The sequence below is a fragment of the Quercus lobata genome, chromosome 2 (genome assembly GCF_001633185.2).
Source record: "Quercus lobata isolate SW786 chromosome 2, ValleyOak3.0 Primary Assembly, whole genome shotgun sequence".
NCBI classification, from domain to species: domain Eukaryota; kingdom Viridiplantae; phylum Streptophyta; class Magnoliopsida; order Fagales; family Fagaceae; genus Quercus; species Quercus lobata.
Window position 1 is genome coordinate 71,553,079 of NC_044905.1, and position 71,882 is coordinate 71,624,960.

The window sequence follows — 71,882 nt, forward strand, 5'->3', positions numbered from 1 at the left end:
TGTTAGTTTTAGTTTAGAAAGATACTTGAATTGGAGCTACGATAAGTGATTAGTTTTGAATTGGAGCTGATTCCGTCTTCGCTCACCTTGTTCACACTCCCGAAGACCTATCCTCGGCATAGTCTCTCTCTCTCTCTCTGTTTTATCTATCTATGTATATGTATGTTGGTAGATACATGTTAGCCTCTATTTGGTGCGGAGAAAACTGAGAGAAAGAAAATCTGATTCTGCAAAATCTGATTTCTCTGCGATTTTTTTTTTTTTTTTTTTTTTTTGTGTGATTGAAATTGTTCGTTGTTGGTGTAAAGGATGTTGATCACGAACGCAAAAGACGGTGAGATCTCTAAAAATTTATTGAGTTTATTTCACTGCTCTGGATTTTTCTCAGCATCCAAACAGAGCGTCAACGATATTATTATGTGATGTGAAAAATAATAATAATAATAATTATTTGACTGTCTAGTTTTAATTGGTTGATATTATTATTGTTGTTTATTGGTATTGATAATAGTAATAATTATAATAATTTTACGCACTTTCTTAGTAACCAAACAGGGAGAGATTTGGACTTTTTTTGTTGTTGGTGAAAGTAATTTTGTAATCTTTAGTTTAGCTTTTCTAGAAATTTAGAATTTTTGTTGTTTATTTAAATTTTAGATGGGTTTATTGGGTATTAGTGGGTTTATCTATTAAAATCTATATAATTAAATAACCTAATGGGTTGGGTTAAGACTTATCCAAATAAGATGGGTAATGGGTGGGTTCATGGATATGGATAAAAATTGCCACCCCTAGTTCCCAAGTTGGATGGTGGAGACAAACAAGTCTATTAGTCAAATAGCTTAGATCCTCCGGAAACATGTAATTTGCAGGTAAAAATTAGTGGATATGCGGTATCAGGAGGTGGCCGTGGCATTGAGAGAGTAGATGTGTCTATTGATGGTGGCAAAACCTGGATGGAAGCCTCCAGATACCAGAAAACTGGCGTCCCATACGTCGCGGATGGTATAAAAAGTGACAAGTGGGCATGGGTGCTTTTTGAGGTCACCGTTGATGTCATGCAAAGCACTGAGATTGTTGCAAAAGCAGTATGTTTTTTCTTCTGATTATCATGCTACTAATTGTGATTGTATCTTCACATCCTAAGAAGCTTATAGTCACCAATTAATATCTGAAGGGGACAGTTGCATATAGAAATGACATTAATATGTGTCAGCAAGTACTTGACCCAATAAATATGATCTTATCCCCAATGAACCATTGTGACATATTTATTGCTGTCAATGTCATTGTTGTCACTACTACCTGACTTGTGAAGTGCAAATCATTTCGTTGGGTGAAATCAACTAATAAATTATTATGGATAAAGAGATATGCACATGAAGTTTTTGTAACATAAAAAATTGCTTTTGTTCTAGATGTCTTGGATATGTAACCACTTAAACGTGACTATTAATATATAACTTTTGGCATTTTAGATCTAAGTCCGTCCCATGTGTTTGAACTTTTGAACTTTCCCTCGTCTTGTTTACCTACTGTGTTTCCACATGGTTTGACTCACCATAGCTCACAGAAAATTGCATTCCATATTAGCTGCTGCAATTCTATGCTTGTATATTTCTTTTGGTTTGCACTTGACTATGTTTCTCCCTTTCATTGATTGGCAGGTGGATATAGCATCAAATGTCCAACCTGAAAAGGTTGAAGACATTTGGAACTTGAGAGGGATATTGAACACCTCATGGCATCGAGTTCAAGTTCGAGTTGGTCACTCAAATATGTAGACCAATGTCGAAACAATATCAAATAAGTAGTTGAATGGCTCAACACCCTTTTCCTTATTTAACTCCTAGTTAAATTGACCCCCTTTGTTTTCCTTAATCTCATTTACAAAAGCAATAATTTCAGCATGTTGGATACCATTTAGTGGGATTTTTTTTTTTATAAATATTATGTGGTGTGCAAGTGACAGTTCAAAACTCTCATCAACCTTGCGTCTTATTTGCCAACAGTCATGACCTTTGCAGGCCCAAAGTTTGGCTTATTCCATGACCCCAGACAGTACGGAGATTTTTACTTGATGGGTGTTAAAAGCCAATCCTATCAGGGCTTATATGCATGGTCTCTAATTAGCCATGCTTTTATCAGGCAGCTATGATCTTTGCAGGCCCAACGATAGGCTTTATTGTATGACCTTGGTTGCACCAGGTGTTTACTTTTTCCTGTAAAAGGTTTTCCACATGTTATAATTCAATCCAATCAATGATCAATTGAAGCCATTCTGGTCTGGTCATATCCAACTGCCATTGTAGTACATCCCTCTCATTTCAAGTAAGGGTGGGCTCTATGTACAGGGATCCAGCTATGTGAGAGCCTGAGAGGAGGAGGATATAGTATATGTATACTCATGGATTGTTTCAAACCATCTCAACCATTAAATATTTGTCTTTAATGGTTAAGATTGGTTGAACTCCAAATAAGAAACTTAAAAAGGAAAGGAACAAGCTATGAAGACAAAAATATGTGGGATCCGCTAATAATGTGAGTCTTACTAGTTACAATCCAAAATAGCTGCTTGGTTCAATAGAAATTAAAGCTAAATGACAAAAATAAAAAAATTGAAGGGTATAAACTATAGTGTTTCTATTTCCTCTTTCCAATATTTTCCAATGGGATGGAGTATAATATTAATATGAAAACTTGACTTGAGTGTGAGCCAGTGGAGTCGTTTCCTAAAAAACAAAAGGTATATCATTATCTCTAATCCTTTTAACTAATCAATTATTTTTAACCATTCTTTTCTCCACCAAGCACCAATCCTTTCTTGAGTTTCCAAAAGCATCTGTAGATGAATTATTCTGGTGTCACTTTCCTAGGGTACTTTCAAACACCAATGCTTGTCTGCATGTGCCAACACCAATGCTTGTCTGCATGTGCCATATTGGCACATGCTAAGAAATGACCCACTTAATAAAACACCACCAAAAAATTTGCACTGTGGCTGAATATTAATGTGGGTGAGCTATTTTGGACCCTAGATTTGCACCCCTTTTCCACTAAACAAAAGGTTCATTATGAACCGTATATATATATTGCTTTCTTCTGCTGCAGAGTATGAAAATGTTTTCCCAATTATAAAATTGGAACTACTTCGGAGAATTCTTAATTGTAGCCCCTCTCATCAAATCAGTTGTTAATTCATATATTCCAATCATTCACACTTAATTTCGGACCTATATTTTGAAGAAAAAAAAAGTTGACATAATTATAAGCCACAACTAGTGGTCCACACACCATACCCGTATGGGCCATTACATGTTTTTTTGCTTTTCTTTAATATTTCGGTGAATTTGGTCACATTTTGTTTAGGGACTAGGGCTCTATATATAAATATATATATATATATATATATATGTGGTTGGCTACAAGAAACATAAGGAAATTGACACAGTGGTGGAGATTATGATTGGGAGTTTGTCAGGCTTGTTTGGTAGGTGTGTTTAAATAATAGTTTTTAATTTTTTTAAAAATACATATAAGTAAAAAAATATGTAAAAATATGTATAATATTATTTAAAATCTGAGAACATAGATTGAATACATGTAATAAACAACCCCTCAAATTTTTAGGAACTCCTGTCATTCTAAAGGGGAAGTAGATCTGATTGAAAAGAGTGCATTTAATTTTAAGACCCTACTCTATTGTCCTTTGTAGGCTCAGGATAATAGGGTAGTTATTAGTCAAGCATTTCGGAACTTTGCCTATATAATCTATGAACCCCAGCCGTCGATTTGTTTTACTATTGCTCAATTTGTTCATATTAAGTTGTTATTATACATTTGTAGGAAAATTTGATAGGTCAAGGAAAAGAAATAGAGCGGTAGGGTCACCTAGACCATGGAGGCATTTCCATCACATGGCTTATTGGGTGCACTATATTAAAAGATAAAAGACATGATGGGCTGTTTGGAGGAGAAAGATTGCTGATCCCCACTCAGATATTTTTCTATTTTCAAGTATTATTGAGTCAGATTGGATTCCAGAAGAAGATAATGCCATATTGTCAAGTTTATGGCTATCAGAAAAAGTTATATTCATCGTATCATCGATTATACATATGTGGATGGAGTGTGTCAAACATTGTCCATCAATTTTTGAGTAAGACAGTTTTAAAAAGGAAATATTGGATGAAGGAAAATGATGTTTTTAACAGCTTTTTATATCTCTCATAAAAGTAATATCAAAATTTTCTTAAAATAGTACATTAACGAATGCTTTAAGAGCTCCATTAACTAGACTTATTTGGTGTCTAAGCTTTCTGAGTTTTAGCATTTTTCAAGTAGTTTTTTTTTTTTTGAGAACGGGCATTTTTCAAATAGTTATTGTAACTAAAAATGTGATATTAGTGATGGGTCCATATTAAAACTAGTAAGAATTTGCCACATCAACAATTTGTAAAAATGTTGTAAAATAGTTTGTGTATGTAACATTACTCATCTCCAAGAGTAATGTTACAAATACAAACTATTTTATAATATTTTTACAAACTGCTGATGTGATTTTAGCATTTTTCAAATAGTTATTGTAACTAAAAATGTGATGTTAGTGATGGGCCTATATTAGAACTAGTAAAAATTTGTCACATCAACAGTTTGTAAAAATGTTGTAAAATAGTTTGTGTATGTAACATTACTCTTATCTCCAAATAATAATAAATAAATAAATAATCCTAAATTTATCTCCTAAGATTATATTTGATATGAAGGATGTTTATCTTCCAAGATTATATTTGATATGAAGGATGAAAACGGAAGGAAATGAGGCGGATTGAATAGAGTTAACCTCGTCATGTTATTTAATAGGAAGAAAGAAAAAGAGAGAAAAACGGTCTAAGACTTAAGTATAAAAATAAAAAACTTTGTTCAACTTATCTAAACTTAAAGATCATTTTATTTTATTGCCTTAATAGTTAACACTTAACACTCCATCCCTTTCTCTCCTCAACTTTTTTTTTTTGGGGTCCGAGATATAATAAAAATAGACCAATTAACATTCATGGCAATAGATAAAGTATACATTGAAAGCTCCTGGAGGATTGATTTAGGCAGGCCAAAAGGGTTTTTCCTCCCACCTTTCTCTTCTCACTTTTTCCCTCTTTATCATGTAATTGTTAAACCTTAAAAGTTTGTATTTATTAATTTGTATTCAAAACTGTACATTGGATGCTTTATATAGACAATACAATATAAGACATACGCGTATTTATATACTAAACCTAAATAATTAGGTCTTTTGTTTTTTGCTGAATAGATAATTAGGTCTTGGGCTTTAGAATCTTGGACTTATGAAATTATTATGTACTCCCGGAGTATCATAAATGCATACTCTTTCCTTTCACATGAATGGTGGGCCCCACCAAGTAAATTCATAGTAGGACCCACCATTCATGTAAGAGGGAGGACTACGTATTTATGGTACTCCAAGAGTACCTAATAATTTTCCTTTGGACCTACCATATGTAATTAGTCTTTGTTCATAAGTGTACATGGAGCGCCCTTATATGGGCATTATGAATTAAGTAAAAATACAAAAGTATTACTAATACAAGGTATTGATTTAGGCAGGCCAAAATGGTTTTGCCTCCCACCTCTCTCTTCTCACTTTTTCCCTCTTTATCATGTAATTGTTAAACCCTAAAAGTTTGTATATATTAATTTGTATTCAGAATTATACATTGGATGTTTTGTATAGACAATACAATATAAGGCATATATGTATTTATATACTAAACTTAGATAATTAGGTCTTGGGCCTTAGACTCTGGGACCTATCATATGTATTATTAGTCTTTGTTCGTATGTGTACATGGACTGCCTTTATATGGGCATTATGCATTAAGTAAAGATACAAAAGTATTACTAATACAAGGTATTAATTAAGAGTTTTGTAACTCTATTAACAATTTTAGGTATTTTTAATAGAAACATTTAGGCTTTGCTTGGGAGTTTATAGTATTCTTCCCTTCTCTTGTTTGGGAGTTTTAATGGAATGAATGGAAAGTTCATTCCCTTATTTGGAAGTTTAAGTGAGAGAGAATAGAATAAGTAGGAGGGAACACTCATTCCTCTCTATTCCCTTAAAACCTCAAATTTTTATTTCTTTCGAAATTGGGAGGAATGGGAGGGAATGGAATTAGATTTAATGATTTTTTTACTAAAACTCTCAAAATACCCCTATGTATTCAACCCTTTATTTTAAAATAGGTCTAATAGTAATATTGTCATAAAATAATTCAATTCCATTTTGTACATGTTGCTCCCAAATAAGATTACTTACATTCTATTCATTTTCATTTCTTTCTATTCCTTTATTTTTCAAGGTAGTACAGTACTTCTCAATGTGTATTACAAAGGCTGTACAATGTACCAACACATTGAACCTAGACAATTAAGTCTTGGGCTTTGAACTCGTGGATCTACTTTTATTATATCATAATAACATATCAAATAAATGGATTATATTTTATATCTTTCCTTCCCTCAAAACAAACATGGTATTATCTTTGCCATACCTCCCAACAATGTGCCGTTGCCGAAAGAAATATCACTCTATGCGTCGTACTAAAATCTCTCCTAGTGTAGTCAATACCCTTGGCACAAGGGTAAGGTTGTTTGTATGACAAGCGCTCAAATTAAGAATTTAATTATTTTTTTTATTATATAGAAACAGAATTTAAAAAGATATATAAGCATCTTTTGGAGAATATGAATTGTTTAAACCGAATACTTCAGCATTTTCTAAAACTAACCGTTGAAGGCAAAACAAATAGAAAAATGGGCTCTCATATATAAGCATCGACTAGTATCAACTGCACATATCATTGTAGGTATTATTCTTATTTCTTTAAGCACAACTGCTCACAGTCACGTTTAATTATGAATACACATTAAAATACAAAAGCTTGATTAGAAAAAATAATTAATTAAATTAATCAAAAGAATATGTTATTAGCAAAAGTGACCGTTTGTTTGTACTTTCCTCTGGTAAAAAACCCTTTTTAAAACCCAAAAAATAATATTTGCATTTGGTAAGATTTTAAACGCAGCTTTTTATAAAAAGTTGCGTTTTGAAATGTGAATGTCAATGTGCGTTTTCTACGTTTTGGCACGGCAGCTTTGAGCTGCAATTGCAAAATGCACAAACGCATTTTCTCAAAACAAAAATATTACCATTGGTGGGTTTCTCTTTTTCCTAAATTGCCCATGGTTTTTTCTGCTCCTCTTTGCTGCTGTGCTGCGGCTTCTCCTCCTCCTCTTCTTCTTCTTCTTCTTCTTCTTCTTCTTTTACAGTGCTACTTCTTCTTCTTCTCTTCTCTATTTTTTTATTTATTTATGTCTTACATATCTAATCTCAAAAAAAACCTTTCGAATTCGGTAGAGTTTTTGATAAATGGAAAATATGGAGAGAGAGAGAGAGAGAGAGAGAGAGAGAAACTTGTGTATGTGTGTGTGGGGCTTTGTTTGGAGGAAAGTAAAAGAAAGGAAAATAAGAAGATGAGGAAGAAGTGAACTAGTGGATGAGAAAAAAGTGAAAGAAAAAAAAAAGGAGTTTTTGGGTTTGGGTAAAGCAACGTGGAAGAAAATATAGGGAGTAAGAACATAGATTATTCCACAACTTCTTTTTTATAACTGTGATGTTATAAAGTATGTGGTGGGGAAAAAATTGTAGGTACATATCTAATCCTAAAACAACTTATTTAAAAAATAAGTGTTAATAAAATTTTATTTTACAAATATTAATTTTAAATTATTATTGTGAAAATATTGTGGCATTTTATTATATTTCTAAACTTTTTAAACTAGTACTATTTTTCTTTAGAAAAAAATAGTAATATTGACAAAATATTTTTATAACAATTTCATAATAAAGTTTACATAGTAAGTTGTTTTTAGTTCTCATCTAGACCTACTAGTGACATTTTTTTTTTCCTACCATTAACAACTTATCATATAGACTTTATTGTGAAATTTTTGTGAAAATATTGTGTCCATAACTTGCATTAAGAGAGGTAATTAAAACAAAGAATTCTCTTTATATATACATTGTCATTTTTGGTAATTTATCTCTCAAACTGCCATTTTTATAAGTGCTAAGCAAACACTCAACTTTTTAAAAAAACACTTTTTAATAGCTTTTACAAAAAAACCTAATTTCATACAACACTTTTTAAAACCCCCACTTTTTCAAAAAGCACAATATCAAAAAGCTGAACCTAACTCACTCAAAGACTCACTTGCAACTTTGCAAGGTCCAAAAAGCATAAATAGGCTTCCCTTATAGACCTCATTGCAGTTATTTCCATGCTAAATGGGAGTCTTCATGTCTCTTGCTACACTGAAGCCCCTAACATTTATGTTGTTTCCTATTCTTCTCTACTTATTGTTTCACGTAATTTTATGTGAACTCCGGCGGGTTCGAAAGCTTTCCAGCCATGGACCGCCAACCTATCCTATCATTGGATGCTTGATTTCCTTCTACAGGAATCGTGTGCGTCTGTTGGATTGGTATACTGAGCTCCTCATGGAGTCAGCAACCAACACAATCGTGGTGAACCGTTTTGGTGCACCACGGACCATAGTCACCGCAAATCCAGAAAACGTAGAGTACATGCTCAAGACAAACTTTAACAACTTCCCCAAAGGCAAGCCCTTCACTGAAATCCTTGGGGATTTTCTTGGCTGTGGAATATTCAACGTAGATGGAGAGCTTTGGCACACTCAGCGCAAGCTGGCCAGCCACGAGTTCCGCGCCAAGTCCCTCAGAGAATTTCTGATGAATGCATTGAAGGAAGAAGTGGAAAACCAATTGTTTCCAGTACTAGAGTCACTGGCTACCTCCAATGAAGTTGTTGACTTGCAGGAGTTGCTAAGACGACTTGCATTCAATATGATTTGTAAGGTCTCATTGGGGATTGATCGGTGTAGCCTAGATCCTTCGCAACCCATTTCGCCACTTGCAAAAGCTTTTGACATGGCATCAGGGGTATGTGCAAGGCGTGGAGCTGCACCTCTTTTCATTGTTTGGAAGGCTAAAAGATGGCTTGGATTAGGATCCGAACGGAAGCTAAAGGATGCTGTTGAAAAAGTTCATGCCTATATCACTGGTATAATTCACAATAGGAAGAAGAAGATTAATCAAGGTGAGGTTTGCAGTGAAGATCTCCTATCTCGGTTAATTTCAGCCGGTCATGAAGATGAGGTTATAAGAGACATGATGATAAGCTTCATCATGGCAGGGAGGGACACCACTTCGGCAGCAATGACATGGCTCTTTTGGTTGCTCTCTTCCCATCCCAATATAGAGCAAGAGGTGGTTAAAGAGACAGAATTTGTGGAAGGGGAAATGTTGAATTATGAATCACTAAGGGAAATGAGATTGTTGAAGGCTTGTCTTTGTGAGTCCATGAGGCTCTACCCACCCGTGGCTTGGGACTCCAAGCATGCTATAGTCGATGATTTGTTGCCGGATGGCACTTTTGTGAGGGCAGGAGATAGGTTGACTTACTTTCCTTACGGGATGGGAAGAATGGAAGCATTGTGGGGGAAGGACCGGCTTGAGTTCAAACCGGATCGATGGTTTCTTGAACCGGACAAGGAGGGAGGAGCACTGAAGAATGTGTGCCCCTACAAGTTTCCAATCTTTCACGCCGGTCCAAGGGTGTGTCTCGGTAAGGAGATGGCTTTCATTCAAATGAAGTATGTTGTGGCTTCCATTCTGAAGCGGTTCGAACTTAGACCAATTGGTCCAGACCGGCCAGTTTTTGTACCACTCCTTACAGCTCACATGGCTGGCGGGCTAAAGGTTTTAGTTCGCAAGAGAGGGGCTGAGGTAAAGTTATAAAATTCAGTATATTATTCATACCAAAATAAATAAGTATATTAGTCAAGGTCAATGCTTCTGACGTACGATCTGTTGGGCTGTAACATGCCAATGCCTTGGTTTTGTAATATAAACACAAGGGAGATGATTATATACAACAAATTATACATTAATCTTTGTATAGACCTTCACCAGCCACGCATATTATAGTCAATCATCATAATCAATCATGGGTATCCAATATAATCCAGAATTACGTGCCATTGAATTAGAGAACATGTGCTTGTGAAGACAGGACCGGTGTTTAATTTATTCAAGATGTGGTCAGAATATTGCACATGCGTGTTTGGAACGATTGCTTCACATGTTCATTCAGGTTTCTTTTATAATTAGGAAGAAAGGGGTGGGCTGGGGGAGAGTAGGCATAATATAATAGTATTAGGAGTAGGCCAAACATTGTCTTTCTTGATAAAGTAAATTGACTTGAAAAACTTTAGCTAAACTAATTTTCCAACGGTTGGTCGTGCGTAGAATTACTACCGTCATGCGTTCAAGTAAATTTCCATGTGAATTGCTCACATCTTAGTATACAAGTCAATGAATATTGATTAACATCACCAACTACTGCTTAGAACCTATTGATTTCTTTGCACCTTGCATTAATCAAACTTATTCCTAGAGTGATAGGCTTCCAAATTGCTTGTTCCATTCATCATATGTGCCTAGTTCATTCAAGGAAACTGAGGGCCTCACCTCTTGCAATGCATTTTCAAAGTCCTGTATGAAATGAGCAAAACAATCTCAAATAAGCTGAGGAGACATACTAAACATTTTCTTGATATGCATGGTGCTTTCTCTTACCTGAAGAGTTACAGGCCGCATATCCTCCTTTTCTAGCTTTGTAATTTCTATGCCTTGTCTAAGAGCCTCTCTGAGTGGACCCATAGAAGCATCCTTCACTAGGTTTTTCATGTCTGATCCTGAATACCCTGTAAAAGAAAATTATCAAGCAAGGAAATTTACATACAAAATCCAAATAGAACTTCAAAGTTACAGTAGTACTGCAGAGATGCTAATGAACTTAGCCTGTACAGCATGTACAGTAGATACCTTCAGTCAAATTGCAAATGGTCTCAATTTCCTCCTTTGACAGCTTGAATAGTCCGTCCTTGTCTAAGAGATTACGTATAATCCAAGCTCTTGCTTCTGCATTGTCAAAATCAGCTGGTTAGCCATAAAATTATAGCATTGAAATTGTCAGTTAATTAACTGAATATTGTAAATTGCACCGGAGGAGGGCAGGGGTATATAAAGTCTCTTGGTAAGTCGCCTCCGTGCTGCTTCATCAAGTTCTTGGGGTCGATTTGTTGCTCCTGGAAAATGTAACCATTTGTAAAAGTTATAGTACAATTGCCACAAAAGAGATTTGAGTAGTAGACTGTTGAGAGTAGTTCATCCAAATTTAAAACACTTTTAAGAGTGGCATTGGATTTGAAGAGAAAGAAACAAAACTGATATCACATGGAACATAGATAGATATACTTAACTCCCACCAAATCGGAAGTGGTACCAATTAAGCCCCAAAACATGGTATGATGGGGCTGGCTTATATGGCTTATATAGCTTCTATAGTTTGCTTAGCTTAGTAATGACGATGGCAAAACGAAAACAAGTAGCAAGCTAATAAAACGTTGAATTGCTCAGAAAAATAAACTAAAACAAAACATTGAATTAAAGTTGAAGTTTCCAGAAACATAGTGTCTCTCAAACATAAACTACAAATTTTAAGAACCCTTCATTTAAACAATTTACCTATGAGTAGGATTTGCTCACTGCCACTGTCAAAACCTTCCATTTCAATGAGGAACTGTGTTTTTAGTCGTCTACTTGATTCATGTTCACCTTCTGACTTACGCTGCAACCACACCAAATTTGCCAATGAAATGTAATTACCAGAAAGGAATAGCAACTAATGCAATCATAAACTTGTACTGGTCATTCAGCAAACCACAAAGTATAATCCTCGAGTTTTTCTTTCTTTCTTTTCTATAAAAAAATAAGTAAGTAAATAAATAAATAAATTGATAAGTAATGATATTTTATTGAAAAAAGGAACTTACTTACAAAAGAGTAACAAAGCAGTCCTAAAGAGACACAACAAGTGATAGCAATAATCTACAACGGAATATATCTCACTGTGATCCAAATCACAATACTAATCCAACAAAGTTCTTAGGAAAGATGATTTAGCTGAATAATGAAGGCATCTACATCCTCAAAAGTATACTGGTTCCTTTCCTTCCACAAAGGCCATAAAAGACATAAACAAGCTAAGTTCTATCCAGAAAGTAGTTCTACTACACTCTTGGGCATTACCCATTGTACTCTGAAAACTGAAAAGGTCAAAGTCCACATTTCACGAGCAATATCATAATGCAACAACTGATGATCAACATTCTCACCGCTACGTTTACCTGCAACATCGATTTATTAAACTAATCCCTCACTTAATAAGATGGTCACCAGTTGGAATCTTTCCCCAAGCTGCTGTCCACACAAAGAAGGATATCCTTTTTGTTGCCTTAGCACACCAAATACTTTTCCAAGGGAAAAACATTTCCCTTGTGCCTCTTAAAGCCTCTAAATATGAGCTAACATCAAATTCGCCATCACTAGTTAATGTCCATCTCATTCTGTCAGAACCCTTGCTGCTTGGAAAACTGGAGTATAAAATATCAAACAAAGAGTCAACCAACCCCAATTCTAAGTCAGTAACATCTAGAATAATCCTCAAGTATATACTGGAAAATTGCATTTGATGAAACTCCATGCATATGATCCAGATGTATTAGCTTCAGCAAGAAGGAACTGACCAAAGTTATTCACCTACTTGGTGAATTTTAATGACATTCAGGCTTGTGCAAGGGAATTGATACAGCATTTATGGGGTTAGCTTATAGCAAATCATGATTGTCTTAAGGGCTAGAACATACCTTACCTGAGAAAGAAGTGAATCAATTTCATCAACAAAAATCACAGCTGGCTGACGACAACAGGCAACCCCAAAAAGAGCCCTCACTAGCTTTTCACCCTCGCCAATCTACAGTCACCAGTCAAGTTGTTGATATCAAAAAATACCCTCTACAAAAGATAATGAATTAAGAATAACACGAAAAGAAAGGATTTCAACATTGATTTTGTACATAATTTAGAAACAATGAAGAACACAAAATAGTACTTTTTTATTTTCTATAATAAAGGAACATAAGATTACCATTAAAATCTAATCATAATTACAGTTATGTATCTCAAGTTATTCTCATAAAGCTTCATGTCATGACATATTCCCAAACAAAAATCAGAGAATTTCACTGAACCATGACCATGTGAAAGTCAAGAAAAATAACACATACCCACTTGCTTGTTAATGAGCTGGCAGATATGTAGAAAAAGGTTGCTTTCGCCTCTCCAGCTATGGCTTTCCCAATCATTGTTTTTCCAGTTCCCTAAAACATGACAGCTACTCAGATATTAAACTGGTAAGGCGGAAACATTTAGAAGGCACCTATTTAAGAGGATTCATCACTTACAGGTGGACCAAAAAGAAGAAGACCTTTTCCAGGAGAACGACAACCTTTAAATATGTCAGGACGTAAGAGAGGCCATATGACCATCTCAGTCACACATTTTTTAGCATGATCCAAACCAGCTACAACATTGTCAGGAAATGAGACTAAATCAGAACCAGTACACATATGCAAATTAACACAGAAATGAGATATCAAATGAGGTCTGAAACACCTAAGCTTACCAATATCATCCCATCGAACATTGGGATCCCTGTCCATGATCTCATTACTAATATGTTCAATAAGACGAGGTTCCAGATTCCTTAATTTTTCAGGAAGCTCACCATCAGGACCACATAGCATATCTAAACTGAAGAGTGAAGACAAAACATATGACATATTAGCAATTTAGTAGATAAATGTATACCTCACACAATTCATCATAATTACTTTAATCTGAAACCTGCCCAGAGAGAGAGAGAGAGAGACTGCACCAAACAACTTAAAAAAAAAAATTGGATATCACCTACTTCAGTACTTCCAATATGAAAAAAAAAAAAAAAAAAAAACAGTTTATTTATTTATTTTTTTTGAAAGATTGGAACATCAACAAGAAGCCGTTACATATGGATCAATATGACAGAGAATGGTGTCTGAAAACCACCATATAGGACTGCAGAGTTGGAATATGAAGCCACCGGTATGTTCTGACTCATTCTAGTGAAAACACTACAGAGATGGATCAAACATTTGTTCAAGATCACTCTCTAAGAACATATTATAAAACCTAAACGTTGGAAATATACAAGGATAAACTTTAGACTATTTATTATATCATGGTTACACCACTCACCATCTCTTTGTTGAGTCATCTAATGCATCATCGCACTTTCCACCGATTCGTGAAGTCACATTCCCAACATTGCCCCCATTGGATTTGATAGGGGGAATAAAACCACCGCGGACACCACGGCGTGAAACACCATATGATTTCACACCATAACCCCTATTGGCACAATTGTTATCACTTTGTGGGGAGACAGAAGCACTTGGTGATCCTGCCAAACCCCGTCTTTGCCTCGCATCCATTTCCTGTGAAAATGAAGAAGACATTGTCAAACACAAGGAAAACAATAGAGAAAAAGTTTTAATTTCCAATAAAATCAGATAATATACAAAGATTAACAAAAAGATATTTCCGAAGGTAAAATCATCTAGAAACTACATAAAACTCAAATCTGAACAGAAGTTTGCTCTCGTCTCTTTAAACAAATTTCCCTATACCTATGGAAAGTGGGTGAATCATAAAGATGTTTCTGCTTCATAAACTCAAACTTACTACATCTACCAGCAACACCAAGGAAGCATGCACTACTTGTGTACAAAGAGAGAAACATGTATTGAAATGTTTTAGATGTGTGCATAATCAAACAAGAAGTCCTCTCTCAAGGTTTGATTTAGTAACGATACTTATATCAAGAATCTAACGTCTAAAGAAAAATGAATACCAATTTTGCTCGAGCAGTAACAAACCCATTGCCAGAAGCATCAGCATTGGCTTCTTCATTGCTAGACGGTGACTTTGCATTATCTATCCTGGGGCTACTGATTTCGATGTGTGCCCGTTTTGCCCCTGCAGCACTTCCATAAGCTCTGTCTTCGTCTTCAACTTTTGGAAAAGATGAGACACCATGACCTTTTACTTGGTTGTTATGTGAGCGAGGTTTTTCCACAATAATGCAGTCATCGGAGTTGTTGCTTTTGGAACTCCAAAACCCCTTGTTTAAGCCATTACTAGCCCTTGTCATGTTGGATGTCAATTTTGCTTGTGTCATAACTTTTGAAGCCTGGTTACTCAACCTGTCATGCTTCTCTATTTGACCTCCCTAAGAGAAATGGCACAACGGAAAGTTTAGAACATAATTATGCATTATTAAATGCTAGTCTATATCCAAATATACACACAAATGGGCAAGGAACATAATACCAATTCATTCTCCGCTTTAATATTGGACTGCTGAAGAAGAGCTTGAAAGTACTTGGATTGTTTAATCCTCCCTATATCAATCTCTCCTCTTGTTCCAAAAACACAACCTGGAGCTTTCTTTGCTTGCTCAAATGCTCGGCTGAATGAATACAACAGACAAATCATCACAACAGTGACAAGCAGAACAGTAGCCAACATGACTTTCAAAACTATTTGGTGTCGGTGCATTAAGCAGGGCTTCTATATTAAAACTCCAAAGGTTCCTTTTTATCATTTTAAAGTTCAATTTCCACACACTTGAAAATCTATGTCCTGGATATAAATATAGTTCCATCTAAAAGCATTAAATCCAAAGCTTGCTAGAGCTAAGAGCTTCCAATAGTCACACACACTTTGAATCCAAATTCGCATAGCATTCATTCTCGCATCATTTCTAGGGTTTCAGCCTACATTTGACCAGTAAACTAGATTTCAACCGAAGAAAAAAAAAAAAAAAAAGCCTACCAAGCTCGTTTCGTATTTCATTAGCTCCATGATTTCAATCAAGCTCTACTCACATTTTTTTTACCAAGAAAAATCACATTTGATAAACTCAATGAGTTCAATTACTTAAGTTCAACTTCAATTTGTTTCAAAACTCAGTCCTATCGTCATTTCTAGGTTTCCAGCTTACGATTATGGAATAAATCAGAATTAAATCTCACCAAATAAAACCAAGGAAACAAAAATGAACAGAGACTCCACAAGGTTAACTTCAGCATAATTGAAGCTCTAATCACAAATTTTTTTTCAAACAAATCCAAGACTCATAAGCTCAGTGAGAGATCAATTATATGCTTAATTAAACACCTGATTATGAGGAACATAAATTCAAGCTTTAACGGAGTTCAATTTCAAAAAAAAAAAAATATATCAATAATCAAAACAATAAAGAATTGAGGAAGAGAAATCGGTACCGATCGGAGTCAGGAGCGAGTGAGTGGCGAGCGGCGTTGATCTTGGCGGCGACTTCGCGGCGAATTGGGTAGATGAAGGCCTGGTCGACTTCGGATTGAGACTGGGAGTCGAGGAAGCCGAGGAGGCGGAGACCGAGGATCAGAGCCGCCGAGAAGTCGCGGCGGTCGAGGGCGAGCTCGGCGCCGAAGAGGAGCGGGTGGAGGCGCTTGAGGTTCTGGTCCACTTGCTTTCTCCAGCATATCTCTTTAGCTTGTTGCTGTTGCTGTTGCTGCAGTTCTTCTTCTTCTATCTTCGCTTTCGAAGAAGAGGAAGAAGATGGTGACGGTTGTGAAATTTGCTTTGGCTCTTCGTTTCCCGCCATTTTTATTTTTGTGCTGCGACTCTGCGCTTCTCTCTTTTTGAAATATAAGCTTGACCTGGCCTGAGACTGAGAGCATGAGAGAGGGAGTTTTGTACTCGCCTTGTTTATATATATTTTTTAATTTTTTTGGTTCATTGCTTAAACAAAAAAATATAATTGTACTTGTGGAAAGACCAGGAGGTCCATGTCAATGTCTACATGGGGTCAAAGACCCAGTCCAAGGAAAAATCCCTCTTCGACTATGGGAAGAACCCTCCTCGACATAGATGTAGCCGAGGACAAAGGAGGCAACCTACTACTAGTAGTGACACTCCAGATCATTCCACAGAACGGGAAAAGTACTAAAGTAGAAAAGGACAATGGAGAAAATGGAAATGTCTGAGGGAAAGACTGTCATTATTGCATTCAGTGCCTTGTGCCTGACATAGCCATGTTTTTTTGCTTTTACAATCACTCCCAACAACTAGAAGGAAGAGTTGATAGGATAAGTATCTACCCTAAGAACCCCATTCAGGAGGAAGAAAACTACTATAAAAAGGGAGTGGAAGGAGACAGAAAGGGGGGCTGAAACCCCTAACACACAAGGGCCACTAGAAAAAGTTCCTCGGATCGTGCCGAGGACCAATCATCTCTGGTAAACTCAGTTCATCTCAGCTTGATCGTGAAGAACACCATGTTAACCATTGTCCATACACTAAAACCTAGCTCTTTGACCCACTCTCTACAAATTCATTGTACCAAGCTCACTGGTCTAAGGTCCCATGCATCTTAGGCCTGGGCTGAAAAATGTGACCCTACAGTACTATTTAAAAATAAAAAATACAAAGTTTAAAAGTGTTTTATGAGGCTATTTAGTTGAATAAATTACAAATCTTTGCAATTTAAAAGTGTTTTTTAATCTAATAATGTGGGCGTCAAAAACAAATATATAAGAAGGCAGTGATTAAGTAGATGATTTACACAATTAATTTATAAGAACTAAAGGGTAAAAATTCCACAATGGGAGATCTAAACAATTTATTACAAAATGATCAATAGCAAAATTGTGTTGGATTAAAAGCTAAAAACTCTAAGTCCTATTCTGCTTCTCTCTCTATTTCTTCTTAAGGTCTTCTCTTTCTACTTTTTTGAACCCCTTTTTCTACTGCACCTCCCTTCCTTTTATAGGCACCTTTCCCTTCCTTATCTCCTCATCTAGCCTGCTTTCAATTGGATTCAGGAGATGCTTGTCCCATCAACCCTCTATTATGCTATTCTTTCATTATGAATAGGACTTTTGGGAGTGTTTTAACCGTTTAGGCTTGTCTATAAGCATTTAATGTGGAAGAGGTTAGGTAGAGAACATCTCATTAATGCAGAGGTAATTGGCTCTGTGGTTCTTTATCTCTTCATGACGTTTCTCGATGCAAGTTTGATGACGGTGGCATCTCAAGCCAGAGGTGAGCTGGTTACTCGTGGTTCCCTATGTATCCTCTATGGGAAGAGACTTGCTTATTTCCTTGGTAGGGGACCCTAGCAATGGTAGCTATCTCGGGTCTCCACGGGACTTATTTTTGAGAGTTGTCTTTTATCTCTCGAGTTTCTTTACTCATATCCACCTTTTTGGGCCGGACCCATTTATTAAGATTCAATTTGTTGGGCCCTTAGTTCTCGACTCGAGCTCAAGTTCATCCCCCACAAATAGTATCATAGAATTTTATACTTTAAATTTTTAATCTTGAGTGTTGGCAATAAAATATATTCAAGAAATTGAAAAGAATATGATCCCCAACATTTATCTTGAGTCAAATAACGTAATCATGGTGTGTAAAATGACTAAAATCCAAACATTTAAAATAAAAATTATGATTGATTATTAAAATAATGAAATTTATATAAAATTTTATTCCAACTAGTATTTTAATCTTTTTAAGAATCAGAGTTTAACTTAGAATTAATTAGAGTTTTAATGTACTTTTATCAGTTTATGTCACCTTAAATTATGTGATTGTTTAGTTTTGGATTTAGTGTAGCATTGTGCGGGCGCCTCCGGCACTTACGTTTTAGATAGATTTAAAATTTTGCAAGTGATTATGGTAAATTCTACTTGTATTTTCACTATCATTTGGAATATAACATGAATGTGATTAGAAAATTTTCCAAACATGACATATACTTAAATAATGCACCACATGACAAAAAATGTTATATAATGTATAACACTTGTCAAAGGCCTTATAACTGAATTGACACCTCTCTATATACAAAGTGTTTGGGGGTCTGGAGAGGAAAGGATTCAAGCTATAAGTTAACAGCATGTTGTAATTGTCTCTAAAAAAAATGTATAACACTTATAATTTTAATTAATTTATATTTAGAGAAAACTAAATGCAATTAGATTTTGTCTTTTGTTGAGTTGGTTTAGTCCCAATGATTGTTTTTGTACTTTTGCTAACCTTCAAAAAAAAAAAATTAGGTAAAAATGCTCATACATTTCCCGAACTTTTTTATTAGCTAATTTGCTTCATAAACTTTTTTACTAGCTAATTTGCTTCATAAACTTTACGTACCAGCCAAATCAATATCTCAGTTAGTCTACCGTTAAAAATCTATTGGAATAGTTATGTGTCTCACATGAGATTTAAAAAACAAACTCAGTCCCAATTTGAAACCCGATGGAAAGAAAGACACAGAGGAACCAAAGCCATCTCAGTATGGCACTCCATCGTCTCACCGCCCGTGTCTCGACAATGCCTTGGTGGTGCTAGTTCATCCAATCTGAATAGCAGAGACTCACAAAAACGTCAATACTAGAACACCTTCTTACAAAAACTAAAGAACTACAATCCCACTTTAACTCTAGCAAGGTGCAATGGCTCCCATGTGATTGAGTTCTTGAAGTACTTGGACCAATCTAATACAATGAAATGCACAAATTAATTCACAAATACTTTCCATAGGGAATATTAAATACATTGACAACAAAGAGTGCCTATATTTCGATCACCTGAACCCACCTGCCCCATGTGCTTGCCCGCTTAAACAAGCATGGGGTAGCCTTGACGCACTCATTAGATGGCTTAAAGCAGCGTACGAGGAGAATGGTGGATTAGCCAAAATCAAACGATTTATTTAAGGGAAGTTAGAGAAGGCCAAGCAAAAGCTAGAGGGATTCCTCATGAGAAGAAGAAACAAAAACGCCCAACTGCTGTAATGGCCACAACTATCGTGGTGACTCAAGGAGGCGATGCTGGGAGACTACGGTGGCTCTATTTCTACCATGTCTCTCTCTTTCCTCTCTTCAGGCCAGATCTAGCTTTCTATTTCTATTAACAGTTTACTAGCTGAGGTACTGATTTGGCTAGTACTGTATGTAAGGTTTATGGAGTAATTTTATTTTTGGCAAGCGTTTATAGAGTAAATTGGTCAATAAAAAGTTTTAGAAGTGTTGGCCAGTACTTAAAAGTTTAGAGGGTGTAGGAACATTTTTTCCAAAAATTTATATGAGAATATCATGTATACAAATTGCTTATCTTGAGATGTTTCATTTTGGTAAGAAAAATAACATAGTTCTCTTGACCTATTCATAAATGTAGTTTTTATGTCTTGATACAAACTTTTTTTATAGTGATACAATGAATTTTGTTAATGTTTTTTATACTTTAAAAAATTTGTAAAAAAATCCATTGAAAAGGAAGAACTAGATTTTGAAAATGGTATCCTCATTTATCAATAGATTTTTCATTGAAATATGTATTTGACCTAATTATGAATTTTGGATTTTTTTTTTTAAATTTTTAAATGTTGATTTGTTCCAAATGGATTGAAATTAGATGAACACTTGGAATAAAAATTAAAATCAATCTTATGAAACAAATCAAAATATTATTAGAATAGTAATATAAATAAATTTAGAGAAGCGGTACGTTCACAATATTTTTATAATAAATTATAGGTGGTTAGTTGTTATTGGTTCAAATTTGAACCTACTACAAAGATTACTTTTTTACCCCAGTAATAACAACCAATAACAACTTACAACCTATAATTTTTTATGAAAATATTTTGAACATAGCATTTCTTATAAATTTAACTATGTGCCCGTTTGGGCTGAGAGTTTTACAGCGTCTGCGTTTTCTGTTTTTTTTTTTTTTTTTTTTTTTTTTGGCAGCCGCATAATATGACCAATTCAACTGTGAACAGTGTACAGATGCACTGTTCACGGACCCACATATTCCACTTTTCAGCAACTTTTTTATTAAAAACGGGTCCCACAATACTATTCACACATTTAAAAATTATTTTGCTACAGTGTTTTCATTTCAGTTTTCAGTTTCAGCAAAAATAAGCTCAATCCAAACGGACCCTATGAGTGCTTGTCTTGAATAAAGAGCAAGTAGACAAGGACCAGAAGGTTATAATCTCTAATTGCTATTCAATTATATTCAGAGTAAATGAACAAGAGGGCATTTGGTCTAGTGGTATGATTCTCGCTTTGGGTGCGAGAGGTCCCGAGTTCGATTCTCGGAATGCCCCTTTTTACTCAACTATATGCCTTTTACTCCCTAGGCCCAAGAATACCAAATTGCTTCCGAAGCGGCGTCAACAAGTAAAGGTTCTATAGTTGATTATTTTTTTGGCTAATAGGTTCTATAGTTGATTGTCGAAAGAAATACTAGGACTCACATAAACAAAAAAACTCTCGTTGATAGTCAAACAGAACAGATCTACGCGTTGGTATTTGCTAATGCCTTACTCATAATTTTTCTTTTCTTGCGAGACTCATAATTGATTCTACATTCATCAGTGAAAATGTCCAAAAAGTCTGAAGCAGCAAAGAATACATCATCTGTATTTTTTATATTTGTTCATTAAGCCTAATCAGAAGCATAACAAGTACAGGCACTATTAGTGCAAAAAACAAGCTACAAATAGTCTATTTTTACAAGCAAGCTGCTTCCTCCACAACCAACAATAGAGCAAATCATATATGTGATACTTCTGTTATGGATGTCAGAATGATCTTCAACTATTGAGCAAAACAAACGCCGAAAGACATGGCCCATCAAACAGCTAAGCAATCTCTTCACATACTTCCAGGAGCGTCACTTCCTGCAACTGGCTTGCGATTCAAATATCGGATAACAGCATCTTCAACCCTGTAAGAATTTACCAAATAAGTCAAGAATGAGTGTACTATTGTCAAGGATTGACAAATATACTTTTGATAAGGAATTACTGATGCTAAGGAGCACTTGCTCACATATATGATTATGTAATCAATTGTACAGTTATTGGAAAGCTAAAATAACATTGAATAATCTTGAACCGTAAAATGAACATGGCATCTGAAAAAAATGCCATATGTCATTCCTCATGTCAGTGATGCAAATATCCTATAATAAGTGAATACTCAGTGACAATTTTCTTAGAGGATGACCCAAAAAATATTGCATGCATCCAACAAAAGCAAATTCAATTTGGATGAACTTACCATGGTTGGTTGAAGAAATCTGACCGGCGCTCTATTTCAGCACTACGACTTGCTTCTCCAGCGACAAGCTTCAAGTCCTTGCTTTGAGATTCGATCAATGCATTGATGAATTCCACCGGTGATTGACTAAACCCAAGGAAGAATGATCGCCTCCGGCGGTGCTCATGGATCTTTTTTATAGCACTGCATATTGCTTCATCACAGGTATCAATTTCTTTGTTCTTCTCTGCATTAGCCAATAAAGCAGACAATTCCCTCTGAATTGGAAAAGGCACATCAACCAACACATCATAACAGGCAGTTCCGGCAGGACTGTTTCCTGAAAGCTTGATCTTATGCTCCAAATGTATAGGCTGAGGTGGGAATAAATGCTGCGATATCTTCTGTGAAACCATGGTGAATTTCATCCTTTCTTCCCCAAAAACTCTTTGAAGAGGTGGATCACAATTAAAGAAAGAGGGGTCATTCGGGTTCTGCAGTTTTCTAGCTTTTACATAATGCCAGATTGCACCAATTATTCTCGGGCGGGTATCAACCTCAATACCAAGAACTTCCATCAATGCTGGTGAAAGCTTGAACTTCTCAGGCACATAGTTCATCTCCAAGCGTATGTTCACATTAAACTCTTTATCCCCTTTCCTCTTCACCTCAAAGCCCTCATGAGGAGCAGGGGTTCGAGCATTCTCCCACATAATGACATGGTTGTCAGGATATAGTCTCTGGTCCAAGGAAATGGTCACTCTCTTGAAGAAAGATGAGAATTTAGGGTACAAAGGGTTTGACTTTTGGACCACTCCAGGCTGATCAGGATCTACCCCATCTTCCAAGATTCTACCAACTATCTTAAGTGTCCAAGTAGGGGCCTCGGCATTTGGCTTCTTTGGAATGGTGCGAATCTGGTTTGTAAAAGTGTTGAAAACATAAATTCGAAGAGTTTTCTGCACGCAGGGTGGGCTTTTAAGGGCCTCTTGGATGTCTACTTTCTTTCTTGCCAGAGCAGCATCAACACGAGCCTCAAATTCAAGAAGCTGGGTATATAGAGCAGACTCAGGTAGAATCGCTGCCACTTTATCTTGTAGCTGTTTCTCGGGAAGCTTCTGCTTCTTTCTCCGATTGGCAGAAAACTGCTCCATTTGTCTCAAGGGGGAAACCATGTGTGTAGGGGAAACACCAAGAGGTCGGATCGGGGGTTTTTGGGGCATCCGCTTAATACTTGAATTACCGGGCGTTGACATGGAAGGCGAAGATCCACCCAAATTACCAATGCCAGCTGAATGGTTCTGGCTGAGTGCCAGCCCTTGAGCTTGTAAATGAGCTTGGAATTGGGCATGTGTCGCTTGTGCTTGAGCTTGAGCATGAGCCAAGGCTTTTGACTGTGCCTGTGCAATGGCATGCGCTTGGGACAGCTGATACTGATTTTGAAAGGCGGCCTCAATTTGTGCTTGAGCTTGTGATTGTGTAAACGAAGGGTTTGTGGGCATACCAGCATTGCCAAAGGGCGATGAAGAGGCCCCAAGGCTCTTAGGCGGGTTATTATTGTTTGCAGACATAGCTATCTAATCGATTCAAGTCCACCCAGAAAAATCCAAACCCAGAAAAATCCTAACTTTTCCTATTCACAGCCTCATACTACTTAGACCAAACATAAACCCTAACTACAAATGTAAGCTCAAAGATAATTTCAACAAACACCCACAAAACCCTAGCAACACAAGAAGGTTTGATACTCGTTAAAATTCAAACTTTTAAGAGCTAACTTCAAGTATCACACCAAAAGGGCAGGCACCAAAAACCTTAAGAACCCCTAATTTTGCAAGAGAAATAGTAGATGTGCGGACCAGAGTGGCTTTCTGAAAACCCTAATTCGAGTTACGCATAGCAAGTGTTTGTGAAAAATACTCGAAATTACAGAGTGGGGGTGTGCAAAAATATGAAATTTGAAAAAATACCCAGATTGCGAAAGTGCAAGATATGTTGGTTTGGGGAATCGACAATGGGAAATGAAATTGAAAAGCGAGAAATCTTGAACTTAAAAGGAATTGTGTATGAGAGAGAAAGAGCAAGGAAATATGGTAAAGAAAATCTTACAGAGTGTGAACAATGGAAGCTTGCTCGCTGTTTTTGCTTCTCACCACCTGAGACCGAAGAGGGGGCAAGGAGACTTGCTTTTGTGTGCCTTTATTTCCTTCTTTCACACTTGCATCCCTACTCTCCTGGGAGGAACTGAGGAAGTTCGTGGAAAATGCTTATTTCTATCCTATGTTAAAATAAATAATAATAATTAATCACCTTTTAATTTGGTATGTTTGATTTAGACCTTAAAATTTATATATATATATATATATATATATATTTACGAGCATTATGCCGTGTGATATGATACTTAATCAAAATTTATATGTAAATAATTTTTTTATTAATTTACTTTAAATTAGATAATAGAATAGATGATAAAAATAATTAAATATTTTAATTTTAAGTTATATAATAAATTCATATCGTGTAAAACTAAAGTATTATTAAATGCATATATATATATATATATATATATATAAGTAATAACTTATTAAAAGAGTGCAATAAATATGTTTGCTTTTAGAATGTATAAGATGATTTATTCTTTTTTTTTTGTAAATTATTTGTGGGGTTAGAGAATTTGTGACCCCGGCCCACTTTACATTAGGGTTCAAGACCCGAGCCGATGAGAGGCATTGCCGAGAACATATAATGAAAGTCCAAGTGGCCTAGAAATATAGCCGAGGACAATTTTGTCCTCGGCATCCCAGAGCGCTCCTAAAAGAAAGGGCGAGCACAATGTAGGAGCGGCCTAAGTAAAAGGCTGCCAATACTGCAATTAAGCACTCTGCGCCTGACAGGTTCATGTTCTTCACCATGCTCTTCAACTTTTACAACCACTCCCAACCACTTTGGGTATGGGCTAAAAAGACAAGTACCAGCCCTAAAAAGTAAAACCTACATGTGGACGCCTAAGAGAGGGGAAAGGCTAGTATAAAAGGAGTAGGAAGGAACCAAAAAAAGGAGGGGACAAACCGTCTCTCAGACCATGGAGCCCTAAAAAAGGAGAATAATAAGAACATGAAACTCCTCGGACGAGGTCTAAGGACCGAAGCCACTCAGGTCGTATTGGAAAAAAGTCTTGTTAGACACGCCAGGTTCACCCTTGTGCAAATTGCTATAGAAACCATGACTAACCACTGTCCGGTGACCAAGGTCTAGCCTTTCAACCCACGCTCTACAAATTTTATTGTTTGGGCCTTTAACGTGCGAACCCAATATCAATTTGAGATCGTTATAAATCGAGTCCTTACAATTGGCGTCGTCTGTGGGAAGAGGCTTGTGCGTTGGCACAAGCGATGGATCGAGCTCCTGTCAAACAAGGGCTTGCGAAAGCCCCTCCATCATTTCCAGTAGCCCGTTGTTGTTGCCTTAATATAAAGTTCCACTAGGGACTACGCTTCGAAGCGCCAGTGGCGCGGACAGTTCTAAGGGCTTCCAACGTCAGGTCAACGCCCCATATCTTGGCTGAGGGGCTAGTCCTCGGAACTTAAAGAAAATCCAAGTTTTGGACAGAACCAAGGTATTGCATGGTCCTCGGACTTAAGCCTATAGGGAAGCTAACTACTTAAAGAAAATCCAAGTTTTGGACAGAACCAAGGTATTGCATGGTCCTCGAACTCAAGCCTATGGGGAAACCAACTACTTAAAGAAAATCTAAGTTTTGGACTGAACCAAGGTATTGCATGTGGACTGAATCAAGGTATTGCATGATTCTCGGACTCAAACCTATGGGGAAACCAACTACTTAAAGAAAATCCAAGTTTTGGACAGAACCAAGGTATTGCATGGTCTTCGGACTCAAACTTATGGGGAAACCAACTACTTAAAGAAAATTCAAGTTTTGAACAGAATTAAGGTATTGCATGGTCCTCGGACTCAAACTTATGGGGAAACCAACTACTTAAAGAAAATTCAAGTTTTGGACAGAACCAAGGTATTGCATGGTCCTCGGACTCAAGCCTATGGAGAAATCAACTACTTAAAGAAAATCTAAGTTTTAGAGTGAACCAAGGTATTGCATGGTTCTCGGACTCAAGCTTATGGGGAAACCAACTACTTAAAGAAAATCTAAGTTTTGGACTGAACTAAGGTATTGCATGGTTCTCGAGCTCAAGCCTATGGGAAAACCAACTACTTAAAGAAAATCTAAGTTTTGGACTAAACCAAGGTATTGCATGATCCTCGGACTCAAACCTATGGGGAAACCAACTACTTAAAGAAAAGCTAAGTTTTGGACTAAATCAAGGTATTGCATGGTCCTCGGACTCAGACTTATGGGGAGATTAGTCATTAGAAAATGGATTAAGTCCTAGACAGAATGGAAATCCCGCCCTGTCCTTGGATCCCCAGTTCTAAGGAAACTAATGCAAACGAGTGTTTAGGCCCGGTACAGTCATACCTCGGTCCTCAGACCGGATGCCAAAAAGGGTTACAGCTACGAATGTTGTTAGGAACGTGGCAAAGCACCCAAGTACTCGGCAACCCTCTCGGATAGTTCATTTTGGGTTACCCATCCTTGGATGATCACCTCATATGCAATACAGAGCATTCAGCTGTTATATCAGTTAGTCTTATATGTATAACCTTCTTCAGGTCGGCATTATTGCGTCTGTTAGTCTCAATAAGTTCAAAATAATAACTTTTTGTTAACAAGGATTTCGGCCCTAAGTATCGTTCAAAAAAAAAAAAAAAAAAAAAACCAGCATATCCATTCACAAAATAACTATTGCAGAAAAGAAAGAATACGTAGAATAAAATAGAGTCATCTTTTATTAAGACAAAAAAATATTACAGCGTACAATGAGGGACTTAAGCAAGCCTATATCAGAAGCTAACTACAGAAGCAAAAAGAAAAAAAAGATACAAGGAAACGATAAATCCTTCAAAATTCTGCTCTAGTAGCAACTAAGCATGTTAGGGGACTCCCATTGATGGGAGGGGAGAAGGAGCAGAAGAAGAAGCGGAAGCACCAGGAGGTCCCCAGTGATGGAAGAGAAGAAGAAGCGGAGGTAAAAGGGGGCACCAGTGAAGGAAGAGAGGAGGAAGCGGGGATGCCTAGTCCCCGTACCAGCTCTGACTCCCATCAAGCAAGTGTCATATTAGCAGCGCTCGAGAGAGAACGGATGGTACCGACGATGAGAAACCCCAGTGCTGTTGCACCAAAAATCTGATACGACCAACACCTGCTTCGGATTTTGGCTGAAGGACGAAAAGGCTTCTTTCCCGCCTTATCAAGGGGGAGAAATGTCTTGAGTCTCTGTCTCCCTTGCCCTAACTGGGCAATCTTGAGTCGCGGAGAGACCCAGTGTTTCTGGAGAAGGTGTGGTCCCTTCACCCCCATCTTCGCCTTAACCATATCACTCCCTAAGGCTTAATCCCACTAGCAGTGAGGACTTTGAGCACAGCTGGTGGTTTAGGAATTTGAAAAGATTGAGGGGTCTGCATGTAAAGGAAATGACCTCCTACCTTGCTTCTTATATGAAAGGCAAGTCTGGTGGCCTTTAATTTGTACAGATTTCTAAGAAAAGCTACAAACGAGATAATTCCCACTCAACTCCCAACGCCATCTACAACCGTTGGATTGGCGTTGCCTCGTAAAGGGAACTTATTAAAGACGCGCCTCGTGCACTGAAACGGCAGAAGCATGACGTGAGTAAAACTAAAGGAATGTCTCATAATTAGGAGCATTTCCCAGGCAAATGAAGAGACACCGATATTAATGAAGGACAAAGCTGGGCAAGCCGTGATATAGGCCCGACATCACCAAAACCCTCCTCCCCGACCAAGGGGTCGGACAGTAGGATTTTGAGGGGCTATTGTGGGGCCAGAGAATTTGTGACCCCAGCTCACTTTACATTAGGGCCCAAGGCCCGAACCGAGAAGAGCATTGCCAAGGACATATAATGAAAGTCCAAGTGGCCTAGAGATATAGCCGAGGACAATTTTGTCCTCGGCATCCCAGAGCGCTCCTAAAAGAAAGGGCGAGCACAGTGTAGGAGCGACCCAAGTAAAAAGCTGTCAATACTGCAATTAAGCACTCTGCGCCTGACAGGTCCATGCTCTTTACCATGCTCTTCAGCTTTTACAACCACCCCTAACCACTTTAGGTATGGCTGAAAAGACAAGTACTAGCCTTAAAAAGTAAAACCTACACGTGGACGCCTAAGAGAGGGGAAAGGTTAGTATAAAAGAAGTAGGAAGCAGCCAAAAAAAGGTGGGGACAAACCGTCTCCCAGACCATGGAGCCCTAAAAAAGGAGAATAATAAGAACATGAAACTCCTCGGACGAGGTCTAAGGACCGAAGCCACTCAGGTCGTATCGGAAAGAAGTATTGTTAGACACGCCAGGTTCACCCTTGTGCAAATTGCTATAGAAACCATGACTAACCACTGTCCGGTGACCAAGGCCTAACCTTTCAGCCCATACTCTACAAATTTTATTGTTTGGGCCTTTAACGTGCGAACCCAATATCAATTTGGGATCGTTACAAATCGAGTCCTTACATTATTTTTTGTCAATATTGTGAAACAAAATTTGTATGCTTTTCTCCAAACATACATGGATTTGAATTTGTCATTTATTTTTTTAGTAAAAATTTGTCATTATTTAATATATATATATATATATATATATTAGTCTTTTTTGGTTACTTTATTCTAATTTTTTTTTTTTTTGACCTAAATTAGATTTTTTTTTAATTAAGTTTACGTTAATGTTAATACATATTAGCTATCATTTGATACTTTATCCACAAAAAAAAAAAAAAAAAAAAACAACTACAACAACAACAATTAACATTTAAATTAGGCTAAAAGTAAAATTTTTTTACTTTATAAACAAATTTATACAATACTTATTGTTACTTTATCTAAATAAGTCCAGAAGAACAAATAGAATAAGAGTCTTACTTAAACTTAAACTTGTTATGTTAATACATATTAGCTATCATTTGATACTTTATCCACAAAAAACAAAAACAAAAAAAAAAAGAAAAAGAAAAGAAACAACTACAACAACAACAATTAACGTTTAAATTAGGCTAAAAGTAAAATATTTTACTTTATAAACAAATTTATACAATACTTATTGTTACTTTATCTAAATAAGTCCAGAAGAACAAATAGAATAAGAGTCTTACTTAAACTTAAACTTGTTATGTTAATACATATTAGCTATCATTTGATACTTTATCCACACACAAAAAAACAACAATTAACATTTAAAATAGGCTAAAAGTAAAATTATTACTTTATAAAAAAATTGATACAATACTTATTGTTACTTTATCCAAATAAGTCGATAAGAACAAATAGAATAAGAGTCTTACTTAAACTTAAACTTGTTTGTTAAATAGATTAGATGAATAATTTGGATTGTAATCAAATTAAGATTGAATAAGAATTAGATGGATTAGATAAAGAATTTGGATTGTAATCAAATTAAAATTTTTCTCAACTTAGAAATTATAGGAGAAGAAAAATTATATATATATATATATTTTAATCTAAAAATCTAAAAAAATTTATGCAATTAAAGATGCATTAAAGCGTGTAGTGTAGTAATTAAAAAAAAAAAAAGTTGTTGTTGTTGTCTTTTTATTTTTATTTTTAATACACTACACTTAAAAAATAAGGATTAGATGAAGAATTTAGGTTGTAATCAAATTAAGATCAAATAAGGATTAGATGGATTATATGAAGAATTTGGATTGTAATCAAATTAAAAATTTTATCAACTTAGAATTATAGTTAAAGAAAAATTATATATACTTTTAAAATCTAAAAATCTAAAAAAAAAAAAAAATTTGCAATTTAGTGAAGCCACTTGGCGCAACCACAATGTCTAAGCCCAACTTTTATTATATAGTATACTAGTCGCGAACCCGCGCGATGCGCGTGATAATTATTTTCATGGTGGTTTTATTAAAAAAAAATTACAATTTAAACTAATCTAATAATGAGTAATGTATTTCATAATTATATTTTTATTTATTATAGGAACAATCATAAATGTAATATAGGAACAATCCAAAACACCAAAAAAATGTAAACTAAAAAAAATTAATAACTTAACAATGATTAATTGAACCAATATTAGGATAAAATTTTGTTTTTGATAATCTATTAAGGTTATTTTCTTTGTAGAAATTATAATTTCGGCTGCCCAAAACATATTATCAAGTAAACAATTATTAGCAAAATCTAAGAATTAAATTTCTATATATGCATTGTTATAAAATAATAATAATAAAAGTAAAATTGCAAAAGTTAAAATTTGTCACCTATCCGGTTATTTTCATTTGGCTAACATTTGCTTTTCTTTAAATAAATGGTATTATAGAGTACTTCTAATACAACTATTACGAGTGCTTTGTCCACCACAAATGATTAGAAAATAAACAAAAATTAGTAAAGTCTCATAGTTTAACAGCTAAATTGAGTACTATAAAAAATCATGCTAAGTAACGGAATAAATACCAAATTATCCAAATCATGCTATGTAATAGAATAATATTATATTTTTATATGCTATATTTAATTCTTTAGAACGCAATAGGATAACATTTAACAATCAAAGAGAATAAATAAAAAAATAAAAACTAAATAAGAATTTAAAAAACAAAATTAAATCGCATTAACCCAAAATAGAGTTTTAAGGAATATAAAAAATTATCAACCTAAAGTAGAGATGCAAGAAAAATAAAAAAATTCATCAAAAAATTTAGAGAGAGAGAACCTTTTTTTGTGAGGGAAAACTATGCATAGAATGGAAGAGATAGTGACAAATTTATAGTAAGCTAGTGTGAATAAAAAGAGACAAAAATAAAGGAAGATGAAGGAAAAGAGGAAGAATGATATTAATGTAGAGGGTAGTGGGGAGATGAAAAGGTAAGGGAGGGAGAAAAATTGAAGAAGTAGTGGAACTAAATAAATAAGAGGTGGGCTGGATTAATTATACAGATTTATTATAGGGTGATAGTGAAAGTAAATAAATAAGTAGTAGGCTAGATTTATTATAGGGTGATAGTGGAAGTAAATAAATAAGTAGTGAGCTGCATTTATAGGGCTGAAAATTGTAAAAATCATTTTAAAATTGTAGGACATATTATATTTTAAAAAAGAAAAGAAAAAAAAAGAATGACATGGCAGCTGATGTGGCGCAATGTGAGAGCAGCAGCATTAAACGCTACGCTTCAGCTTTTAGTAATATATAGATATAGATGATATGATATGATATATATATATATATATATATATATTTACCATTTCATTAAAATTTTATAGTTTCATATTTTCATTTTTTATAGATCGTTTTTTTTTTTATATAGAAAAATTACATTTTACCACCTTAAACTATACCATAATTACATTTTGCACCATAAACTATGAACCTTATTACATTTTGCACCCCGATGTCAAGTTTGTTGTTAACTTGAATAGAAAAATAGATCACAGCGTGAAAATACTCAATTGTTTATCTTTTCAAACCCTTAAAATCAAATGATAAATTACATTTTACCATTCTAAACTATACTCTCAATCACATTTTGCATTCTAAACTTTTGATTTATATCCAAGGTAAACTTGACATTGGGGTGCAAAGTGTAATAAGATTTATAATTTAGGGTACAAAACGTGTATTCAAAAATTTTAGGGTGCAGAGTGTAATTAAGGGTGTAGTTTAATGTGGTAAAATTTAATTTAATTTATCAATATCATATTTGTTTATTTAAAATTTATAATTTTGAGTAAGTTTCATTTAATTATGAAATAAATATTAGTTAAACTAGTTTAAAATGTGATGTTTAATGTATAAACAGAAAACATATGCTAAAAGGTTTAATTGAAACGTTTTTAAAAACCTTGAAGTTTAAATGAAAGATTTTGAAATTTTATATGAAACATACCTAAAAATTTATTATTATTATTATTATTATTATTTTATTTTATTTTTTTTAGAATCAATGCGAGAACTTTTATTACAAAGACATAATACTTTTGTCAAGAATTACATAATTTGTCACATCACTATGGATGTCTTTTATCCAAATTTGTGGTTCGTACAAGAATTTTGCTAACTTGGCAAGCTTGTCAGCAACTCTATTTCCTTTCCACCTAACATGCGAGTAAGACACACTTCTCAAACTTGTGGCTAGCCAACGCGAGTCCTCAATGATGTGGCCAAAAGCTGTCATACACGTTGAATCCGATACAAGGTGGTTGTAGATGATTTCGGAGTCTACCTTAAACACCATATCTTGAAGTCCGAGCTTGATGGAGAAAGAGATAGCTTTCTTGCAAGCCAAAGCTTCCACGTCCTCCATTGTGGGTGGCAGCGGAATGCGTTTCGAAAGCGCTGCAATCACCATACCTTTTGAGTCTTGTATCACCATTCCAATGCCAGCTATGCCTGTGTCCTGAAAAATTGCTCCATCATTGTTGGCTTTGTACTGAGTTGGTGGAGGAGGTAACCAATGCGCTGGGTGGTCCACTAGTCTTTGCTGCAATGGGATGTCTTAGGCTACATGGAATTCTAGTAGGCGTTCAATAGCATCAGAATATATCTTCCCCAAAGGCACCGTGGCTGTTCCCACTCTTTGTGCGTTCTTATTATGCCAAATACCCCAGGCGATGTATGCAAATATCTTTGCCAAATACGGTGCTTTTTAAGCGAAGATTCCTTGACACAAGTCATAGAAACATACCAATTTTTAGCCAAAATTGGTCAACCCCGCTTCAACTCCCATCACACATTTTTCACCTCTATGCAATCCCAGAGAGCATGAATTGTATCCTTTGTTTCGCACCCACAGCAGTCACAAAGAGCATTTGCGGTGATGTTCCTCTTTATTAAGTTCAGTTTTGTTGGAAGGGAATCAATTGCTGCTCACCAAAGGAAGTGTCTTATTTTATTTGGTAGGTTTAGTGACCAAATATCCAACCAAAATTGCTTGTTGTCTACTGTGTTTGAAGGGCCCGGTGTTTTTAGTTCTTCTTCTTTTGAAAGGAGCTGGTATGTTGATTTGGTGGAATGACATCCATTCCTCGTTGCTGTCCAAATGAGTTTATCTTCAGCATGCATAGAACTCAAGGGTAAGCCGAGAATTGCAGCAGCTTCATAGGGCACAAATTCATTCAGTACTCTATCTTCAATCTATCTGCCATTTTCCTCATCAATAAGGGAATACACCCTAGAGTTACTGGGCAAATTTTTTTGGGGTGAAACCACCCGACTTGAGTGTAAATTTGGTAGCCATTTATCACCACGAATCAAGACTGACTTCCCATCCCTATTCTCCATCTCGACCCCAACCTCACGACCCTACAAGCTTTGAGAATGCTTTGCCAAGCATAGGAACCCTTCACTTTCACACCTTCATCTAAGATAGAGCAATTGAGAAAGTACTTTGATTTAAAGACCTTATAGAAGAGAGAGTCTTTGTTATGGAGCAATCGCCATACTTGTTTCCCCAACATTGCTAAATTGAAGTTTTCAATCTCCTTAAAACCTAGCCCCCCTTGACACTTCGGCTTACACAAGTTCTTCCAAGCCACCCAATGTGTTTTCCAACTTTTCTCTTTATAACTCCACCAAAACTTCCTGATTATAGATTCAATATCTTTACATAAACTCTTTGGGAGTTTGAAGTATGCCATGGTGAAAGTGGGCATCACTTGGAGGACCGCTTTTATGAGTACTTCCCTTCTCCCTTACGATAAGAGACGTTATTTCCATCCTTGCATTTTGTGCCAAATCCTTTCTCGAATGTAACTGAAACTTTGTTTTTTTGCTCTACCCACAAAGGAAGGTAATCCAAGGTATTTTTCATAATTTATGGTGGCTCCTACCCTAAGCAGATTTTTAATATTTTGCTGCACATGATGATTGGTGTTTGGGCTGAAAAATAGCTGAGATTTTCCTTGGTTAATTTTCTACCCTGAAGACTCTTCATATTGGTGCAAAATTTCCAGGATGGTGCTGCATTCTTGTGTGGTTGCCCTATAAAATAGCACACTATCGTCTGCAAAGAACAAATGGGAGACCTTTGGACCTGCATTACAAAGAGAAACTCCTTTTATTGTGCCTACAAGTTCTGCTTGTTGGATAAGTGAGTGCAATCATTTTACAGATAAAAGAAACAAATAATGAGATAGAGGGTCCCCTTGACGGAGGCCTCTATTAGGTGTGAAGTGCCCATGTGGTTCGCCATTAACCAAAACAGAATAAGAGACTGATCGGATACAAGAATTGATAAGGGATATCCATCTATTTGCAAACCCCAACTTCTCCATTAATTTTTCAAGGAAAACCCACTCCACCTTATCATACGCTTTGCTTATATCAAGCTTTAAGGCCATGAGCCATTCTTTTCCTTTTCTCTTATTTTTTAAATGATGTAGTATTTCAAAGGCTACAAGAATGTTGTCAATAATCAATCTATTTGACATTAATGCACTTTGTGACTCCAAAACCAATTTGGGTAGAATTTTTTTGAGTCGGTTGGCTATGGTTTTGGACATAGTTTTGTACAGGATGTTACAAAGGCTTATGGGTTTGAAATCAATAGGTTTTTCAGGATTTTTTTGTTTTTGGTATAAGTGAGAAGAAAGTGTGGTTGAGGTTTTCTGGCATGGCACCTGAATTGAGAATAGTTAAAGAGGTAGCAATGACATCTTGGCCAATAATATCCCAACAAGATTTGAAAAAAATTGGGGGTAGACCATCGGGTTCCGGTGCTGTTAGTGGTTTCATTTGGTTCAATGCATGTTCTACTTCATATACTGTAAAATCATGGATTAAATCATCATTCATAGAGGGAGTAATTTTTTGTTCAATACCTTTGAGGATCTTATCAAAGTTTGAAGGAGTGGTTGAAGTGAAAATATTTTTGAAGTAGTCCACAAAGGTATCACCGATTTGCTTGGTTTCTTCCAGCATCGACCCATCATCCAAAATTAGTTTGGATATAAAATTCCTCTTGTTTCGTTAGGTTGCTCGGCCATAAAAGTAGCTTGTATTCAAATCCCCACTCTTCAACCATTCTATTCGTGACCTTTGCTACCACAAGCACTCCTCCTTTACCAAGAGTTCATACACCTCTCCCCTAAGAACCCACACTTGTTCGTGATTTATCCCTGCCATGGACAGTTGCTTGGCTTTTACTAACTCCTTTTTTTGAGTCAACAATCTATGTATATTGCCAAAAGACAATCTGCTCCATGTCTTCAATCCTAATCGGCATGCTTCCACCTTACCCATTAACCTGTCCACCGAATCACCTGAATTCCCCCATGCACTTCTGATGATGCCCTTAAAACTTTCATCTCTCAACCATATAGACTCAAATCAGAATGGTCTAGATTTGTTGTAGAATCTAACATTTTCATCGTCCGAACATACCTACAACGGACAGTGGTCCGATAATGTACCTTGAACATGATGCACTTGCACTATGGGAAACATTTGTATCCATGATGGTGTTGCCACCCCTCGATCTAAACGAATCCAAGTCACATCTCCATCAAATTGGTTGTTACACCATGTGAAAGGGGATCCAACAAATCCCAAATATCGAAAACCACAAAAGTCCAAGGCTTCTCTAAAATCCCTCATCTGCCTCTCCCTTTTGATTGCTCCACCTTTCTTCTCTTCAGCTTTGGTAATTTCATTGAAATCCCTTACACACAACCAAGGTATCTCCATTTTCAGGCAAAGATGTTTTAGTAGCGCCTAAGAATGTTCTCGATTGGCTGTTATTGGGTTTCCATAGAAGCCCTTTAACCGCCAGGCGTCATCTATTCTTGGGTTAACTACTGCGTCAATATATGTTAGTGTGGAGTCTAGTACTTTGAGATCAATCCCGTTCTTCCAATAGAGTGCCAATCCCCCACCTACATTCACCCATGGTTCAATGTGTACATTTTCTAACTTAAGCTTTGAACAAAGTTTCTTCAAATATTGCTTCTTTGATTTGGTCTCCATAAGGAAGATGATTGAGGGCGACTTTTTTTTCACCAACTCGGTAAGTTCTAAAACTGCATGTGGTTGCCCCAAACTACGACAGTTCCAACTTATGCAATTCATTGCGTTTGGCGGGGTTGATCCACAACCTCCGCCACTTCAAGAAAATCATCATTGTCACCATGGTAAACTTGTTGACGTTTGGAAGGAAGAGTTGATTTTCTACCCTCTGCCTTTGCTTCTGTTTTCTTCCCTACAATATGTTCACAGTGCATAGCTAGAGTGTTGTTTGCCTGTCTTACTTTTCGGGTCCAAGTTGGTAGAACACGGCGTTGTGATGCTGAGTTTGATGAAACCCTAGCAGTTTTTTGGGGGTCACGTGCTGCACTTAATTGAGCATTGCTTGTGGAACTTATTGTTGCACGTGTGTTGGCCTTATTATTGGGTATATTGGATTCTTCAGGATTTTCAAAACCTGCCAACTCAGCATTAATTGAATTTAAAGAAGTAATAACCTCTTGGTGATTCTTATCCATCATGCCGTTGGGTGAAACGAATGCACTTGAATGCTCATGATTCATGTTAGTATCGGTTTGGGGAGTTAAAACCGAAATCTTATCATTGGCTCTCTCTCATTAATTCTGTCTGGACCACCTTAATGTCATTAATCTCAGGATTTCTGTTGTCATGATTGCCCCCTGATTTGTCAACGGTTCTTTCTTTACTGCTTAGACTGCCTTGTTCTGCTGTTTCCTGGAGATTCACCGTGGATTGACTTGAAATTTCCGTTTCCATGGCAGCGTGAGAGGAGGTTAAGGCAGATTTTTTTCCTAGCCTTGTAGTATCTCGGCACTGTCAATCCCAACTGTTTTGACTTGACGAAGGCCGATGCTCGCAACTCAGGTCCGAATTGTCTGTCCTCAATCTTCAGAGATCCCTCACTTTCAATCCACAACTCACAGTCCTTATCGTCGTGAGTGAGGTGCCCGCACCAATAACACAAATTCGGCAATCTTTCATACTTGAAGCCTACCCAAAACTTGCTTCCCACTCTCTAATGAAATTAACCGTCCACGGCACAATGGGAGAGATAAGTCCAGCTTCACCTTGATTCGCAAAAAATTTCCCTTATCAATTTTGTTAAACTCCTTGAGATGTGCTACTTCCCCAACCATATTACATATTTTCAAAGCTGCTTCCATGGTCATAAATTGGGGTGGGATGCCATGGAGTTGGACCCAAAAACTTGCCTTATCAAACTTCACATCACTAACCGGTGTTTCTTTATCATATTGCTGCATGACCACCAAATGCTTATCGAAACTCCAAGGTTCACTTGAGAGGATTTTTTCAACCTCTTTTCTGATTGTCAAAGGTAAAAAGAATAATATGATCTCCAAGATTCTGAATCTTGAAACCATTGCGCGCCCTCCACAACAGGTTAAAAGTTCTTGCTATTACATCCATGTTGAGCGCTCTTTTGGTGAGAAACTTTGCTATGATGGAATAGTCCGAGTTTTGATCGTCATTGGTAAGATTGCAACCTGGTCCCTCCCTCTCGGACAGTGAAAGACGGCTCCAACTTTAGGTGATATTGTCCATGTATTCTAGAAAAATTCCCCTAAACCCCTCTTTCCTATTTCCCTTAACCCTTGAAAAAAAACCCCACTAGCCGAGGAGTAACCTTGTTACCCCAAGGAACACACTCAACACCTTCTGTAAGAAGGGACAATCAAGTTCGACTGCACAAAAGATGTTGAAAGTCAACCTTAGTTGCTACAGAGAAACCTCATTCTCAACCTAGAACACACTCTGTGAAAACGTCAACTCTACGAGATCGTATATCACATGAGTTTAGAAAGTAATTCATTCATAAAAATATTAATAATAAAAAGTTACATTAGTGATCCATTTACATGACAATCCCACCTATGTTATTTTATTTGTTTACTGGATAGTACTATATAATCAAAATAATTAAAATAAATATTTATTAATATTTTAAATGACTTTAAACAACATTTTAAATGACTTTAAACAACATAGAATTTTAGTTGATTTCGAATTTAAACATTTCTTGAAACATATGAAATAGTGTTTTTTTTTTTTTTTTTTTGGTTATTGAAACAAGTAACGTTTTACATAGAATAAACTATTAGCAATGGAATTTAATTCAAGATAAACTATCTTAATAATTAATGAAAATGTGGACACTTGTGTAAAGAGAAAATAGCTACTATATATATATATATATATTTTTTTTTTTTTTTTTGGAGAATGAGAAAATAGCTACTTGACATTTGATACAACAAATTTTAAAACCAAACTTTTATTATATAGTATTTGGTATAATATGATATTGCTATTCTCACAACTCATTTCACAAATTTTTTTCATAAATTGTTGAGGTGGTAACCTGTGAGTGATACACGCTTTCACACTTGAACCATCACTAACATCATTTTCATTTTCAATTATTTTTTAACTTATTTTCAATCATTTACAATTTGCCATATCAATATGATTTGAAAAAAATAATGTGACAAGTTATGTAATTAAACTTTGTTTATTTATTTATTTATTTATTATTATTATTATTATTATTATTTTGGTTTCAAGAAGGTTTTTTTTTTTTTTTTTTGGTTACAAAAGAAGGAGTTTAACTTACGTGGAGGAGACCATTAAGTACCTATAAGTCAAAAAGCTTTTCTTTCATTCTTTTTTATGAACTAGTAATCTCTTTAGGCAAAGATACAATTTAATCCTATAAGTTTGTTGAAATGTTATTTTAGTTTACTAAATTAAAATTTGTCATTTTAATCCATTAATTTCGATAGCATTGTTATTTTAGTCCTTCCATCCATTGTGGTTTGCAAAACACCATTAAGTCAAGTTTATTTTATAGTGTGAAACAAAATTGTTTTAAGAGGATTAATAGTTTTTCAAACGAAATGCAATTGATAGGAGAACTAAAATGACACTATTGTCAAAGCTAACGGACTAAAATAACAAAATGTAAATTAAGTGGATTAAAATGACAATTCACCAAATTTATAGGATGTATTTGTATTTTTGTCTAAACTTTGAATAAAATAAAATAAAAAATTTGAGAGAAAATAAAATAAAATAAAATAAAAATTTGATTATACTTGTCGAGTTCAAACAGTATTTGACAATGTGCTTTGAATAAGATATCTATATACTTAACTTTCACCAAAAAAAAAAAAAAGTCAAATTTGATTTGTTTTCGCATTTTTTTTTAAGTGGATTTTGATTTCTGATTGATTTTTAATTTCTAAAACCCTAAGTCAACTTACTCAAATCATGGTCAACAATAATTAAAAGGCAAATAGCCAAATACATTATCTGAGGTAACACTTACAACTTTCTAATTAAAAAAAAAAAAAAAAAAGAAGGCAGCACTTACAAAATATAAAGATTTAGTCACTAATCTTAAGAATTAAATAAATATTCTTTAATGGACAAAACTTATATACAATATCTTAGGTGTTATTTCTTAGGTTCATCTCTTAAGATTCTGTCGTGTGGCTACTTAACTTAAAAAATACATTTTTATTTATGAGAAAAAAGCCACATGACAGAATTTTAAGAGAGGAACATAAGGAACAGCACCTAAATACTATACCTAAGTTTTACTCTTCTTTAATTTAATTCGTTGCCTAATTTTATCTTTTGCTTAGCGGAAGTGTGGAGAAATCCCATGTTCAAGCATCACAATTCACAAGTGAAGACAGGATGCCATTGATTGGACCAAAGGATATTGGATTCTTCTTAAAAAAAAAAGAATTATTTTAGTATTATATATACAAAGTAAATAAGTTTTTTTTTTCCTCATACTAAATTAAGACTATCACGAGTGTTTTTCTTAATATTTATGTCTAGTTTATTTGGCGAAAGAAAGTTGTCTAGGACCAGGTTTTATCAACCAAAAAAAAAAACAATTTATTATTGAGAAAATTTAAAATAAACAATGAACCTCTTTTCATTGTTTTCAAACCTCTTAAAACTTTTGTTAATTGACTTTTGGAAAAGGACTTTGTCATTGACTTTTAATTTATAACGTTATTTGGTGATTTCCAATATATATATAGAAACTCTTCTTCTCAAAAAAGTTTCTAGAAACTCTTGATATTCAAATTCTAATAAGAATAGTATTTTTAAACTTTGACACGGTTTTATTTAAAGCAAATCATGTTAACAATAATACTAATATACTTATAATACACCATGTGAGATGTGACATAAGAAGAAAAATGCAAATAATAAATAGGTAAAATACTATTTTGGTCCTTAAACTTTATTAAAAATTTGTTTTTGATCCATAAATTTTACCAAAAATTTGTTTTTTAATCCCTAAACTTAAAAAGTTATTTTTTTTGTCCCTAAATTATTAAAAATATTTTACTTTTTGTTCCTAAACTATTAAGAAATTTTATTTCTCATCCCTATTTTTGTCTCTAAACCATAAAAAAAGCTATTTACAAAAATTTAAGGATGAAAAAAAAAAATTTAAGTTTAGAGACAAAAAACAAACTTTTGGTAAAATTTAAGGACCAAAATAATATTTTACCCTAAATAAATAAAAGAAAGATAAAAAATGTGAGGGTCATTCACATGGTGCAAGCCTAAAGACATAACTTTTAATTTTATATGATATGATGTGATATGATTTTAAGGATTGTATTTTTTTTTTTTTTTCATATTAAGATATATTATTGAAGAATTATAATTTTCATCAAAATATGTGGGTAGATTCCTTTATTTATTATTTTATTTTTGTATAGCATATTCTCTGAATTAGAAACTACATGCATGCTTATGATTTGTGCCTCAGTTGGAAATATATTATAGAGGAAATAAATTTTTTATAATTTATATTCTAAAAAAAAAACACTTATAGACAAGTATTTAAATGTATATAATTAATGGTTAAACTTAGTTACAATTTTTAGGTACATGATATTAGGTTATCAAACTAAATTTAAATAGATGACTGCACTGATTAATAAAATAAAAACAATATTATCTCTTTAAACTTGAAAGGAGAATTAAATTCAATAAAGCTTTTTTTATTTGAATTTAGTTTAAAAGAAAACATAATGCATTTTAAGAATTATACTTATGCTATAAAATAAAAGGAAGTAGTAGACACCGCAAATAAAACTAGAGTAACTGTATATACAACTTTTATATATAAGTGGTCACACACTTTTTTTTTTTGGTTATTGCCGAAAGATACAATAAGTAGTTTTGTTATTGAAATGTTATATATATTTCTTTACAATAAGGCTTTCATGTATATATATAGCTTTTAGTATGTCAGTTGGCTTTAAGATATGTGCTGAAGCAAATTGAATGTTATTGGAGATTTTTTTTTTTTTGGTTAAAAGGAATATTCATTAAACTTAGCTAGCTAGCCATGAAAGGCAAAGTATTGGCAACATGCCTTACATAGTACAGACCAGTGGCATCTTCATTAACAAAAGTTACAATATCAAGGGTAGGGGGGTTAAACAAAATAACAAACTCTTCTTGCTGCATACATCTCGTCTTTGCCGGTCCATTAGCTGCCCTGTTTGCTTCCCTAAAGGTGTGATTCACCTTGGTTTGTTGGAACTTGTTGAGAAGGTACCTACAATCATTCAAGAGAGAAGAATAGTCCCTATTAGTGATTGAGTTAGACTATTCCCAACGGTAAGGCAAGTTGAAGCCCGTCCTGCAATGCCCAAAATTTAGCTATGACACTTGTAGTGAATCCTATATTATGAGTGTAACCTCTGATCCAAGCACCTCTATGATCCCAAATTAATCCTCCAATTAATCCTCCACCCCTTGCTCTCCCTGGATTTCCCAATGATGCTCCATCTGAATTTAGCTTACACCATCCTTCCAGTGCTCTATTCCATTTGACACGGGAGTACCTCACTTGTATGGTTCTAAATGATTTCCCCATATAGTACACATACTTAATGGCTTGCTTCAAACATGAGTCATGAAGGTTTGGGTTTAGAGTAGTGTTTTCAAACACTACTCTATTCCTATGTTTCCAAAGTGACCAAATAGCAAAGGTGAACACTGTCTTTCACAGACATCCTTTCACCTTAATCAACGAGTTGCACACATAGTTGGCTTCGAGCCACTTAAGTATATCAAGATTGAAGGTGGATTTCAAATCAGATGGCACACCAATTTCGAGTTGCACACATAGTTGGCTTCGAGCCACTTAAGTATATCAAGATTGAAGGTGGATTTCAAATCAGATGGCACACCAATTTTTCTCCAGAAAGCCGCTGCAAAGGGACAATCCCTCAACATATGAATTATAGTTTCTGCATCAGAGTTGCAGAGAGGGCACATGTCTTCACATTCAATTCCTCTCGATGCAATTACCTCCCTAACTGGTACACTATTATGATGACACAGCCAGAGAAAGTGACAAATCCTTGGTAGTGAGTCAATTTTCCAGATCCAACTCCCTTTGAAACCATCGTTGTGCTCCTCCTCAAGTCTTACCAAAGTGTACGCTGATGCCATAGTGAACTCCCCATCCTTTGAAGCTTTCCAGTTCATAGAGTCCCCTTTCTCTCCATATAGCTGAATGGGTGTGGCAATGATTCTTCCTTTTATTCATGGTGGCAGATCAAAAGAAATGGCATTCCAATGCCATTCAACTCCTTGTCTTGTCTCTTCAATAGTGATATCCTGCTCTACCTGGAGGATTGGTCCCTAAATTAACTCTCTAACTAATTTGCCCTTAACCCAATTATCAGACCAGAATTTTAGCTTGGAGTTACTCCCTACATTCCATCCTATTCTCTTCATGAAAACAGGGAACCCTTGTTTAATTGCTTTCCAGTTAATAGAACAAGGCAGTTTGTCCGGGTCCCTGGTATTTTTTTGAGTTTGGGAGCAGTATTTGTTCAGTAAAACTATCGCCCATAGGGAGTCGCGTTTATGGTATATTCTCCAGTTTAATTTAGCTAGTAGGGCTATATTCTTTGCCTTTGCTGCCTGAATGCCAAGTCCTCCTTCCTCTTTAAGTTTGATAATTTTACTCCAACCCACCATATGCATCTTCTTTTTTTCTTGCATCGTGCCCCACAAAAAATCCCTACTAATCTTGTCAAGTTTGTCACAAAGATGGGAAGGGAGGGTTGCACCTTGCATAACATAGTTAGGAATGGTGGACATGATTGATTTAACTAAAATTGTCCTTTTGACAAAGGATAGAAGCTGGAATTTCCAACCAGCCAGCTTGTTAATGACCCTCTCAACAACAAATTTAAATTGATTCCGATCTGAACCCTTATTCCTCAAAGGAAACCCTAGGTAATTTCCCAAGTTGTTGGCGGCTTGGATATTTAACTTTTCACAAATCTTGGATTTTAGACCAGCTTCCACATTTTGAGAGAAGTAGATCCGAGACTTAGCTGTGTTGACTTTCTGCCCAAACTCATTGCAAAACAGATCCAGCACCTCCCTTATGACTTCACTCCCTTTCTCATTAGCTTTTGCGAACAATATTAAATTGTCCACAAAAAAAAGGTGTGATATCTCTAAATTTCCTCAGGAAGCTTTAATTGGGGCCCAATCCCCTTCAATACATTCCTTTTCAACCACTAATGAAGGCCACACAATAGAAGGCCAAAATTGAGAAATGTATTATAGTAAAATTCAGCTAGCATTTAAAATGTATTGTAGTAAACTCGAACTAGCACTTCAGACTTATCTCAATTTCCAACAACTTAAATTTTATATTATAATCAAAATTTCATGTAGTGGATAACTTGGAGCTCAATTGACACATTTCAATGTTTTCAATAGAGATGTTTAGAGTGTGTTTGTTTAGAGATAAAATAGGGTGGATGGAAAATTTTGGAGAGAAAATGGGAAGGAAAACTTTTTTGGAGTGTGTTTGGTTGGGTAGAGAGGAAAGGAAAGGAAAATAAATGGTGGGGCCCAGGTGTTTTCTCTCTGGGCCCACCAAAAAGTTTTCTTCCTAAAATGGAGAGAAAATTGAATGGAGAAAATAAGACTGCTTAATAGATGAAAATGCCCATGTGCACTTTTGCCAATTTTTTTTCTTTTCCTTTCTTGGGCATGTTGCTTTTGCCATTTTTTTTCCTTTTCCTTTCCTAGGCACTTTGCTTCTCTTAAATTTTTTTTTTTCTTTTCCTTTCCTGGACATTGCCCTTTTTTTTTTCTTCTTTGGGCGGTGGGTGTAATGGTTGTTTTTTTTTTTTTTTTTGGTTTTACTTGACATGATTTTTTCTTTTTTGAGACATGATTTTTATTGTTTAATAAATTGGGTGATTGTTTTTTTTTTTTTTTGGTTGTTTGTCACTTTTTTGTTTTAATTGGCCATCATTTTTTAACTAGGGTATATGAGTAAATTTATACAAACTTACTTTTTCCATCTTCCACTTTTCTACTCTCAATCAAACAAAAATGAGAGAAATTAAAATCTTTCTTATCCTTCTACTTTTCCATCTCCCCACAATTTTCAATTATCAAATTACCCAAAAAAAATAAAGTGTTCTTTAAATGTTGGTCCGTTTGGAATCCGCTTATTTTACTGAAACTAAAAATTTGTTGCTGAAAGTACTGTAGATAAATGTAAAAGTTAGTTGAAATAGGACAGTGAGACTCATAAATAGTACCAAAAAAGTGCAATGGGACTCATAAATAGTAACAAAAATAAACTAAATAGTAAAATAAATTGACAAAAATAATATTTGCCCGACTAACACTCCTAGTGCCAAAAATTTGAATCCAATGAGAACCATAAACATAGACAAATTGGGCACATCTCAACGAAAACAGAAGTCATGTCCAGTACATTGGGCTATCTTCCTGTAACCCGAAAAGCCCAAGCCACGTTTTTCAGCATTGGCTTCAGCCCAAGGCCTAAACCCTAAAAGGCTAAAACCCAGCTAGGGTTTCACTCCATCGATCGCGTTAAACACAACGCTCTCTTTGCCCCAGAAAGCTCGGTGATCAGTGACCCTCCCAATCTACCTTGAACCAACAACAATGGTAGCTAAATCTCTTCCTTGTTGCTCATATATAATATGTGTTTATGCTTTTCTATGTTTGGTTTGTTTTACTATGGTTTCTAAATTTTTTAGGTGAAGTATTCAAAGGAACCTGATAATCCCACCAAGTGTGAGTATTTTCAATTTCATAGTAGCCCATTACGAAATCTATTACTATTTCTATTGGTATTCGTTAAGAACTAGGATTTCATGTGTTAGTTACAGTCAGTCTTGTTCAGATTGTGGAGTTGTGAGTATTTCGGTAATTGAGTATATTTTTTTTTCTTGGGTGTGTAGAATTTTAGGGTTTCACACAAACACGCACTTGCGAAATTCAGGGGGTGTAATATTTGAGTGTCTTTCTGTCTGTGCAGCCTGCAAGGCCAGGGGCTCGGATCTGAGAGTTCATTTCAAGGTATCATTGTGTTATTTAAATTGTACATTATGTGGTTTAAATGAGAATTTTTGTGAATTTTGCATGGTTGATGCCAATTTGTGTTTCAACAGTGGAATGTCCTAAATGGGTGTTTAATTTTGTTTCATATGGATTGTAAAACTTGATGGATGATGGGGGGGCTTATTTCTTATGTGAACAATCAATTATGCTAGGAGTTGTTAAAAATCATTGCATTATTATATGCTGAACTGCTGAAGTTGTTGCTTGTAACAGAAAGTTCAGTAAATGCTTGCACATTCATGGATTCTTCTGGTGGGAGTAAAGGAGTTTGATCAAACGCAAACTAGAAACTTGAAATTTTTTTGACTTTCCCTCTTTTTCAACCATGCTTTAGTCACATTGTCCGCATAAACTATAAAACTCAGCAATGTTCCCCTTTAACTATGCTTTAAATTTCTATTGGACACATTTTTCAAAAATTTGACTCGTCTATTAAGCTTGAAAAAATTTCTTACAGAAGCAGGGGCAGAGGAGGGGGGGTGGGGGGGACATTGCTCAACTTTGAATATTGGATTTCATAATTTTAATGGGAAGTAGCTTTTTAGTTGGTTTCCAATAAGATCTCAAGTCTTAATAAAATTCCTAGTGAGTGGAGGAGAAACACTCTAATACCTATATATAAGAACAAGGGAGATATTGAAAATTGTAGAAATTATCATGGAATTAAGCTTTTGAGTCATACTATGAAACTTTGGGAGAGAGTGATTGAACATAGGTTAAGACACTAAACAACAATATTGGAGAATAAATTTGCTTTTATGCAAGGGAAATCTCATGGTAGCTATTTTCTTACTTTGACATCTGATGGAAAAAGATAGAGACACTTGTAAAGCTCTCTGTATTGTTTTTGTTGACCTAAAGGTGGATGATAGGGTAGTACTTTCAGTGGTTATGTGGTGGATCTTAGGAGGGTATCTCAATTGGTTAACCTCATGGGAACCCTCCATGAGGTCTCTAGTTCGAGTCATGGGATTACTAGATATATGGTTTTAGCGAGTGAGGTTGTGTATATGAGGTTTACTTGATAGTTGATAGGGGTGGGTACAAGAAGTTATCCTGCCTTGAAGAGGTTCCTCGTTATTAAAAAATTAAATTCATTTAAAGTATATTAAATTGTGTAAAGATATGTATGATAGAATTTTACCTAGTGTGAGAACAAGTGGGGAGAGTACAAGAAGTTATCCTGCCTTGAAGAGGTTCCTCGCTATAAAAAATTAAAAAAGAAATAAAGGAGTTCATTTAAAGTAGATTAAATTGAGTAAAGATATGTATGATGGAATTGTAACTTATGGGAGAACAAGTGGAGGCATCACAAGTGAATTTCCTATAGTATAGGTTTGGATCAAGGATCAATATTAAGTCCATATCTCTTGAAGTTAATGTCAAGTTAGAAGTTTGGAGGGATTCTTTAGAATGTAAAGGCTTTCAATTAAGTAGGACTAAAACATAGTATATGGAATGTAAGTTTAGTAAAAGTAGAAACAAAGGTACCTATCAATCAAAAAAAAAAAAAAAAGTAGAAAACAAAGGTGAAGGGATTGTAAGTGTTGAAGACTTGATGGTCATGAGATTCCAAAAAATGAGTTATTTCGATATCTTGGATCAATGGTTCTCAAGGTGAAGAGATTGAAATGGATGTGAATCATAAGAGTAGCTGGATGAATTGGAGAAGCTCATGAGGAGTATCTTTTAATTATAGAATACTTATAAGTAAAAATTGTATACGATTGCTATGAAACCAACTGTGCTATGTGGTACTGACTGTTAGGCTAAGGCCAACTGTGCTATGTGGTACTGACTGTTAGGCTAAGGCTATTGAGTATACAGGGAAAGACAGGATTCGAAATAAAGAAATTTGCTTAAAGATAAGAGTGACCCTATTGGTGAATATATGAATGAGAATTACTTGAAATGGTTTGATAATGTGTAGAGACGAGTGAGTTCATTCAAATCAAGGGAAAAGTAAAGGAAGACTTAAAATAACATTAATATAAGTAGTTAAAAAAGATATGTCAATTAAGGGAGTGACAAAGAGTGTGATTTTGGATATGATAGAATGATGGAAAAGAATACATATGGCTAGCCCTAATAGTCTATCGAGAATCCATAGCTGGCCCCAAAGTTTTTGGAGTAAGGTTTGATTATTGCTTTTGAATATAGTATATGGTTGGTGCAACTTTTGATTGTATATATTTTGATGTCTTATTCGTTGTGCAAGTGAGTTTGCCCTTGATTAGGTTGTGTAAAATCATTTGTGCAATTGTAATGACTAGGCTGAATATTTTTCAATAGCAATGAAATGTATTTATTGCTATCAAGTGGTACTGTTATATTGTCTCTTTTATCTGCTTTACTTTGTTTATGTTGTAACTGGGCTATTGAATTCCAGAACACAAGAGAGACAGCCCATGCTATTAGAAAGTTGCCTTTAGCAAAGGCTAAAAGGTATCTGGAAGATGTTCTGGTCCACAAACAAGCCATTCCCTTTCGACGCTTTTGTCGTGGTGTTGGTCGAACTGCTCAGGCAAAGAACCGTCATTCAAATGGTCAAGGACGCTGGCCTTTTAAATCGGCTAAATTTATTCTTGACTTACTTAAGAATGCTGAGAGCAATGCAGAAGTATGTTTCGCTAAATTTATTCTTGGTTCAATCTTTTTTAAACCATTTGAAAAACTGTGTCAACCTCTTATGTAGGTGAAAGGTCTGGATGTGGATTCTTTGCACATATCTCACATCCAGGTGAACCAAGCCCAGAAACAGAGGCGCCGGACCTACCGTGCTCATGGGAGAATCAATCGTGAGTTTTTCCCCCTCTTTGCTTTTTTTTTTGGGTGTGGGTCGGATGGGCTCATGCATTTGTTCTGAATATTATTCTTTTATTCCTTATGCAGCCTATATGTCATCTCCCTGCCATATTGAGTTGACCTTGTCTGAAAAGGAAGAGCCAGTCAAGAAGGAGGTAATTGAGAGTTTCATGTGCCAATTATTGAAAGTTAAAATATATATATATATATATATTTGATAAGTAATTTTGGGGGGGGGGGGGGAGGGCTGGTTTAATTGTGATTTTAATTCAAGATGGATGCCAGCCAACCCATCTGTCCAACATATGCATGGCATAGTTGTGACATTATGCAAGTGGTTTTATTTATCCATTTCCTAGGCAAAGAAGATAAAATGTATGTCATAATCAGTATAGTTTATTAATAGAATGTTTAATTGCCCCTCTGAAAGTTCATTGAATCCATGCTATTTCATATAATCAAACCCAGAAATTGGTAGTGCATTAAATCACACGACCAAAATTATCAAACAAATGGTATTTTGAGGTAATTTGTGATAATCTTGTAATGGCAATTTCAGAGTTAAAACTAGTTTCATAAAAATGCATTGGATTCTTGGAAATGTTATATACACATTTCACACTTGAAATGTACACTGAAAGGAATTTGAAAAATAAAACGACATGTTTAATTCCCCTCTATGGCTCTGTCCCCATCCTTTTAGGAAGCTACTTGCTATAGTGGATGGAGCTGATGAAACAAAATTTGAGGTCAAATATGTCTGCCAGTTCTCTAAAATTACTTTCATGGATTGATTTTATTTAGATAAAAAATAATTGTACCACATTCAAACAAAGAATATAATTTTTATTGTCACTTTTTCCTTGGATCTGAAACTTCTGTAATTAAATAGACTGGTGGACATTATTACTCTTATCATCGTTTGAATTTGAATTTTCCACATGATTTTGTTGGATGCAGCCTGAAACACAGTTGGCTCCTAGGAAAAACAGGAAGTCTCAAGCTTTACATAGCGGTGCTTCTTCTTGAATGTGGTGGCTACAGGGAATTCTAGTTATTCATTTCTGTACTGTCCACTCCTTTAAAGTAGAATCTATCCTTCTAAGATAATATATCATTTAAAATTGAGAACCCTGTCTCTGATTTACCGTCTTTTTCATTAAATTTTCTTTTTTGAGTACTTGTATGGAACTTGAATCATGGATTTTTGTTTATTTTAGTTTTGATATGGATGTTGGAGTAACATTAACATTGATGATGCCTTAAAATTTTCATTGGAAAGAGTAACATTATAATTATGATATATTTTGTCTACTTTAATGAAAAATCTCTGTCCCCCACTTTTGATAGGTTGATGTTGTCAAGTAGTGGTTCCTTGTAGTAAATAAATAAATTGGGAAATCGATTATGGCGGAGTTGTCGATTGCACTGTCTTGTTCCTTGAAACTCTTTTTTTTTTTGCCTCCATTTTTGCATGAAAATCAAATCCTAATGGCTACTTTGTGTTTTCCTTGAAACTCTCTCTTCCACCCCCTCCCTCTTTTAATTTTTAATTTTGTTTTTAATTTTGATAGGTGATATAGTACATTATTTCACATCAGAATGACCCCTCGTTTTGCTTCAGAAGGCAAGATCTCCTTTTTAAAATACTCAACCCACTTCACTTCATGCCTGCCTGCCTGCATCTGATTTGTTTGTTTGTTTGTATCACTTTAGTGCCTCTACTACCATGATGGGTGGCTTTGGCTTAATATCTAGTGTTGTATTCTCTCAGTTTGTGCTTCTTACAAAGTGACTTTACTGGGTGGATTCCACCATTTAAATTTTGGTGCGACATGGCTTTGGTCCTCTATCCTTTGTTAAATTCACGTGGTGCTTCTTATTCCAAATCACTCTACCACTCCAACCTAGTGAGAGTTTGGTACCTCTGCAGAAGGGTACATTACACTATCCTTTTGCTTCTTGGTTCGTGATGCTGGTGAACTTTGGTTTTTACAGAAGGCAATATTGTCAAGGTTTAATTACAAATTTGATCCTCAACGTTTACCCTGTGTTTCAGAATGATCCTTAAGTTTATTTCTTAACCTTTTAAATTTGTCAAAAATATCGTTGTCATCAATAGGTAGATAGAAAAGTATAACATGACAAACAAAAACACTAACCAAATTTGAGGATTTCACATCTGAAATCCCCATGTCTTTATTATTATTAATGGGCTCAATGTTAATATGAGTGTTTGATTTTAGTGTTTCTGTTTGTCATGTCATACTTTTCTATCTATTATTTGATGACAAGAAACTTTATGACATACATTTAAAAAATCAAATACTAAATTGAAACAATGTATTAAAGATCTTTAATGCTAAATCTTGAATTTTGATCTTGCTTGCTTTAAGCATATTTCAACTTTGGGGAGTAGATAAAATTCTTTTAAAAGTTTACCAAATGGGTATAAAAATCTCAAAAAGCTCTTTTGGCCCTTAGAGAGCTTTTAGGATATCCTTATCGCTGAGTTAACATACTCTATAAGTTTTTCTTGATTTGGCTAAAAGGTAAACATTAAACGCTAAGCCTTGTAAAACATCTTATCAATGGTCATTAGAAGAAGTTGCTAGAGGCAATTTCGAAAAACTATGGGAAAATTAGGCTCTCTCAAATTGCTAATAGACATGGCACACCAAGTGAGAAGCCCATAGTTTTGTTTGTATTGCATTATATAGGTCTTTTAATGGTACCTCCAATGGTTTGGGGCTATGCTTATGATACCCATCGAATGAGTATCACGTGACTTGAATTATTAACGAATGTTACAAAGTTATTATCATATATGATCTTGTTAATATCCGTTCAAAATGGCAAAAAAAGGATAATTTAAAAGAAAAGAAACATTAGTTATTGTGTGATGCGATGAAATTTGCTATCATATTTGACGTAAACATTAGTTTATTCGATTGGTTATAATATAACATGAAAAATAATATAGTTAACAAAAAGTGGAGTGACTTAATGTGATGTGAGTTAACAACATTTATAACAAAGTTACTATCATGGTGTCATAGGTAACCTTATTACCAGTAAAAGTACCATACCCACGAAAAAAGAGTGGATATTGTAAAATTTTCCTATTCTTATCATAAAGCAGACAACTTTGTTTGATAAATGAGACATACACAAACTATAGGTAACCTGTTTAGAGAGCCTCCCTTCCAAGATAAAAAAATCACACAGGAGCTGGAAAAAGACAGATAAAATCAGTAACATTCGTTAAAAGTTACCTTGTGTCATCATCACAAAGGTTTTTTAGGACAAGAAACACACCCATGCAATAGTAATACAATAGAATATTAGAGCAAATACAATGAAACTCGTACTAGTGACAACTGACAACTCCCTAAATTCGAAGTGTAGTTTTTATTCAGATGCTCAGATCCAACAACTTAAGTCACTGCTTAAGATTTCAACTTCAGGCTACCATGACAGAGCAATTTAAAATGAAGGGGCTGCGCTGGTTTGTGCAACCCTCAATAGCCCTCCAATGCAATTTATCAGCTTGTGGTTCTGGGCTGCATGTGTATATAGTCATGTCACGGACTGAATTAGTGGATGTACCTATGACAAGTAGCTCATCATCTAGAGACTTGAATGCTACTCCCCATCCTCTAGCAACATCAGCTCTTACTGGGACTGGTCCCAAGTTCTTCCATGAATTGCTGCCCTTTATGTACACCTTGAGCTCATTTGAAGAAGCTTCAAGTGAGTAGAGCTCATTGTTGACAACAGCAACAAGAGGTGGAGATTGGGAACTTTGGACTGGTGAATCTTTTAACATGTTTGGGATCAAGTCCCAGTTGTTTCTCTGCTCATCAAATGCTTCTGCACAAGTTAGACCTTTCCCTTCCTCATCTGTCCCTCCAATCACATAGAACTTATTATCCATGTAACAACCTGAGCAAAGTTTCCTCTTCTTGTGCATACCTGGAAGGGATTCCCATGATTTGGTCTCTGGATTATATTTCTCAGCTGAGCTCAAAGCTTTCCAATTAGACACGATTCCAATGCCACCAGCAACAAAAGCACAAGTACCGCATGTGGCAGATGCAAACAAACACCTTGGATTCATCATATTAGGACCCTTGAACCATTTGTTTGATGCCAATTCATACCTCCAAATAACAACACCATCATATTCTTTGCCTGAAACAATGAGATGAGTCCCAGCACAAACTGACTCCTTATCCCCAGATGAAAAACAAATATCTGATGGTAAGATTGGAAGCTTTCTACAAGACCCGAATTGCCTGTCACATGCCCTCCAACTAGTCTCCCCACTAGCCAACATGAAAACAGAAGGTTCTTTAAACCCAATTTCCTTCCTAATCTTATATACCTCACCACTCTTCACAAGAGCTAAAAACATCTTGTTCACAATAGAGAACTTCCCGTATTCTGATCTTGGAACCCTGGCCAAGATAAGAGCCTCTAACTCCTCACTCAGTGAAGCAACAACGGAATAATCTGCATCCTGAGGTACACCACCTGAGGAACCACCAACCCTTGAAGAAGTTGATCCATCCCATGGACCAACTCTAATCTTTATTGGTGGGGGACTATGAGAATATATGCAACTGCTACTACCCAAGTCCATGGCAATAAGACCTCCTTTCATACTACCATGCTTGCTATCATCCGTACACAAATCCTCCCTTTCTTCTTCACCCTCTATTTCTTTACCTTGGGACATGAGTCACAACTCTTTTAAACCGAAAAAATTCTCTGTAATTAAAATAAAATAAAAGATCCAATGAAATGATAATCGGCAATCCAATTAACAATATGCATAAATCATCATAACACTCGGATAAAAATAGCTAGATGATAGATTGAGAACTTCAAACCAATCTTATGTCATGGACCAATCAATAATTTGTGCACCTTTCAGAAATAAACATATAGAAAAAAAAAAATTTCTATCATGGATTTAAATCATGAAAGATACAAATAAATAAGCACAAGCCCCTCGGGAGAAATTTTATGGATACTCACAGAGATATTGAGGCCAACCGACCAATTTATGTCATGAACTTGTCAAGATTTATAGAAGTGAGTAAATTTAAATATCAACCTTAAAGAAGAAAAATAGAACACTCAACTGAGAAATTCATATTAAAGTAACATACTCTTGATGGGTTTAATCATAATTGATAGGATGACTAAAACATAAAATCCAAAAAGAAAAGAAAAGAAAAGAAAGTAAGAAACAACTAATTACTCAGATGAGAAACACCTGTAAAATCAATCTTATCAAGATCCAAAAGATAAACCAATGAACATGAACACCTTTGAAACTTCAAGAGGAAACGAAAAAACAAAAAGGAAGGTCAAAGATAGACAGCAGACTGAGACAAAAGATAAATTTTTAACATGGGTTTACCAAAAAAGATTCACGAGATAAGCATTCACACATACATGAAAAACCGATACAGGCAGGCAAAAAGAGCCACCGGCAGAAATGATCAATATATAAACACACGTGTAAACACACGCACACATATAGTAGACGTAGAGAGAGAAAGAGAGGCGCATACCAGGGAAGTCTAAGTCAAGTTAAGCAGTACAAAGGAGAGAGGACACAGTTATAAAATGAGCAATGAAACCAAAGAAGAGGAATTGGGTAGTCCCAAGTTTCTAGGACTTACACGTGAAAACAAGGGTAGTAGTAGTAGTACGGCAATAAATGTTAGGAGAACTTGGGGCGAGAGAAGGAGAATGAGACATAGAAATAGTGAAAGATAGGCCATTAAGGCACAGAGAGATTTTGGGTAGGAGTGAACAACAACAACAACAATAATAAAGGATATAGAAAGAAGGTTTCTCAAAAAAAAAAAAAAAAAAAAGATATAGAAAGAAAGAAAGAAAGAAAGAGTTTGTGTTCAAGTTGAAGAGCCATCCCAGTAAAATGGGTTTTATTAATTTATGCTTTATTTAGTGTGCATCTTGTCTATATGGGATTGTAATACGCCGAGAAAATCAATTTTTTTTATTTACCACTATCATCACCATCCACAACAACGTTGTATTATTAGGTTTTTTGATATCAGAAAAGGTAAGCCTTTTTAAGAGAGGGAACGAGTGTGTGCGTGTTTCTAGAGTGGTTGGTTCTTGCTTTTTTTTTTTTTTGGGTGAGAGGTACGTTTATGTATCGGTAAATACTTAAGATGTGAAATAAGAGGTGATACATATATATCCTCATAAAATTTACTTGACAATTGATTAGGTTTTGAATTTTGTATTTCAAAAAACCCTTTTTTGGCTTTTCTTTACTAGTGCCTTTAAGATATATCATAATGGATATTTAGTATTAGGGAAAATCATACTTTTTCACCGTAAACTATTACCCTGATTATATATAACCTCCCAAATTATCAAATCGTACTGTCATCCTCCTAATTTAAAAAAAAAAAAAGTTACACTCAAACCATTATGGCATTATATACTATTTGTTTTGTTGTTAAGTTCAATGAAATTTAGCACTAAAATACTCAGTTGTCTGTTTTACAGAGAAGAATAAATTAGTTTTTAAATACTAAATTTTGTCATACTTAACACTAAAATAGATGGTATAGAGACATTAAAATAGAGTTATAATTTTTGAGGGTCAATTGTATGTTTCAATAGTCTAAAGAGTTAAGTGTAATCAGGGTAAAAAAAATAGGGTGAAATGTTTAATTTTCCCTTAATACTAGATTTTCCAATAAATAATGTCAAGCTATGTATAAATATTAAAAAAAAAAAACGTACAACTACACTTTTGCTTGCAAATCAATAAACTATTGATAAGTACATATATATATATTTTTTATAAAAAACAGTGTATTACTGCTCATAGTTAAACTTTTATTAATTCTTAACACATGTCGTTGGAACATTGCTAACATGACTCTTCTTTGTAGCCACCTGGAAGTGTGGAATATATATTTTTTTTGCTAAATTGGGAGTGTGGAATATTTAACCACACTTTCATTGATGTAGTTTATTTTTAGCAAATTTAATTGCAAGGGTCACCTTCGAATAAAGCCATGGTTCTCGAGTATATGTACCCATTTGCCACTTCCCGTAACTTCAGAAGGCAAATAGCTCGACTTCAATTGGAGGACATTAGCAAATCATTGGTGTTTAAAAGCGAACACGATCTAAAAGCTCCCACTTCCTTTTATATATATATGTCAAAAGTGTGACAATTAATTTTGCTACTTTTTCATTGTACCACATTATCTACCTATTTTTAACCATTTCTTTCTTATTTTTAATTCTTATTTTTCTTATTAATTTCTCAATTTATTGTTTCACATTCTCCAACATTTTTAACTATTTTTACATTTTTATCTGCCCACTATTCTCTACCTTAACAACATTTTTTCTCTATCCATTTATCTTAATTTATTTTGGCTCTTTTTATTCAAATTCTTTTATTATAAATTTGTCATTGTGTCTCATTTTATGCATAATTTTTCCCACAAAAAATGTTCTCTCTCTCTCATGCACACACATTTTTTTTTTTCATTTTTTGGTGGATATTTTTTTCTTGCATCTCTACTTTGCATCTCCCTCTTATAGTTTTGGTTGATTTTTGTTTGAGTTAATACTTGAGCATTCACAACAAGGTTACTAAAAAATATAGCTTTTAGCAACTTAAAATACTACTTTATCTATTTTAGCACCCCCCTTTATAATACATTCAACATCAAAGGATTTATTTTAGCATTCAACACATTAAAATAATATAAACAACACAATAAGATAATATATTCAACACAATAAACAACAACCACAACCATTACCATATTAAAATAATATATATATATATATATTTATACTTTTTTTTTATAACTTTGGAGCTACAATAAAGTGTCAAAGATGACACTTTACTGTAGCTTAGTAGTAAAAAGTTTTAGGTTTGGCAACTTTGATAAAGATGATTTTCTTTTTTTGGTGCTAGAATGACAATATGGCAATTTTCACACATTTGGTGTGAATGCTCTAAATTTATTTTGGAAGTGAGAATTTGAATTTATATTAAAACACAATCTTGGTTATGAATTTGAATGTGCCTATCAATTATTTAAGTAATATCTAATTTAATATTATTATGAGTTTTGATTATCATGATAATCTCCTTTAAGAGAATGAGAAATTTGAATAATTTATTTGAGATTTAAAAAGTTTAGTTGTATAAAAAAAATAGCACTAAAAATTCTTTTACTAAAATTTTTTTCTCTATCCGTTTATCTTCCTTTATTTTGGCTCTTTTTATTCAAATTCTTTTACTATAAAATTTTCATTCTCTCTCATTCTATGCATAGTTTTCCCTACAAAAAATGTTATCTCTCTCTCTCTCTCTCACACAATTTTTTATTTTATTTTTTCATTTTTTGGTGGATTTTTTTTCCTTACATCTCTACTTTATGTTGATGAAAGTTTTGTATTATTTAGAACTCTACTTTGGGTTGATGTGATTTAGTTTTGTGTCTTTTAAGTTATTCTCTTTTTTCTTTTCTTTGATGTTAGATATTATCCTATTGCATTATAATGATAGTATATAAGAATATAATGTTATTCTATTACATAGCATGACTTGGATAATTTGATATTTATTATTGTATCTTTTATTTTTAATATTTTTCTTCTCATCTTATTTTCTTTAAATTTGCTATTATCTCTCTCACTCTCCCATGAAAAATTGGCTAATCTCTCTTTCTCTCTTAATATTTTATTCTTTTTTGCATCTCTACTTTACGTTGACAAATATTCATTATATTTTTGAAAACTCGGGTTAATACATTTTGGTATTGTGTTTTTGAGTTCCCCCCATCACAAGTAGTATCTCTCCCTCTTATAGTTTTGGTTGATTTTTGTTTGAGTTAATACTTGAGCATTCACATCAAGGTTGCTAAAAAATATAGCTTTTAGCAACTTAAACTACTACTTTATCTATTTTAACACCTCACTTTATAATATACCCAGCATCAAAGGATTTATTTTAGCATTTAACACATTAAAATAATATAAATAACACAATAAAATAATATATCTAACACAATAAACAACAACCACAACCATTACCATATTAAAATAATATATATTTTTTATAGGTTTGGCAACTTTGATAAAGATGATTTTTTTCTTCTTAATTTGTGGTTTTGGTGCTAAAATGACAATATAGCAATTTTCACATCTTTGGTGCGAATGCTCTAAAGTTATTTTGAAAGTGAGAATTTGAATTTATATTAAAACACAATCTTGGTTATGAATTTGAATATGCCAATCAATTATATAAGTAATATCTAATTTAATTTTATTATGATTTTTTATTATCATGATAATCTCCTTTAAGAGAATGAGAAATTTGAATAATTTATTTGAGATTTAAAAAGTTTAGTTGAAAAAAAGAAAAAGCACCATAACATAATTTCAAAAAATATGGACAACTTCAAAAAAGAATAATATCAATTAAACGTACTAAAAATTATAGAATAATATATTGATTGAGATAAAAAGATGAAAAATAATTTTACAAATTGTTTAACTTTTAGGAAAAACAAATTATTTTCAACAAATTTTAAAAAACAAATTATACATTATACTACAATTACAAAACAATTATTTATTCTCACACATTTCATAAGTATACAACTAGTAACAATTACAACAAGAATGATTATTTTTATTTCCCTTCGTTTAAAAAGTTTTCTGGTGCAAAGATATTACTTGGAGTGGTTGGCAATAGTACCCCCCCCCCCCCCTCTTTTTTTTTTTTGCTGAGCCTATCGGCAATAGTACTAGTGCACTCAGAAGCTGTCTTTATCATAAATCAATCACCAACATAAAGTTACCAACATCATGCATGTGCTAATTAATCTGGTCCGTAAAATGATCATGTGGTTTTTTAGACTCATCCTTTTAACACAATATTTTTATTTATAAAAACTTTGGGATGCTTTGTAAAATAGTGTATAGCAATGGCATAACATAAGGTGACATTTTCTTTAAGGTGAGTGGCAGTTATTGGTCTTGAATCTTGTTCAGTGAGCAGGCAAGGAAGATGAATTGCAAACCCAAGAAAGAACAAATACAGTATAATATGTTTGATTGCTTAGTTTTATAGTTCCATTACTTCTGTCCCATTCAAATCGTACTAATCAAGAATATCCCTTAGGCCTTAAATTAACAATTTTTTTGCCACTTTAGTTTAATCACCAAATTACAGAGAAGATGGCACGCCCTGACCAAGAAAGTGGAATTCCATTGGATAAGCCTATCTTTTTCAGATGTTTCTTTTTTATTTTCCCCCTATGCACCATTGATTTAAACTTTTCAAAGGGTGTGTAATGTGTTGTCTTTCCACTGATTAGTGTGTGGTGGAATTTCCCTTTATACTTTGCTTTGTTTTCGTTTTGACACATTATTATAATTTATAACCTAAGTTTCACTGTCATGATCAAGTAGGTTTTATTTGCACTTGTGCTCGACGCGTGTTGTTTATTAAAACTATAAGCCAAAAGAAGAATATATTAAGAAAGCCAAGCATGGGATTGGCTAACAAAAACATTAACCTAGTTCGTAGATTATGAAAGAGAATGCTTGGAAACCGTAACCTGTCACTTACAATTATGCACTGATTGTTTATTTCAGATTGGTTACACAATTTTTAGAACTTGATTAGGACTTTTCATACCTACTAGTCACTAATTTTGGGATTCAAATTAGTATATTCCTAGATTGCTTCTAATGGGAAATTGAGAACATGCTTATTATTGGGGTCCCCTCCTTTTTTATTTCTTTTAAATCAAGGGTCAAGAGCTTTTGAAGGTTTTAATTTCACAAGATTGCTCATCTAATCTGAATGCGGTGGACCTCAAAAAAACATACCCATATATGTTTTTCAAGTGCAAAGCATTATAATATCTTTTGTTTAAAGCATCTACAAATGCAAAAGTCACTAGGCCTGTGATTACAAATGAAGCCATCAACATCAGCACGAGGTGGATTGTGGAGACAATGATGTAGAATATATTCATTCTATATATTATAGGCAATAAAATAAATTCATTTATAATTCATCCCAAAAAAAAAAAAAAAAAACCTGATTGAATGGTGATATATATGTTGTATTACTTATTGGGTTGACATCATTTGGCTCTGTGACAGTAAAGAATAGGAAATTCTTCGGGTTGCGTCATTGACCACGTTTGTATTGAGAGGAATTGTGAGAATTCATGCCAGGAAATTTAGAACTAAATATAGATGTGTACCAAGATGTTAGATTTTGATCGTGCTTGTGTAAGAATGTAAAAAATACTGTTCACAATGAAATTTTGTGTAGCTTGTGGAGAATGCTTCTTTTCTGTTTTTTGAGAAAAAATTAGTTGTCTTTTGTGCTAAGCTGCTTGTTGTACTGGTGTTTTTGGTGTTTGCATAACTTTCTGCAAATTTTTTAAAGTGCATTATTCTTGAAGGAAAATTATTCAATACTCCAAAACAGTATTTAATCCTTCATATGATTAATTTTACTTATATAATACCCATTGTTAAATGATAGGAGGGTTATTATTTCCTGTGTACCAAGTAATTACTCATAGATCTTGGGTCCAAGACCAGTCCTTGCTTTTGATAATAAATTAATAACTACTGAGTAATTGCACTAATAATAATCATCACTACGTCCAACATACAAGTTTTATAGTTACTTTTAGATTAAAATAAATTTTGGGTCTTCATCACAAATAAATCTTGTGTAATTTATTACTTTTGATAACAACTACAGAGTATCCCCCCCCCCCCCCCCCCCCCCCCCAAAAAAAAAAAAAAAAAAACAATGGTGTAATTGCACTGTAATAATCATCACTTTGTCCAGCATATGAGTTTGATATTTACTTTTTTAATGAGATATTTTATACTATTTACTTTATTTTTATGGGTTTATACTATTTACTTGATTACATATGACATGTTAGAATGAGTGCCGATGGTTATAATTTAATCAATTGAATAGTGGCGTGTGATCCATTCTTATGCATTGACATATAGGCAAATTACAATTTACCCATACGTGGTTTGGACGAAATTTAAGTTATTTACCAGTTGTTTGAAACTTAACACTTTACTTACATGAAGTTTGATTGAAATTTAAGTTGTTTACTTGTAGTTTGAAATCTTATGATGCAAGTGTTCTACTAGATTCTTTTTGATTTTATTTAATCTTGTATTTTTATGTTTTTTGTGATTTTGGAGGAGAGAGACATAAAAGTGGATCAAAATTACATATTTAGTCATATTTTTAACAAAGTTACGTTACAAAATTCTAACTGAGCTAACCTTAGGTAGGTAAAGTATCAAATTTTAAACCTCAGGTAGGTAACTTAAATTTCGGCTAAATCACAGATGAGTAAGTTGTAATTTGCCCTTGACATATTGAAAAGCAAATAAATTTGTATTCAAACATTGTCTTAGAAAATATATTTCACAAAAATAAGAATTTTATAATTAAATGACCATAACCATTTTGAAAGATGAATTCAAATTCTTTTAAAAGACAATTATTAATAGGAAAAACGATTTGTTTACTTGAAATCATTTGATTTTGTGCTCATTGATATTATATATATATATATATATATATACTATTTCAAAATACTCATTCAAAGAATTGCTTCATTTTAGTAAGAAGAAGAGTATTTTGTTAACCTATTTATATACTTAGTTTTATTTCTTAACATTAGTTTTGTATTATGTGAAAATGAATTTAATTTTTTTTAATATATATATATATATATTTAAAAAAATATATTTAATTTTAGTCATACTAAAGTTTTTATTTTTTTTAAAGAAATGTTACGTCTACAACATTTTCATAATATTTTTACAATAAATCATAGGTGATAAGTTGTTGTTGGTTCTAATTTGAATCCACAACTTAAATTACTTTTTTGTCCAACCATAAAAATCAGTAACAACCTATCACTTAAGATTTGTAACGAAAATATTGTGAACATAACATTTTTTTTAAACATGATATTGCTGATAATTTTTTATTGAAGTGTCTACTTAAGTAAAATATAAATTTAAAATAATTTTAATTAGCTTTAAACAAGCTTAAAGTAGTTGTAAATGAATTAGAAATAGTTTCCAATTATAAGTGTAAGGACACGATTTTATAACGAACCTAAACAGTATTGGGTTCGCACGTAAAAAGGCTCAGACAATATGATTTGTAGAGCATGGGTTTGAAAGGCTAGGCCTTGGTCACCAAACGGTGGGTTTTTCGTGGTGTTCATACATGGATAAGTTTTCTTCACCCCTGGAATCTTTCTCCTGGAGGTGGGCTGGGAGGCTCTGGTTTTTGGCCATTTTTCCCAGCCTCTTCTCTAGATTATTTATTTTTCATTTTATACTCGCCTGCGTCCACTGTCCTTCGTCCACGTATAGGGTCAACCTTTCCAAGACTGATACTTGTCCCATCAGCCCATACCCAAAGTCGTTGGGGGTGGTTGTAAAAGCCGAAGAATACGGCTCTGTCAGGTGCAGAGTATTGAATGGCAGTAAGGGCAGCTTTCCCTGGATATTTTAGATTTTCTTTCAAGTTTAGTCCTATACCGTTTTTGCCCCTCTTCCTGGTGGGACTTTGGGTCTGCCGAGGACTGAACTGTCCTCGGCTGTATCCCAAGGCTATCTTGTATTTTATATTATCGAGCTTGGGCCATAGCCCTCCTCGGCTTGGGTCTTTGGACTCCCCACGGGTAAATGGGCCTGGCCCATAAATTATTTGGGCCCCACAATAAGGATACTCGATATAAAAATAAAATTGATTAAAATTTAAGTTGAAATACTTGGCACAAAACTATAATATATAAATTAGATTAATCCCTTTTTTTGGTAGTAAATATTTATATATATATAAATATAAATATATATTAATTCATGTTGTTATAAAGAGTGAAAAATAGAGGATTTGAAGTCGTATAAAATGATTTGTTCCTTATTCCACACACCCCCCCCCCTCCAAAAAAAAAGATTCGTTCCTTTGGCAAAAGAGAAAGTACTATATTCATGTATATGTTTTAGTTGTTACTTGGATTCGAATCAATCAAGATCTTCAATTTTTGTTTAGATTAATAGAATGTCCCTTCATCAAATTAGGATCTAAAAATAGATTCTAAGCATTAGCATTGGAAAATTCCAATGCTACTCTATTTTACAATTCTAAAAAGCCACTTTATCATTATACTATACTATTTTACAATATCTCCACATCCCAAACTTCCATTTTCCTCTTTTACTCATTAAAATAATATATCTACATAATAAAATAATATATCTCAAAATTATATCTTTTCTCTCCCATCTCTCTCCTCTCTCTCATTTTCAGCTCTCTTCCATCTGTAACTTCCACCGGAGCCTTCATTTTTGACGAGGTGGTGAAATAGTCCAACAATAACCCATCAACTCAAACACCCAAAACTTCATAAATCAACCAAAAATGCATCAATCAACAAAACCCACAAACAAAAAATCCTAAATTTCACAACTCGGCTTCAATAAAACCCAAAACTTCATTCGCTCCATGATGAGCTCATACTCGCACTACTCCGGTTGTGGATCGTGGGTCGTGGATCGCGAATTCGTGATATGGCGTCATCGTGTTGGTTTCGCCATGCTCGATGGCGTGATATGGTGCAGGGTTGGCTGTGCTCTATGGTGCTAGGTTGCGGGTGGCTGTTTCGGTTTTTGGGTTGGCGTGATATGGTGCTGGCTGTTTCGCCGTGATATATTTTTTGGGTTCAGCGATGGAGAGACAGAGGAGAGAGAGTCAGATAAAATATTATTATTTTTTTACAATACTTGTTACAGTGCAATTCTATGTTTAGAATTGCACTATAGCAATATTGCAATACTGCTGTTTAGCATTCCCCAATACAGATGGTTTTGGGGCTTAAAATTTCAAATTCTCTTAGATTTGGCATTAGCTTTCCCCAATGTTAATGCTCCGTAGAATCAGATTAGACTCATATTAACTGAATCCACGCTCGACAGCCATGGGTTATTTATTGGCGCAATCGCGCACTATTTTTGGATGTAGTAGTAGTGACTGTACTGTAGTAGTGTAGTGTCAAGCTATTAGCACACATTAGGGACCACTTGCCTAAGCCCAATTTAATTCTTTAAGGTGGATAAAGCTATTTCCACATCTTTTGTTAACTACTTTTCTTTTGATTTTTTTTTGTTTTGTTTTTAGATCATATATAATACTTTTTTTTATCTCTATCATTAATTTCTTTTATGAGGAAAGATCAAGTTACACCTAATTTTTTATTAATTTTACACTACATGATTATTAAATTAAGTTTGCATTGAGATAATATTACTAAAATTTTCACTTTTATATTACATGTTTTTTCTCGCATATTAAATTTTGTGTTAAAACATTAATTAAGTTTTTTTTTTCAAAGAATATTAGTTTTAAAATATAATGCATCTAATGATGACCAAATACTATTTTGTTAATGAAATGATGAGGAGTAATATGGTGGCAAAAAATGTTATCCCTTGCTCCATAATTTGCCTTGCATGCATTTCCATGCCTTTAAGAGGGGGACATGATGAGATATGCTTTGTCTACTTTGCTCCATTTTGTCTTGCCTATAATATTTAAATTATTTTTATACATATATTTAATATATTTTTTATTCTATTTATAATTTATTTTTTAAGTACATATTCTATTATTATCCTTAAAACGCTTATTTCTTTGTATTTCGAAATACCTTAATATTGCTCTCTCTTTTCTATTTCATCTCTATCTTAATTGGCGAGGGTTCCGCCACTTCTACCCTGATTCGCAAGGTTTTTAGACCCGGACCGTTCATTGAACCGTAAAAGGGAGAGGTTCAAGGGTTTTGAGGTTGGACCGAGGTCGAACCGGGGTCTAACCGTGATGACGTCATAATTAATTTAATAATTATTTTAAATATATATAAAAACATTAAATTAATAAAAAAATAGAAAAATTAACTAAAATAGCCTAATTCATTTAGAAAAGCTTATTTCTAAAAAATACATAAAACTTACAAAAATACAATACACAATTACACATTGTTACACACTAGACAAAAAAAACTCCTTCCCATCAAAAATGCATGAAAGAAACAAGTCACTAGACAAAAAAACTTTTCAAATGTAACATCCTTTCCACAAGTTAATTGAACCATAATACACAAACTGATCCCTAAAACATCCTAATCCCACATTCACTTTTCCTTTTCAACTTTCCACAGAACCTACTCATTATGCAACAGACCCAAAAAAAAAAAAAATAATAAATAAAACTAAATAATTAACTTGTATTGCTGGGAAAGCATAGGGTTTCTGAGAATAATGTCTTCTTATCTGGGAAAGTACAGGGTTTCTGCAAGTCATTGGTACTTGTATTACTGTTTTTGCTTCTTCTCACTTTGACTAGCTATTAGCTTACTTTTGTTTCACACTGTTTTTGCTTCTTCTCACTTTGACTAGCTATTAGCTTACTTTTGTTTCACATTTTGATTAGTCATTTCTTCTTCATTGTGCTTGTCAAGTATGTGAGACATTAGGGCCAATTGTTTTCAGGACACCATAATAAGAAAAAGCTAGTTAAGATACTATAAGGCGTCTGCCTGTTCTATCACTGAACTCATTTTGAAATAGGTCCATGGTCCACCTGTTCTATTCTTGAGGGTCATTTTTCTTCTTCTCTTTTTATTTTTTTATTAATATGTGGTCTGATAGCTGTAGTTAAGTAAATTTGAAATCTAGCATATTCAGATGCTATGTTAATTCTGGGATTTCAATTATGTTGAGATTGCTTTTAGTAATGGGGCAAATGATTTGAGAATAATGTAAATATTATTGAAACCAACAGCAATAAAAAATACAAAAAAAAAACATGCAGCAAGAAGTTGCAGACACAACAAAGTAATTTTGGCAAACAGAAACACCAATTGACCCAAATCAATTTTCACAATTACAATAATATCACAAGCCTTGTCTTCACATACACCAACACTTCAGATCTATATCATCATCCACAATCAATTTTCAATTGACCCAAATCAATTTACACACCAACACTTCAAATCTATATCATCATCCACAATCAACTTGCAAATATTAACAAAGAAAAAACAGATTAAAGTACCAACGACGGCGACGGCGATGAGGCACAGAGTGAGCTGCGACGGGGACGAGGGAGAGAGGCAGAGATGAGCGTGAGAGAGTGAGCTGCGATCTAGGTTGAGCTGCGACGGCAACGAGGGAGAGAGGTAAAGACGAGAGAGTGATTGAGACTTTGAGAGAGTGAGGAAGAGATCTGGGCTGAGCTGCAACAGTGCGACGACGATGAGGGAGAGAGTGATTGAGAGAGTGAGGATTGAGGAAGAAATCTGGGCTGAGCTGCGACAGTGCGACGGTGACGAGGGAGAGGCAGAGACAAGAGAGTGATTGAGACTTGAGAGAGTGAGGATTGAGAGTGATTGAGAGAGGGTTTCAGAGTGAGGCTAAGAGTGATTTTTGAGAGAGGGTTAAAAAAAAAAGAAGGTGGAACGACGCCGTATAGGGGGAAAAAAAAAAAAAGGCTGAAATTAGGGAACCGTGTGAACCGGTCACGGTTCATAGACCCGGACGGTCGGACCGCGGTCCGGACGGTTCCATGCTTTTTTCGCATGGAACGGTTCCTTACCTTAAATGGACCGTGAATCTGAACGGTTCCTGGGTTTTCCGGTCGGACCGTACGGTCCGGTCCGGGTTTAATAACCTTGCTGATTCGCCCCTCTCGTCTCGTAGAGGTTCTTTCTCACCCCCAAAGAAGGGAAAAGACACCCATAATTTGACTTGCCACTTGACTTCGTTCCATTGTCATCCCAAAGAGATTGAATCTATATATATAAAAACCCACAAAAGTAAAAGGGAAAGCAAGAACGCAATATTTGCTATATAAGCGAAATATGCCACCGATGGCATTAAAGTTATGGTGGTTGCATGGGTCACACCCATGCAGAAAATTGTAGTGGCATATATAAAGTCGACCTCAGAGTCCAAAATTTCCCTTTCAATCGTCAAAATAACTGTTATAATTAATCAACCAACAACGTTATTATACAATAATCATTATCATTGGAATGGTTTGGAGCATGTTGTCCTGTAAGGAATGCGATAAATTAAATAATTAGAGCCTTTGAATTGGAACTACTTTAAGCCGCGAACGTTGATCATCATCAACCTGCTGGCTTCACACCAAGACAGAAAAGACTCGGTACTTTTTTTGGTTGCATGGCTTTACTTATCTTCAATGGCATTGGATACAAGAAGTTTGTTGCCTCTTTGTGAGCTATGGAAGCTTCATAATCTCACTAGCTACCACAAAGAATATACCATAAGAAATCGAGTAGAGCAGCAGATCATGACAGAAAGTAATTAAGAATCATCGTTATGTTATCAAATATCAGCATTATAGTATTACGCATTCCTGTTTTCCTCCAAAGTTTTGAGAATAAAATATATACTGATTCGATAACAAAAGTGCAGGAAGAAATGAAGCTTTCGGAGCTAGTTATGGTAGCATATCTAGGTCAACGGCAGAGTCTAGAATTTTTATTTGGGACTTCAACTATGAAGCACATGTGTGAATTCGGGTTTGGGTGCGGGTGCGGATGTAGTGTGGCAACTTGGAAATTTTTAAAAAAGTAGGGTGCGGATGCGGCAGGATACCCTTTTAAAAAATTATTAAAAATATTTTTATTTATATTTTCTATATATTGCTAAGAATATTTTTTCATAAAATTGTAAAAATATACCAATTTAAGAGCAACAGTAGATAATAATTAAAACATGATATTCATAAATTAGAATACAACCCATAAGTTTGAAACTAAAACATTCCGTGATGTTCGGAAATTATAATACAACTCACAAGTTTGAAACTAAAACAAAAGAAAAGAAAAGTGTTCAAGACAATCAAATACAACTGTCATCCTCATTGTCATCAATAGTTTCATTTTGAACTTCACTTTCACTAGTAGTAACACTAGTGCTAGCATTCCTAATAATCATGGCCTCCAACTTTGGCTCATCAAGTGTAAGGGTAGCATTCTCAAGAATTCCAGTTCCTTTATATATGTCACTCTCATTCCAAGAGTCTCCTGCAATATCCTACATCTTTGTTGTTGCATTTACGTACTCCTCATTATGCCTTGACAAGAGTTGAAGATTAGAATGCATATATACCAAATCCTCAACAAGTGCAAGAGCCATTTTGTTTCTTTTTAAGGAATGAATGAATTTGTATGTGCTCCATTTCCTCTCAGTACATGAGGATGAACAAGGTTGTCCAAGAAGTTTAAAGGCAAGGGTTTAAAGTGTTGGTAATGAAGAGCCATGGTATTGCTACCAAACCAAAGGTTGTAAGACCCACTTATCTGTCAAGGCATCTGATGAAGGAAACCTCCCCCCCTGAAAATGTAGCAAACTCAACTTTCACCTTCCTTAATTCATACTCATCTTCAAAGTATCGCTCCAAACTCTTGCTCCTTTCTATAAAAATTTCATGATCCTGATGTAGAGGGACGCGTTTTGGATTCTTTAAAAGCTATTCAATGGAGTAATACCTAGTTAAAAAACAAAAATAAAAAAACAAATATAGATGGTGAAGCGTGTGTTTTACTAAAAGGGGGAACTAAGGAAAATAGAAAATGAAATTACTTATTTAGGATTTAAGGAATGAGCCAAGCAATGTAGTGGTGTACAATTTTTAGTCCATCGATCAATGAGTATGTCATACACCACATTAAAAAATGAGCTATACTTATCTGCTTCCAAGCCTTCATGCCGATATATTATTGCTTTCACCTTCTCTATCATTGAATCCCGCATTTTGTACACAAGATGAAGACAAGGTTTATTTGTGTCAGCTTCTTGTAGCATATCATAAATAGATGCTGTGAATTCGATGATATAATCAACAACATCCTTTCAATGATTACTTAGAATCAAATCTTTCACTTTTTGAGCTTTTCCAACATCATCCTCTCTATAAGAAGCCCATTGGTCACTAATAGCAATGGCATGAAGGCATCTTTTTATCAACTTCAACCTTTTTAGCATAACAATAACCGAACTAAATCTAGTATCAGCAACTTGGAGTAGTTTTAATGGACAAAATTCATTAAACATTGCCAACCTCATTGAATGGTTCATGATAAAAACACATATGAAGGATGCATCATCAGCAATACGTGTAATTCAACTACATTCCTCATATGTAACTTCATTCTTTCAAGTGTTTTTTGCTGCACAAATATCTTCAAAGCTAGATTGAGAGTGTGGAAAACACATGGTGTCAAAAATATTTTGGGAAACTCACCTTCAATAAGAGCTCCAGCAGCCTTCATCACATTAGCATTATTAGTGATGACTTGGACAACTTTTTCATGTACAATCTCTTTTATAGCATCCTTCAACACCCCGACAATAAAATGTTTGTCTTTGAACTCACCTGACCCATCAATTGCCTTTATAAACATTGGATCCCCATCTGATGCAGCCATAATATTAATAAGAGACCTCCTTTATGGATCTAACCATCCATTGGAAACTATACTAACACCATTTGCAAGCCAAGAGTCCTTAACTGGTTTCAAAAGTCTTTCAACATTAGCTCTTTCTTTTTGCAAAAGTGTTGTTCTTAGGGCATTGTATCCAAGAGGAACATAACCTGGAATGTTATGGGTAGCAGCATATGCATAAGAATTATGATAATTTGGTTCCTTGCAAAGTGAAATGGAAGCCCACCAGTATAAAACATCCTAGCAATTCTACTATCCAATTAAGCTCTAGCACTATTCTGGAATGCTCTCTCCAAAGGAGAATTCGCAATCACCTTCCTCCTCTTACCATCAACCACTACATCTATACTACCATTCCCTTCCTATCTTTAGACCAAGGGAATAGGCCCATGCAGAGGTGGGGGTAAAAGAATTCGACTTCTGCGTTCTCGCTCTAACTTATCCTTCTTAACCTGATCATGCACTCTTTGCATTTCCAATCTATGGCCCGGTGTCACATTCTTACATGCTCTAATACCTTTACCACTTTGTAATAAATGAGCCTTAACCCTAGAATAGGATCCCACAAAAATTCTATCATAATAGTTGCACTTAAAATGTGTGTTTCCACCTGATTTAGAAGTAGAACTAGGAGGTTTTTCCAATTTAGTTACATATTGCCAAAAAGGACCATCTGATGAAGGTTCTGTGCTAGTAGCTTCATCCATTGAAAATTCAATAATTTCAAATTAAGTTGTTTAACCTACAAATAAATTGGCAAATATATAATAAGTAAATATGAAATCAAGTGATCAACCTAAGTCTCAACATTACAGCTTACATAAAAAATTAAAAAAAAAAAAAATCAGATAATAGATATAGATTGAGGGACAGATATAGAATGAGCAATAGAGCATGTGAGAGTATAATGGAGATTGGAGGGTGAGAATGAAAGTGAAATACTTGAGTGAGCTTGGGACTTGGGTCAGTGTCAGTGAAAGCTGAGCTTGAGACCAAGAGATGGAGAGATTGAGATTGAGAGATGGAGAGATTGAGACTGAGAGAGCTTGGGCAGTGAGGCAAAGGAAAGTTTTTGAATTCTGAGTGAGTGGCGCCATGGGTTAGGGAGTGAGAGAGGGGAGATGGAGAGTGAGAAAAAGAGAGAGGTAGAGAGGAATTGAGAGGGATTACGGATTAGGGTTTTTTTTTTTTTTTTTTTTTTTTTGTTGTTGTTGTTGTTGTTTAAAGTTTGCTTCAAAGTTCAAAACAGTGAGTTTTGCTTTTGCATATATATATATATATATATATTTTTATTTTATTTTTACTAGAATTTCGGCCTGAGCCAAAACCGGTTTTGGCCTGATTCGGTTGATATAGTTTGATTTGGCTTGAATTGGCGCGAGTCAGCACAAATTTGAAAAAAAAAAAAAAAAAAACCAATGCGGCACGAATGCGCGGTCAGCGATGTCGCGCACTACACACCACGTCGGTGCACGTTGAGTGCGAGTGCGGGGCCCTGGAGCTGCACCCGTGCTTTCTAGGAATTAAATAATAATATTTATTTATTTTAATATATAAGAGAGAATTTGAAAATAATTTTATTTACTTTGTGATAAGTGCTCTTTATCAAAAGTCAAGATACCAACTTTTTAGTTCAAACGAGATTGATTCCAAGTCAATCTTTAATTCGACAAAAAACATTCCTGTTAAGCTATTTGAAATCCATTAAATTATAGTGTATTTTTTTTATAAGCATTAAATTATATTATTGACATACTAGCCAAGACAAATTCAAAGTATTTATATATATATATATATATATATATAAATATATGCACACACAGACACAAAAAGTATACAAATATTAGTTTGCTAATACTAAAATGAGTCATAACCATTGTTTTCAGACCTGGACCAGACTGGGAGGTCGGACTGTGAAAATCGGGAACCGGATTGAAATCCGATTTTTTAAGCATAAAGAATTGGGCATATGTGGCAATTCTGTGAACCCCTAAAACCGGGGTTGGACCGCACAGTTCATGCAAAACCAGTGGCAAGAACCATGCGGTCCAACCCCTTAGCAATTATTTATTTATTTTTTATAAAAACAACTTAACACAATTTTATTCTACTTAATTAAATTATCCATCTCTTACAAGGAATAAAAAAAAAAATTATAATTAAAATCCTTCAAAGATATTCAACTTTACTTCAAAAATTAATCATAAATTTTAATGTTTTCATGGTTATTATTTTATTTTATTAACTTTCTTATTTATATGCTTGAAAATCGTTAAATTTCCCTCACATATATAGATATATTAGTCAATTTTGCTAGTTTTATAAATTTAATATCTATATTTAGGCTTTAATTAATTATGACATCATCACGGTTCGATCCCGATTCAACCTTGGTTCAACCTCAAAAACCTTGAACCTCTCCCTTTTACGGTTCAATGAATGATCCGGGTTTCAAAACCATGGTCATCACCTCAAAAGAAAACCTTTATAACTTATAAATATAGAATAATTTGCCAACTCTGATACATTATTATCTTCTTAAATAGTGATTGGTATAAAAAATTTGTCCATACCATTTAGAATACTTTAAATTACCATTATCAAATAGTGTCTGTGTTTGTATATATATTAAATCTCCATTATTACTT

General features: G+C 34.5%; 6 protein-coding genes and 1 non-coding gene across 13 annotated transcripts in view; 4 read left to right on the top strand and 3 right to left on the bottom strand.

Annotated features, from left to right (window-relative positions):
- LOC115976446 (sulfite oxidase) overlaps window positions 1-1,985 on the top strand; it is a 9,707-nt gene extending 7,722 nt beyond the window's left edge. The window contains exons 11-12 of one of the 2 annotated variants that reach the window (XM_031097729.1): window positions 873-1,088; window positions 1,668-1,985. In XM_031097729.1, the coding sequence (XP_030953589.1) occupies window positions 873-1,088; window positions 1,668-1,784 (333 nt within the window). In that variant the 3' untranslated portion in view covers window positions 1,785-1,985. The remainder of the gene's footprint in view (window positions 1-872; window positions 1,089-1,667) is intronic. The other variant, XM_031097730.1, reaches the window with a different exon arrangement.
- A 6,295-nt stretch (window positions 1,986-8,280) lies between these two features.
- Window positions 8,281-10,151, top strand: LOC115976448 (cytochrome P450 94B3-like). The gene has a single exon (XM_031097731.1). The coding sequence runs from the start codon at window positions 8,369-8,371 to the stop codon at window positions 9,899-9,901; it is 1,533 nt and encodes a 510-aa protein (XP_030953591.1). The 5' UTR covers window positions 8,281-8,368; the 3' UTR covers window positions 9,902-10,151.
- A 227-nt stretch (window positions 10,152-10,378) lies between these two features.
- LOC115976449 (ATPase family AAA domain-containing protein FIGL1) lies at window positions 10,379-16,814 on the bottom strand. Of its 2 annotated transcripts, XM_031097732.1 has the most exons (13): window positions 16,393-16,814; window positions 15,437-15,575; window positions 14,958-15,335; window positions 14,303-14,541; window positions 13,692-13,819; window positions 13,471-13,589; window positions 13,294-13,386; window positions 12,879-12,980; window positions 11,693-11,795; window positions 11,170-11,253; window positions 10,991-11,086; window positions 10,742-10,869; window positions 10,379-10,657 (listed from the first exon to the last, which is right to left on the bottom strand). In XM_031097732.1, exons 1-13 carry the CDS (start codon window positions 16,752-16,754, stop codon window positions 10,556-10,558), a joined length of 2,073 nt encoding a protein of 690 aa, XP_030953592.1. In that variant the 5' UTR covers window positions 16,755-16,814; the 3' UTR covers window positions 10,379-10,555. The 2 variants fall into 2 exon arrangements, with proteins under 2 accessions (XP_030953592.1, XP_030953594.1); XM_031097734.1 differs by lacking the exons at window positions 10,379-10,657; window positions 10,742-10,869; window positions 10,991-11,086; window positions 11,170-11,253; window positions 11,693-11,795 and adding an exon at window positions 11,802-12,600 and having other exon boundaries at window positions 12,874-12,980.
- Window positions 16,815-21,197: 4,383 nt separating this feature from the next.
- TRNAP-UGG lies at window positions 21,198-21,269 on the top strand. Its single transcript has one exon. It is a non-coding gene; the product is annotated as a tRNA-Pro (tRNA).
- A 243-nt stretch (window positions 21,270-21,512) lies between these two features.
- On the bottom strand, window positions 21,513-24,476 carry LOC115976450 (SWI/SNF complex component SNF12 homolog). The gene is made up of 2 exons (XM_031097735.1): window positions 22,228-24,476; window positions 21,513-21,892 (listed from the first exon to the last, which is right to left on the bottom strand). Exons 1-2 carry the CDS (start codon window positions 23,775-23,777, stop codon window positions 21,820-21,822), a joined length of 1,623 nt encoding a protein of 540 aa, XP_030953595.1. The 5' UTR covers window positions 23,778-24,476; the 3' UTR covers window positions 21,513-21,819.
- A 20,649-nt stretch (window positions 24,477-45,125) lies between these two features.
- LOC115976451 (60S ribosomal protein L17-2-like) lies at window positions 45,126-49,891 on the top strand. Its single transcript, XM_031097736.1, has 7 exons — window positions 45,126-45,325; window positions 45,418-45,454; window positions 45,699-45,739; window positions 48,171-48,401; window positions 48,477-48,579; window positions 48,674-48,741; window positions 49,547-49,891. The coding sequence occupies exons 1-7, from the start codon at window positions 45,323-45,325 to the stop codon at window positions 49,613-49,615; spliced, it is 552 nt and encodes a 183-aa protein (XP_030953596.1). The 5' UTR covers window positions 45,126-45,322; the 3' UTR covers window positions 49,616-49,891.
- Window positions 49,892-51,818: 1,927 nt separating this feature from the next.
- Window positions 51,819-54,438, bottom strand: LOC115976452 (F-box/kelch-repeat protein At3g27150). 5 transcript variants are annotated; one of them, XM_031097739.1, is made up of 2 exons: window positions 54,283-54,438; window positions 51,819-53,359 (listed from the first exon to the last, which is right to left on the bottom strand). In XM_031097739.1, the coding sequence occupies exon 2, from the start codon at window positions 53,325-53,327 to the stop codon at window positions 52,050-52,052; it is 1,278 nt and encodes a 425-aa protein (XP_030953599.1). In that variant the 5' UTR covers window positions 53,328-53,359; window positions 54,283-54,438; the 3' UTR covers window positions 51,819-52,049. The 5 variants fall into 5 exon arrangements, with proteins under 5 accessions (XP_030953599.1, XP_030953597.1, XP_030953601.1 ...); XM_031097737.1 differs by having other exon boundaries at window positions 54,172-54,438; XM_031097741.1 differs by lacking the exon at window positions 54,283-54,438 and adding an exon at window positions 54,053-54,158.
- Between the last annotated feature and the right edge of the window lie 17,444 nt (window positions 54,439-71,882).

Excerpts from the sequence above, each read along its gene's own strand:
- LOC115976448 (XM_031097731.1), top strand. The coding sequence starts at position 8,369 with ATGGGAGTCTTCATGTCTCTTGCTACACTGAAGCCCCTAACATTTATG.
- LOC115976449 (XM_031097732.1), bottom strand. The coding sequence starts at position 16,754 with ATGGCGGGAAACGAAGAGCCAAAGCAAATTTCACAACCGTCACCATCT. Across the intron at positions 15,336-15,436 it reads TTAAAGCGGAGAATGAATTG|GGAGGTCAAATAGAGAAGCA; the intron begins GTATTATGTTCC and ends CATTTCTCTTAG. Across the intron at positions 13,590-13,691 it reads TGTTCGATGGGATGATATTG|CTGGTTTGGATCATGCTAAA; the intron begins GTAAGCTTAGGT and ends ACAATGTTGTAG.
- LOC115976450 (XM_031097735.1), bottom strand. The coding sequence starts at position 23,777 with ATGTCTGCAAACAATAATAACCCGCCTAAGAGCCTTGGGGCCTCTTCA. Across the intron at positions 21,893-22,227 it reads GATTTCTTCAACCAACCATG|GGTTGAAGATGCTGTTATCC; the intron begins GTAAGTTCATCC and ends AAATTCTTACAG.
- LOC115976451 (XM_031097736.1), top strand. Across the intron at positions 45,455-45,698 it reads ACCTGATAATCCCACCAAGT|CCTGCAAGGCCAGGGGCTCG; the intron begins GTGAGTATTTTC and ends CTGTCTGTGCAG. Across the intron at positions 45,740-48,170 it reads ATCTGAGAGTTCATTTCAAG|AACACAAGAGAGACAGCCCA; the intron begins GTATCATTGTGT and ends ATTGAATTCCAG.
- LOC115976452 (XM_031097739.1), bottom strand. The coding sequence starts at position 53,327 with ATGTCCCAAGGTAAAGAAATAGAGGGTGAAGAAGAAAGGGAGGATTTG.